We start from the raw sequence: 72089 nt of genomic DNA, 5'->3' as shown, positions 1-72089 counted from the left end.
GAAAGGAGATTGAGGTGGTTTGGTAATGTGAAGCATAGACATAGGAAAATTCTAGTTAGACATGTAGAGCACATTGAGTTAAATAATAGAAAGAAAAGAATAGGTATACCTAAACTAACTTAAAGGAGAATAGTACAACATGACCTAAAAGTATTACACATTTCCGATAATTTAACCCAAAATCGTTTAAAGTGGAGAAAGAGAATCCATATAGCCGACCCAATAAATTTTTGGGATAAAAGCTTAGTTGAATTGAGTTGAGTTGAGTATTACTTGCCCTTTTTTAAAAAATTATATGATAATTGATAATTAAAAAAATATAAAAGAAAAAAAATAAAAATAGAGGGTATTGAAAATTTTATTGAATATATAAAATAATAACAGAGTAATTGATATAGCATTAAAAATTTTAGTGAGCATATAAAATAATATAGTAGGAGAATTATGAAAGTATTGAGAATTAAAAGGAGTGTAGAAAATAATTATTTAGAAAATTTGAGAGAAATTAAAAGAGTATTGAGAATTAAAGAGTGTAGAAAATAATTGTGTAGAGAATTAATGATATATATATATATATATATATATATATATATATATATATATATATATAAATATATAAATGAATTAGGAGTGGAGTGAGGTATTTATTGATTTTTTTTGTATTTAAATCACTAGTTTGGTCCGGTTTAGAACTATCGGTTCAATCCGGTTCGAAACCGCTGGTTCACGATTTTTAAAAAATATGAACCTGAACCAAACCGTAAAAGGGCGATTTTGGTCCGATTCGAAACCGGTTCCGGTTTTGACCGGTTTTGGTCCAGTTTTGACCGAACCGGTTCCGGTTCGAAACCGAACCGTGGCCACCCCTACCCCAGCCAGCACTAAAACCAGCTTCAACCAATGACCCACCTCTACTTGATCAAGATATAGAATTTATCACACTAGGAGTGGGAGGTGCTATGGCACTAACGAAGTAGAAAAGAAGAATAAGGGGAAAGTAAAGGTGGGAGAGTTACCAAAGAATGTGGAAAAAGGGACCGCAGAGGTTGAGAAAGGAGAGTCCAGTGAAAAGAAAGAAGAGGATAAATTGTTGTTACAAATCATGAAGCAGAGTGAATATGACGTGATTGAATAGTTAAGAAAGACACCTGCTAGAATTTCCTTGTTATCACTAATACTGAGCTCGGAGGTGCATCGCCATGCCTTACAGAGGGTTCTAAACCACGTGTTTGTAACTCCTGACATCACACCGAGAGAATTTGAGAAGATAGTGAGACAAATCCAAGCATATAATTTTATCACTTTCTCAGAAGACGAAATAGACCTAGTGGGCTTAAAGCACACCAAGGCTCTTCATGTAACAGTCAAGTGTAAAGAATGTATGATTGCTAAAGTTTTAATTGACAATGACTCGGCGCTCAATGTTTTGCCTAATGTGACTTTGGCAAGGCTCCTAGTTGACTCATTTACTGTATGCCAAAGTACTATGATTGTAAGGGCATTTGATGGTGGAGAGATGTATTAGGGGACATCCAGTTGCTACTTTAGATCAGGGCATATACTTTTAATGTTATATTCCAAGTGATGGATATTGAACCAGCATATACTATGCTGTTAGGAAGATCCTAGATCCATTTAGCTAACGCAGTGCCCTCAACTTTACACCAAAGGATCAAGTATGTCATGGATGGTAAAATCATCACAGTGAGAGGAAAGGAAGCCATGCTAGTTACCAAGCCCCAATCAGTTCCTGACATAGAGGCAACTAAGCAATCCTTGGAAAGTTCATTTCAAGCATTGGAATTGCAAAGAACTTCCTTGAATGATGGGGGAGCCGCAGCCATGGTCGCAAAAGTAATGCTGAGAAATAGTTATAAAGAAGGCAAGGGATTAGGCACCACATTGCAAAGGATTGTCAAACCTATAGTGGCTACTCAAAGGAATGGTCGTTTTGGGTTAGGATATGAGGAACAGATGGGAGATTCTAGATGAGGAACATACTATAGGATCAAAGATTTGACAGATCACTCGGGAAGATGAAGAGTGTCCCTAAAATTGCAGATGTTTTTACCAGGCCAATCATTGAAGACATAAAAAAAGAAGGCGAAAAACCTCCCTGAGAGCTGTCTATCAATGTCCTACAGACAAATCCTATACCCGAGATGCTGATTTCGCTAATCGCAGAGGGCCAAGAGCTAGATAATTAGGAAGCTGAGGATATTTCTATGTTATTTTTCTAGTAAAGTATATTTTATTACCAACACTTGATCACTCCGTCCATGGTGATAAGTGTGATTCTGTAAATGGATATTTTCTTATGATAGAACATTAATAAATTAATAGTGCATTTTCTAAATTTTGTGTCCAATATTTTCTTTTGAAAGTCCGTTGTTAAAATCCATCCTTTAATATACTCTATTTTCATTTCTTTAGGACTATTGATCAATCAAGACATAATAATTCAATTGACTATGAAATTCCCTATGTTAACTTTGAAAGTCTCATAGTTGCCACGAACACAAGCGATTCTAAAGAAGAGTCTGTGCACTTGAAAGAGCAAATGAAAATAAACCAACCCACTCTAGTGCCCTGTGGGGATGAGATGAGCACCTTAAATTTAGGGACTGAAGAAAATAAAAAGGATCTCAAGATTGTAAATAATGAAGAGCTAGAGGACATGATCCAACTATTAAAGGAGTTCATTGACGTATTCTCATGGAGCTATGATTACATGCCAGGACTAGATCCCCAAATAGTGACACATAAGATCCCCCTAATTTCTGGAACAGTCTTAGTAAAGCAGAAACTGAGAAGAATGAATCCTAATACACTGCTCAAGGTTAGGGATAAAGTTAAAAAATAGTCTGATGCTGATTCCTGAAGGTGGTGAAGTATCCCGAGTGGATAGCTAATGTCATCCCCGTAATGAAGAAAGATGGTAGGGTAAGAGTATGTGTCGACTATAGGGATCTCAATAAGGCAAGTTTGAAATATGACTTTCCTCTCCCATATATAGATGTGCTAGTGGATAATGCAGTAGGATTGGGAAGATGTTCATGTATTGACGGAGCCTCGGGATATAATCGGATCTTAATGGATAAAGAGGATAAGGAGAAGACTGCCTTCATCACCCATTGGGGAGTATTTTGCTACCGAGTAAAGCCCTTTGGATTGAAGAATGCTAAAGCTACCTATCAACCCGCCATGGTCATATTATTCCACGACATGATGCATAAAGAAGTAAAAGTTTATGTGGATGATATGATCATTAAGTCCAGAGGAACTGAAAGCCATGTACAGGTGTTAAGAAGGGTATTTGAAAGGCTAAGGAAGTACCGACTAAAACTAAACCCGATAAAATGTGTGTTTGGGGCTAGATCAGAGAAGTTGTTAGGATTTATAGTCAGTGAGAAAGGAATAGAAGTTAACCCAGACAAAATTTGAGCCATTCAAGAAATGCCATCCCCAAAGACAAAAAGGGATGTGTGCGGTTTTTTGAGAAAATTGAATTATATTTCTAGATTCATCTCCAATCTCACTGCTAAAGCTGAGCCCATTTTCAAATTACTCAAGAAGAATAATACCGCAAAGTGGGATGAAGCTTGTGAAGAAGCCTTCAAAAAGATTAAGCAGTATTTGTCAAGCCCACCTGTGTTAGTTCCTCCAGTGACAGGCAGGCCATTAATTTTATATATGGCAGTTCAGCAAAGCTTAATGGGTTGTGCTCTGGGGCAACATGATGACACCGAGAGAAAAGAAAGAGCCAATTATTATTTAAGTAAGAAATTCAACGAATGTGAGTCGAGGTACTCATTCCTAGAAAAGACCTGTTGTACATTAGTGTGGATAACAAATCGACACAAGCACTATATGTTGAATCTTAAAACATGGCTCATCTCTAGGATGGATCCAATCAAGTATGTGTTTAAAAGCCCATTCATACCTGGAAGAATAGTTAAGTGGCAGGTCATACTTTCTCAATATGACATTGTCTATATGACAAGAAAGGCAGTAAAAGGAAGCATGATAGCAAATCTCCTGGCGGAAAACCCAATCGACGATTATAAGGCTTTGGATTTTGAATTCCCAGATGAGCATGTTAATGCAGTAGGCAGTGATGCTGAGGGGTAAGATGATGTGTGGGAGATGTATTTCGATAGAGCGGTTAATTTATCCGGTAATGGGATTGGGGCAGTGCTAGTATCCCCAGATGGGAAGCATTTCCCAATAGCTGTCAAGCTAAAGTTTAACTATACCAACAACGTGGTAGAGCACGAAGCCTGCGTGAGTGGTTTACAAGCTGCCATTGAAATGAAGGTAAGGAAATTAGAGGTGTATGGGGATTCAGCTCTGATCATTTATCAAGTCAAAGGAAAATGGCAGACTAGAGATCCAAAACTGATCCCGTACCAGAAATATCTCTTTGAGCTGATCAAGGAATTCAAAGAAATCTCCTTCATTCACCTGAGCTGGGAAAAGAACCAATTCATTGATGCCTTAGCCACTCTAGCTGTGATGACTCAAATGGAGGAGGGGCAAATAACATAGTTTTACGAATTAAGGCAAGGAGCGAACCAGCATACTGCTTTATGATTGAAGAAGAAATAGATGGCAAGCCCTGGTATCATGACATTAGGATTACACATCAAAACCAGGGAATATCCTCCTTAGGCAAGTAGAAATGAAAGAAGAATGATCAGAAGGTTAGCGCTAGGATACTTCCCTAGTGGTGAAATCCTATACAAGAGGTGCTCCAATAGTGAATTATTGAGGTGTGTGGATGCAAAAGAAGTAAGGAGGATCCTTTTTGAAACCCATGAAGGGAACTGTGTTACTCATAGCAATGGGCATATGATGGCCAAGCAAATCTTGAGGCGAGGTTACTTTTGGACTACATTGGAAAGGGACTGCATCGAGTATTTTCGAAAATGTCACAAGTGCCAAATTTACACTGACCGGATGAATGTCCCACCTCATCAACTCTTAAACCTTGTCGCTCCAAGGCCATTTGCAATGTGGGGCATTGATGTTATTGGTCCAATCAATCCGAAGGCATCTAATAGACACAGGTTCATTTTGGTGGCCATTGATTATTTTACTAAATGGATTGAGGCTACCTTGTATGCTCATATCACTCAAAATACATTTCTGAAGTTTCTCAGGAATAATATCATTTGCAAATACGGCCTTCCTAGTGAGATTGTCACTGACAATGCTAAAAACTTGAATGGCTCGAATGTTCAAAAGTTGTGTGATCAGTACAGAATACGTCATCTCAACTCATCACCCTACCGACCCCAGATGAATAGAGCTGTGGAAGCTGCCAACAAGAATCTCAAACGCATAATCAAAAAGATGACCATCGCTTTTAAAGATTGGCACGATATGCTTCCATTTGCCCTTCATGCCTATCGAACTACAGTGAGAATATCAACTGGGCCAACCCAAAACTCACTAGTCTACAGAATGGAAGCTATCTTACCTATAGAGGTCAAAATTCCCTCTTTGAGAATTCTAAAGGAGGCAGGGTTAGACGAGACTGAATGGGTTCAATCAAGGGTAGATCAATTGAATTTGATTGATGAGAAACGATTAGCAGCAGTGTGTCACGGGCAGTTATATCAAAGAAGGATGGCCAGAGCATTTAACAAAAATGTATGCCCGCGTGAATTCCAACCAGGAGATTTAGTTTTGAAGAAGATGCTCCCAAATTAAAGTGATTCCCTGGGAAAATGGTCACCAACTCACAAAGGGCCTTATATGGTTAAGAAGGCATTTTTGGGCGGTGCACTAAGCTTAACTCACATGGATGGGGAGGAATTATCAAGGCCATTAAATGCAGAAGCTGTAAAAAGATATTACGCATAAAAAAAAAAAAGAAGTAGGAGTGAAAAGCCAAAAAAGCGGTCCTAGCAAAATGTGAGAAAGAAGGTGAAAACCAGCAAGGCTCTTTCTGCAAAATGAGCGAAGGGTGAAAACCCGAAAGAGTGCCCTGAAACAGAGAGCATTAAAAAAAAAAAAAATCTAGGAGTGAAAACCCAAAAGGGCACTTCTAGTTAGAGATAATGAAGAAATAAAGGGGGTTCAAAATCAAGAAGCAATAAGTTACTATACCACATACACTCTTCGGAGAATTGCTTGGAACACTGGCAATTGGGGGACTTCAAAGTTAACAAAGAGGAATTCATGAGATCTGTCCTTGTACCCTTTTCTTTTAAAATTTTTATCTTTATCCCTTTGTTCATTAAACTATAGGATAAATATCTCCTTATTCCATGAACAATTTGTTTCCAGTTTGTTTACTTTGGTTTATGGGCTATTAATTTGTCAAAGCTTTATTATAAGATAAAGATTTAAATACAGGTAATTCTATATACTTTGCGTTGAGATTTGCAGGGGGTAAGTAATTAGTAGGCGATCGACGTACCTACATCCAAGGATCTAAAAAACAAAAAGAAAAAAGAGTAACAGCAAAAACCCATAAGGGTACTTTCTTTAAAATGAGCGAATGGTTAAAACCCAGAAAGGCGCCTTGAAAGAGAGAGCTCAAAAAACATATATATTTATATATATTATAAAGGCACCCTGGAGAAGTTACTCGAGGCTTCTGAATATTGAGATCAAAACAGCTAATAAGTCATGTCTTTGGATTCGTTCATACTTCTTTTATCAATCGTTTAGTTTCGGGATCTCGTTAAGTAAACTTTAATTGGATGAACACCTTGCATTAGATCTGCTTTGTATTCTGGGCATTAAAGGTACTTGTACGAAACTTCATCAAGATCCAAGTTGATTTTTAATTTTTCGCATTTAATTTCCAACATCTGGATTCAAGATCCAAGTTTATTTTAATTTTTAGCATTTAATTCCCATTATTAACCTCTGGGTTCAAGATCTAAGTTGATTTTAATTTCCATCATTTAATTTCAGCTATTTACCTCTGGATTCAAGATCCAAGTTGATTTTAAATTTTCCGCAATTTAAATTTTTGTCATCAACCTCTGGATTCAAGATCCAAGTTGATTTTAATTTCAACATTTCAGCTGCCCAAAATATGGTTCTAAATCTTTACATGCTTCCTATACACGAGAATTTCATTCTCTTTAATAGAAAACATGTAAAGAGGGGTAGCTGTAGACACAATATTTTGGTCGATCTTCAAAAGGAATAACTTGTGTAATTAATATACAATTTTTAATAAAGGTTATAATTTAGTCGATCTCTTATATTAGCGTTTTATCCGATCTCAACCAGTTACTTGACCACAGGTCATTTTCTGAACTGGTAGTAATCTTAAGACCAGTTACTTGACCACAGGTCATTTTCTAAACTGGTAGTAATCTTAAGTTATCTCCCAGATAAATAACAAATTCAAAGTTTATTCGACCTCATGTACGTTCAAGTTAAATTTTTCCGATCTCTCCGTCTCTACTCAACTTGTTTAAATTAGTGTTGGATATTCGAAATGCCAAATCTTACATTTTGCTATTTTTCGATCTCTTTGTGTTCAAAATCTCAAATTGTAAGTAATTTTGCAATCAGGCATCTCACTCAAATTGTTCAAGCATTTCTCAACCAAGTTGATATTTATCTGATCTCTAAATAATTGTCCCGACCCTAATAAGTTATTTTCACTAGGACCCGATCTCAAGTCATTTATTTAAAATCTTTACAATTTAACAATTCATTTTTCAAATGTTTCAAAGTTTCAATCGATACTCGATCACAAGGTCTTCCGGTCTCATGTTCATGAATACTGTTCTTTCGATCTCTTTAAGTGGCCTTAGAATGATTAATGACCGATCTCAAGTTCTATGTTCGATTTTATTCAATCGCTTAGGAGTTCAGTACTCATGCAAACTCGGTTTGATACTTTTCGATCTCATCAAGAATTGATTGAAGGAAAAACTTAATTCATTTCAAGAGAAAAAAAATACAAAGTCATTCAATAGGAGGGTCTTCCCTAGCCTGTTCTTCAGGTACATTTTCAATATTCTCTCCTTCCTCTCTCTCTTCTTCCCCTTCACTCTCAGCCTCAACACCAGGGGCGAGCTACTCCAATCAGGTGAAGTCTTCTTCAGCGTAGCGCTTCACCAGCTCGGCTAAGAGATCACTGTGGGCGTTCACATAGGCACTGACTTCCTTCATCAGAGCTTCGTCCTCCTTGGCCCTTATCTCTTTAGAGAATTGGGCTAGATCGACAACCCGGCAGGCCCAAGCTTCTTCTAGCTCCCTCTTTAATTGAGTTGTTCTTTCCTCATAGGACCTCACCTAGCCTTCTAAGTCAGCGATCTGATCATTGGCAGCTGAGAGTTGAGTCTTTGTAGCTGCTGTATCCTAGACTGCCTTGATGATCTCCCTCTTTAAGAGATGGGCCTTCTCTCTGATCACTTGCTGGTTCACAACCGCCTCCAAGCCCAAACTCATTGTCTGAGTCGGAAGATCGTCGATGCTATTTTGGCCCATCTCGAGTCCGATCTTCTAGAAAACATATTGAAGTGCCCAAGCCTTTAGCTAGATTGGGATTTCCCCGAACTGAGAGGTTTCTCTCTAGTGATTAAAGTAAAACTTGAGCACCCCAAGAAAGCGGTCGAGCGGCTGGAATGACTGGGGGCTCCAAAATGATGACTTCTACTTCTGAGGTGGGCTAATTTTGAGGTCAGAAAGGGGAGCTCAGCACCTCTACCAGAGCCCGTCTTTGCGCTTGGGCAGTGGCAGTAGCTTCTTTCATCTCCAACACTTTTCCGGCGAGCTCCCTCTTCTGCTTCTGATTCTCCTTTGCGAATTCACCCCCAACTATACCTGCACATAAAATAAGTTAGTGAGTTTGCTAAGACTAGAAGACCTAAGGTTCAGGTTTTACAGGGGCCGAGGTCAGAGAGTTGTAGTTCGTAGTTTTCGCGGGTGATCACTCGCACTATCCACCATTTTAGTTTAGCCATAATCACATCCAAACATAAATATTTGTGAGTGACCGCTTGGTTCTTCAATTCCTTCACCATGGCATCCTCGACACTGTTCAGAGTGATCTTTTTTGGTGCTTTAGGGACTAAATAATTCAAGCTACGTGGAAGGCCCTCGAAACCATTAGGATATTTACTCCTAAGTATGAAGAACAGATCTTTCTAGTTCTTTAGTGAGGAAGGGAGATCGGTGAAGAGCCCGCAGTTTGGCTTTGCTTGGAAAAACCAATATTCATCATCTTTTCACCGAGCAAGCCTGTGTAGTTCAGCAAAAACCTTCACTGTGGGCTCAAGTCCCTTAGCTCGGCAAAGAAATCTAAAGGCTACCATAATCCGCCAGGAATTCGGATGCACTTAAGCTACACTGACTTGGTGGAAATTCAGAATGTCTTTATAAAATTCATCTAAGGGAAACCGCAACCCGACTTTTAATTGTTCTTCATACACCATGATCAGGTCGGTTTCATCAAAGAAATGATATGCTTAAAGATCCCCATGGCATCTGATAAGCTCGAAAGAGTCGATCGGGAGATTATATTCTTGGCTAATGGATTGGAGTTCAGCACCCCCAAGGACAAATGGTAGTTCATCCACAAGTAGATTTTCTTTCCTCATGGTCGAAGCTTGTGCTTGTTTTGATCTGGTTGGCTGACTAGATATCAGAATAATGGCTATAGTAGGTTCAGATCACCCACTCGGCCTGGTCGCATCGCCTTCTTTCGAGGTCCATGAAATGTGAATAGAAGGAAGACTTGCAACTCTCTGACCTTCAGTACCACTCATTTTCAAAGAATAAATTTGACCGAAAAAAGATTAAGACCCTTACCAAAGTGCAAATCGGGGCTGGGAAATTCAGAAACTGAGAGAGAATGTCGGGTGGCTTGGAGAAATTGGAAATGGCATAAGTGTGTGAGTGACTACCCCTCCCCTCATATTTATACTTGTTCGAGCATTAAATGCTCGCGAGGCCCTTAATGCTCACGAGGCCCTAGGTGACCCATAGGTTAGTAGAAATCCAGTCATTTCAGTTTTGCATCAAAGGAAAATTCTAGAAGCATAGGGAGGAGATCGGACAAGTAAGGTCGGTTGCAGAGAGTGACCATAGAGTAGATAGTAATGGGATTCGGACGGAAGAGATAAGTGGAATTCAGGTTCGATTAGGGATCAGATCGGACACAGTTATTAGAGATCGAAAAATACGATTAATGCAATGCGAATAATAAAGATAAAATAAAATAAAAATAGAATAAGTAAATAAAAGTCCATTTCATTTCCAAAAGGTCAAATTACATCATTTAGACAATCTCTTCAGATCAGCAATTACAAATATCCCTAACCCTACACTTTACCTATCTTGGTCGCACAGTTCGGACTCCTCCCAATCTCAAGATGCCATTTAAGAGATACGTGGAGATTAGAAAGGTAGGTCTCGTCAACTATGATAAAGACTACGAGAAGCTCGGTGTCATCATCAATGTCATCAACTAGAATCGAGCTACAATCAGGACCCCTGAGATGGTTAGGAGCCAAATGAACTTCAAGAGGCAGTCACCGACATCAAGATTGAAATCAACAGTCCTCTTGTCCGAGATCGGTCAATGGTTCAGACAAATAAGCCAATCAAGAGCAAGACCGGTAGTCATTTTGGAACGTGATCGGTCAATTAGTCCAATTCCCTCGCCGTCATCAGGTGATGTTCTCATAGTTCTCCGATCGTCGGTATCGTCTATTTTCAAGCGATGGGCAAAGAAGGCTATCGGAAAAATATTAAGGTGGTTGTCACGATGAGAATTTTTGCTGGGGAAATAAGGTCCAGAAAGAAAGCACATCGGAAATTTACAGGAGAAAGAAAAGGTGGAATGTGAAAAATGACAGGGTTGCTTCCCTCGTATATATAGGCCTGGGCATTTAATGCTTGCAGAACTCGAAGCAGCTCATCGATAAGTGGAGAATTAAATGCTTAACCATTATTCGAGGTTTACAGATATAAATCGAATACGGAGAAGAGATAGGATGGAAGTCAGGAAGTAAGAAGAGATCAGACGTGAAAGGAGTTAGGTTAAGAGATCGGGATAGGAGGTCCCAAATCTGCCAACCATAGTAAGAGATCAGGTAGACCAAAAAATAGCCAATAGAGATCGGAAGGTTTGGGAAATTGAATCACTTTCAATCATGGCCTTTAATTTATAAGTTTAACTCCTCACCATCGGATCTCAAATGGTTAAAGCATCCTAGTACGTCTCAATTTACACCGTTGATCGCACTTATAAGGATGGATTTGAGAGCTTCAGATTAAAAGTAAATAACTAATTCGACACTTTTCATTCCTAGCCCTTGAATCTATTCTGTAAAGGAAGACCCCTAACCGTTGGATTAGAGAATGAAGGATAGAAATTCTGAACCAAATCCCAACCTTTAATTTTGATTCTCTTTAATTCCAAGACGTCGGATCATGTCCTTTTAAATCCAGACTCTTCATCCCTTCCTGCTGAAATCCTGACCCTCCATTTGGGGCACCCCTTTCCTATAAATACTTGTATGCAATACTATAGAAGGGAGGAAAAAATCGCAGTGCCGAGAGAAAACTTTGAATTTAAATATTGTTGTAGCCTTGTTTCTTTCATTCTGAAGCTTTTAAGGTTTCTAGAGACTTTAGAAATAAGTTTTCTAAAGGATCTTATCACTAGAGTTACTAATACAGCAATCCATATCCTCAGTACTCGCGCGCTATCTCGAAGGTCCAATCTCAGTTCATCACCAAGATCTTGTTTTCATCATCTCCGGTGGCTCAAGTCGCTTTGTCACCCCAGCTTTAGCAGCCCTAGCTTCGCGGGACATCAGTATTGGCTCTTCCATTACTTTAGCTCTCCACAGGTAAGCGTTTTAACCTACCACTCTCCAAATATAACTAACCTGTGTTCATGAAGTAAGAACTTTTAAGATATCATGTCATGTCGAACTTTCAGGATAGGATAGTATTAGGTTGACTTACCTCACAAATATCACCTTTGGCTTTCTATTGTTACGTCCTCGTCACCTCAAAGAATTTTATTTTTATTTTTATTTAGTATGAGAATAAAAGTTCGGATGATATAAAAGTTACTGGAATTTTGTAAGTACTGAAAGGATTACGGATGGAAGTGATGACATAGAGAGTTCTGATCTGATTAAAGGGGAAAATAATTGGGATAAATAGACATAATTTAGGTAGGTGTAGAAAGGTTCGGGCAATTAATAGGAGATCGAAAATCTAGACAAGCTCGGATAGTAAGTTATGAGATTGGAAACCGAGACAAGTTCGAATAATAAGATCAGAAACTGAGGCGAGCTCGGACAAGTAAGTTACGAGATTGGAAATCGAGATGAGCTCGGACCATAAGTTATGAGGTCGAAAACCAAGTAAGTTCAGTTAATAAAGAGATCGAGAAACCACGTGCATGATACACTATTCCAGTTCTCTAGAAGGGGATCGAGAAAGAGTTCGGCTAAACATCCAGGATTTTTTTTTAAATTCACTTTTCAAAATAGAGGGATCGAGAGAGAGTCCTTTCTTGAAATTCCTATAGTTTTTAAAATTGTTCAGCATAAAATTGGGGAGATTAGGAGAGAGCCCTTTCCTAAAATTCCCGTAACTTTTGAAAATTTTCTGGTATTAAAGGGATCAGGAGAGAGTCCTTTCTTGGATTTCCATATTTATACATTTTGCAAAGCTAAAATTGGGGAGATCGAGAGAGAGTCGTTTCCTTGACAATCCCTGCATTTTTTTTTACAGACTATTACAAACAAAATTTATCATACATTCTAGTAATCGGTTCACGGGAGAGTCCTTCCAAGAACTCCAAATTTTATATTGGGACCCGATGGAGAGTCCTTCTCAAGGTCCTCATATTATTAAGGGAGCGTCCTTCCTTCAGTTCGACTTAATCAAACAAATACCGTAGTTCCAAAACATTAAATCATTTTAAGATGAAACGATACGGGTAAATGTTTTTCCGATAATTATACCAATGATGGGACCTTTGTAACACCCCTGACCCGTCTACAGTGTAGCCTAGCAAGGCGTGCTACATGGCGTGCCAGAGCACCTAATCTTATTTGATTTCATTACAGTTCTTGATTTATTTATTCAAAAACTTTATCTAAGGTTTAGGCTATTTTTACTTTTATCAATTTCTAACTAATTTGGAAATTTTAAAAATTTGAACAACAATCCGGAAGAGTGCCGGCTGTAATTTGGACTAACAGTTCTTCTGAACCTGCTAAAAACAATTCCAATATATACTCAAATTCATAACTCAGATTATCTCAAAACATTCTCAACAGTTTCTCAAACTCAGATTCAGTCTCAAAATTTCTCAAACTCAATCTCATTCAGAATCATTATGATTAGATAATCAACTCAAATATCAGAATTCTTATATTTCATTAACTTATATAATTTGCCAATAAAGTACATAAATTTATCAAATACAGGATATACAAATGAAATTATAGTTACTAATTTACATTACAATATAAGCAGTAATTATAATGTACAGATTAGAAAACATGCTTAAAATGAGCCCTATCTACATGCATTGCTGAGGAGGTGACAACCTTGAACTCTTCTGACACTTCTGCAGATCTGGACTCCAAAAATCTCAATCGACAGTCTACTGGTTTTACCTTAAGTACCTGCACAAGGAAACAATTCCATCGTGCTAAGCATTTCTGCTTAGTGGTGCAATAATATAATAAGAAATAATATATACAAATAAAGAAAGAAATAAATTATAATTCGGATACTCAGGAATCAATTTAATTTGGTATGGTATTTCTAGTATCAACGATCTTATAAACGAGTTTGTTCCTCTTTGGAAGTGCTTAGTTTATAACTTTTCAGTAATACTACCCAGTATACAAATTATTTTAACTATATTGTATTTCAAGTCTCTACGGTTCTGCAATTTATATTTTTGTTATGTTTCTTTTGCTAATCTCTTTTACTCATTCATTCAATACTTAATTTAATTGTACTGAAATTTCATTATACTTGACTTAACTTAACTACCTGAATTGAATAATGTTTTAATTGACTGCCCATGTAGCCTATACACTGACCAGACTGGATAAACGGATATACTAGCACTGGGTACCTAGTATCTCGGGCCGTCACACCATCGATCACAAAGTATCTCCTGGTGTGCAAACAGTGTGACTAAAAAGCCATATAATCAATCAGGCATTAAGCCGAGTATAATAACACAATCTGTATAGCCATAGGCTATTAAAATCATAGTATGGCATAATAAGTCATAAAACACAATATGATGTAAAGTTATTTACAGAACAGCTGTCAGAATCCTATTGGCATGCCAACCTATCCAAACTAGTCAATTAGGCAAACCATGGCACATTATAAATTAATTGTTTAATTCTTCAATTTCTAGAGTTTACTAGCTATTATGTAATTTCATAAGTCAATGCATATGTTGACCTTTTTAAGTAATATGGCTAAGTTGATTCTAGCATCAACATGTCACAATTTATAATTCAATATGCTGTCAATATAATGCAATTTACCCTTTATACAAGTTGGCATTCATAGCCAAATTACCTCAAGCATCATTGTATGTAAATGTCAAATTCTCAATTTTTATTTGCTAGATTGGTCTAGCTTAAAGTCCTATTTCTCTTGGTTTTTAGCTTTTGGTCAAAGAATAAAAATTGTAGCTCTATGTCTTATTGCACTCTGGGCAAAATTTCAGGTCATTCTGAGTTGTATAGGCCAAGATATGGTCAATTTATTAAAGTTGGACAGATTGCACCTTTAGTGCAAAATTTGATCAATTTTAGGTCACTTTTAGTTTTGGCAGTTTTGGTACCCAAACTTTCGCAAGCTATTTGACTTGGTTCTGGCCATTTCTAGCTTTGGTATCTTCATAAGAATTGTAGCTCTATTTCTAAGCTATCCATGGTAAAAATTTCAGGTCAACTGGACCTGTTTTGAGTGAGTTATGGTCATCCTAATGACTACTGTTCATATAGTCAAAAATCTGGATTTGCAAGGTTGCCATTCCAAAATTGGTCATTTTTAAGGTCAGTTTCTAGGCAGAATTTTGGCAACATTTCTACATGAAAGTTGGCCAATTTGATGTCTAGTTTCACCCCCCATTGGCCTCATACCAATTTGGTTCACAGTTTTGCACTTATGACCTAATTTAGGTGTTGCAAACATACACAACCTGCATTTGAACATCACACTTCAAATTTTGACAATCCTCTTCCTCCCAATACTTCAACATTTAATCATGGCACTTCTACATATATTGTACACAATTCCAGCAAGCATTTTGGGTAGAACACTCAAGTGCTCAATGCACACAATACACCATTCAAGTTCAACATTCACTTCCACCAAAATTCAACACACCTCAATATCAATATTACACATACACTTCCATATACTCATACCTCAATATCAACTACACATGCCGCCCACAATTTAACATTATGACATCTCATCAATAAATTACATATAGTCACATATAATTTCATGATATTATAGGCTGTCAAACATGGCAGTTTACCAAAGCATCAAAGTCCATTTTCAAACCCTTAATTCAAGCATTAACATGCACATACTTGAACATTAAGCTTCTTCAACTTCCATTTAAGTTAATCCACCTTAAATCCCATCAAATACATATAAGAATAAGTCACTAACTATGCATTTTCATGGCTGCCAAAACTAAGGTTCACCAATACTCATCATTTCTTCAATTTTTCTTAACCATTTAACTTATCTTAACCTCAACACAACTTTCACTTAAGAAAGTTAAGGAAACTAGCACTAACCTCAACTTAAGCTTGAAAAATCCTTGGAATTTCCTCTCCTTTTTGCTGCCTATATGTTGCCCATGGTGCAAGGATCATTTTTCATGAAGGGAGTTTGAAGAAATAATGGCTTAAAGGTAGGGAAATGGAGCTTACTTCATGGACGTCCATGGAGGACACTTGAGAGCTTCAATTCGGTCATGGGAGAGGAGCTTGATGAAAGTGATAAAGTGAGTGGGAAAATTCTGCTCCTTAGATGTCTTTATATAGTGCCACTTAGTGTCCACTAAGTAAAGTTTACTACTAATATAATAATTAAACTATGTAATATTTAAATTAAACCCCATAATTCCTTTAATTGCATTTCAATTTCATTTCATTTTTTTTTTCATGGGAATTTCTAAATTTAATACCACTTATTTTTCATGGACATTTAAGTCAAAAGTCCACTCTAGGTGTCAAATGACTAAAATGCCCTTCTTCGGGTTAAATTCGGACTTTTTCGGTAACACCGATTTAATCCTTGACCCACCGATTTCTTTAATTTTCATTTTTCATTTATACTAGCTTATTAATTTTTCTTTGACATTTCCAATGCCAATTACACCTTAGTAGACCTTTAATTATGTCTCAAAAATATTTTTCCGAGTTCCCCGTGGTCCAGGGCTAGTCAATAGTCCTCGACGTAACGTCCCGGTGCAATCACCCATCGCTACGGGTTCGGCTCGTTTAACTTATTCACATTTTATCTCTTTTATTTTTTCTTAATTTTTCTCATCACATATTTCATTATTTTATGCTTCCTCACTGTCAATTAAGTGTAGTTTCAGACATTTCGACTTTCCGGGGTAGGCATTAGCCGTCGAAACAGTAGGATGTACAAACTACGAAAATGAGGATGTTACAATCTTACTTCATTAACTGAGAGTCCTCATTAATGAAGGGAATTCTCCAGGTTTAATTAACACATTCCTTTTGAATTAGAGTCCTAATTAAAATGAATGAAAATCTATACCCATATCGGTTCTTATATATTCATTACACACACCGAACCCTCAGTTATTCAAATGCCAATGATGAGGTACATAATATGTGAGCCGAGAGTCCTCCTCACTTGTTATGAATCTTTAGGGACCAAATAACACTTCTTTGGAATTAGAGTCCTAATTCGAGGAGAGAGAAACTTAACAAATACATAACAAATTAAATAAATACAACATCAATTCATTATAGGGTCATCCCATATACTCGTGTTCTTAGGTAACCCAAAATGGTAAAATATCAAATATTCATTTTATCAATAACAGGGGCCAACATCATAATTCCAACCCCAAAATTATTGATCTTAAATTATAAAGAGCACATCGTTAAATTTGCTTACCCTCATTGAGGGACGGGGTGGGATGCATAACACCTTCCCCACCCGTGCATGGACCCCGAACCTAGAATCTCTGTTTTATATGTGGTTTTTATAAATTTTATTTTTACAAATGGTTTCCTTTAATTTTCCTCAAAATTAAAGTCGTGACTCCTCACTTTTCCACTTCGGTGAGAATCGTCCGGTGATCGTAAAACCCTTGCAACATCTGTTATTAGCTGTTAAACTTAAAACTAGCTCAGAGAGTCTTCTATCATTGAGCTCAATTTCTCAATTATACCAAGATTAAGTAGTATATTTTACAATCTTTTGCATGAGTAATAACGATTTAACCAATTGCAGCGTCACATTGTTTGCTTAACACTTACATGCCACAGGTAATATAAAATATTTGCTAAATATTTCTAGATAGTTTGAGGAATCACATCTTGCAACAAAATAATAATAATAATAATAATAATAATAATAATAATAATAATAATAATAATAATAATAATAATAATAATAATAATAAGCTTAGGATTAAAATTAACAATATGAGTGTCTAGTCATAATCACACAATTCAAACAAGTCAAGTCATAATTATACCAAAGGCAATCTAGAGCACTCACACACCCGTGTGTCAAATCCATACTTGCACATATATATATGGGAGCTAATCCCTTGTACAGCTCTCTTAATTCTAACCTCTGCCAGCGAGATCAACTCAAAGTTAGATTTTCTCTTAATATCCAAATGTGGGGGCCAGTGAGATCAACTCGAGCCATGCCTACCCTAACTTATTCATAATAAGGATCTAGTCCCAGTGAGTCAAGCTCCAGCCGCATCTACCTGTGCTACCCATATCCATACACATACCATATGCACACCAACTCATACACGCAACTCTAGATCACCATAAAGCAACAATCACAGCAATGACATCAATATAAATGCAATACAAGGTATGCCTAGCAAATAACTATGCATATATATCTATGAGTGATGCATGGACATGCCTTGAATACATAATAATATTGAAATTATAAGTAAAATCAATATCTACTCACTAATTAAACAAAAGTCATTACGGTGGTTGGGCGGAGGAGGAAGGCTGACCTGGCTCACCTTAAAATTATATCACAAATTTATCAATAGTTACTTAAAGTGAAATTTTAAAGAATCAAATAACATCCTAAGTCTTGCCAAAAATTCGGCAGTGTTTCTTCTGTACCTGAGAGCTATCCAACCTACAAGATATTTCAAATAACACCTCTAAATCACAATTCCCACATCTATATCCCATCAACATCACATGTCCCCTCCTAGGCCCTCCAAACTAGGCAATTCTCACAAAATTAAAAAAAAATTACATTTTAGTCCATAAAGCTAACATTCTTCAAAAATAACTCAAACAAGCTCTAAAAATTCTAAAATTTCATTTCATGGTCCTTAACAAGGTTATAAATCTATTACAACAAGAATCATAATTTTCTAATCAACCATGAATATTTTATGAATTTTATTCTAAATTAGGTATTAGGCAAAAATGAACAACTTGGAGTTTGGGTTTACCTATGCCAAATCTGACACCTGGAACGTATCCAGAATGTCTAAAAACACTAGGATCAATTGTAAACATGACCCCTTTCTGAGACAGCCCACCGGACACTTGGACTGGGTCAAAAACTCAGTCCCGAGGCCGGTGAGCTACCAATGATCTAACCGCACCTAAATTAAGCTAAAACATTATCATAAAATTATTTTTAATTTTTGAGAATTGAAAAGGCCCAAAAATCTTACAAATTTATTTGGGCCGTTTGATGATCGTCTTTTTCAAACGTTGTTCGATCGGAGCAAAGCTAGTCTCATCTTGAAGGTTTCATCATGGTGGTCTCGGATTGCCAATTCGACAGTCCGATCGCCGAAAATCTTACTGGAAATCTTACCAAAAAGTTGCGAAATTCCAAATTTCTCTCTCCTTGTTGGCACCGAAAACGACCACAAAATTCGGTGAGGTTAGTCTCATCTAAAAGAGCTTTCTACTAGGAGTCCATAGCCGATGAAATCACTCCGATCGGACATCAAGATAGCCGAATATGAGCATTCAAAGTTAGAAACCCATTTTCCTCTCTCTCTCTACAGCCTGCCATCATGTATTACCATAGGGGGGGGGGGGGGAGGATGAGAAGATCCCGCTTGTTCTTCTCTTATTTTTTTCTAGTTGAAAAACATCCCATCAATGTACCCTTGTTGTTATTATTATTATTATTATTATTATTATTATTATTATTATTATTATTATTATTGTTATCACCAAATCCAATAAAAACAACAATTAAATAGAACTCAATTGAGTTTTCTTAAAATATAAATAATTAATAACTTAAACACTAGTACTAAATATTTAAATCATTTCATTTAACCAAGTATAATTAAAAATATAAGTATAAATAAGAGCATGATAATATTAATACTTTAATGCTTAATATAATGTTAAACTTTAGAACTAATCATTTAAATTTAAAATTGAAACTTTAAAATAATTTTACAAAATTTGTTTAAGAATAATATTAGAAATATATAAATGAAAGTATTACAAAAATTATAATTTAGCTTGATAATATTAAATAATATTTGAATAATGTATAAAAATATAAAATTTATATTTGAAAAAAATTCAGGTTATTGCAAAAGAAGCTCTTTATTTTTATTTTCATTTATATTTATTGAAATAAGATGAGTCTTTTTCTATGTTTATTTGTTTTCTTGAATTAAAAGAAAATTAAGAATAATAATTTTAAAATATTTTAATCAATATAATATTATAAAAATATCTTTTATTATTTTAATATAGAAATTTAATTTGCTTTGACAAGATATCTTTTACTACAACAAATCTAGGATTTAATAACACTTTTTTAACATCATTTTGTATATTCTGTTAAAGTAATGAATAATATCAAGGTAATATATTTAGATACCAAGATATCATATAAACTAATAGATAATATGTACAATATCATGTATAATAGCATTGCAAATTAGTATTAAAATGTTGTTAAATATTGTAAGTTACGGAGTTCAAACATGTCAGTAAATACTTGTTAGTAATTCTTATTATCAATATATAATATGTACAATATCATGTATAATAGTATTGCAACTTAGTATTAAAGTGTTGTTAAATATTGTAAGTTACCGAGTATAAACATGTCAGTAAGTACTTATTAGTAATTCTTATTATCAATATATTTTTAAATTTTTAACAACATATTAGGTATTTTATTAAAGTCTAAATTTATTATAATATTTTTTTTCTTTTTTCGAGTTCTCCTTTCATTGTTTATCCATTTAATATAAATAAAATATTTTTAAAATATAATCACTAATATAAAAATACTAAGTATATCATGTTTATATATAAACATATATTCTTAATATCACCACAATAATCCACGGTAAGCATAATGAAATAGTTGATATATTGCCCGCACAGCCAATGAAATATTCTCACAATTAATAGAAAATTAATAATGTCACTTTTACAATTAATAAATATAAAATATATTTTATATAAAAATATATTATACATAATATTATAAAATATATTTTGTGGGTCGTTCGGCGGACATCTATGGGATGGGAGTAGTTTTTTTTTTTTTATTAAAAGATCACTTTATTCCTTTTATTTAAAAACATAATAAAGCGAATAGCATATAGGGATGAGTATTATTTAGTTTAAATAGAAAAATTGAACTAAACTGCTTTAATTCGATAATTCGATTCAATTTTTTATATAATTCGGTTCGATTTTGTATTTTAAAATTTTCGGTTATTTTAGTTCAGTTCGGTTTTGGAGAAAAAAAATCGGTTTGAACCAACCAAACCGAATAGTATTTTTTATTTTTGAATTAATTTTTTTTTATGGGGAATTTATGAATTATATATATATATATATATATATATATATATATATATATATATATATATATATTGCTTAATTTTATTGATTAATGGTTATTAGGTTCAAACTAAGGCTAAAATCAAACCAAATAACTTGAAAATCAAATCTAAATTAAAAAATAAGTAAAATTCAAAACCGATCGATTTGAACCGAATCGAACCGAAATAAAGCGGTTATGTTAAATTCAATTTTTATTTTATTTCGATTCGGTTCGGTTCTAAAATATATCAGTAAGATGACCTGGCGTGTTTCCTTAATCTAAAAACAAAAAATATTCATAAACATTTGAAAATATTGACTATAATGATAGTACTTTGAAAATGTAAATAATATTTACACAAAATTTCACAACACACATGTATGTATATATTTAACATAAAAAAAAAAAATCATCACATGCAAAATTATAAACTATATATGTAAATAATTTAATATAATTTACAATTCAACCTAATAGAAATTACAAAATTTAATAATAGTTTAATTAATATTACTACTCATTTCATAATTTTCAAATATTTTATGATCATAATAATATTTAAAATTAATAAAAATATCTCTGTCATTATAATTATTTTTATAAATAAAAAACAAAATAAAATAAATTATTAATAATATAAATCTAATGTGTGAGCATGCTACTAGTATGCCGTGTCTATTTTTCCAAATTAGCACCTCATTGTTACACATTCAATAAATACATGCACATTTTAATTTTTTTTCTCCGGTCAATCCTAATTAAGTAAAAATAGTTAAAAAAAAAATCTTAACACTAATTAAGGATTAAATAATTAATGTCTGTTTGACACTGAGTTTGCATGATTCAAACTACTTTTTTGAATAAAATCATTATTTTAGATGTTAAAAAAATCAATTTGAAAAAAACTATTTTGCTTTTTTAGTATTTTTATGATTAAAACTTATCAAATTTAATTTTAAATTATTTTTTAATACTCTCTAACTAGTATATTTAAAAAAATAATTTTTTCAATAGCAGTTCCAACAGAAATATCAAACAGGTGTTAGACTAATGCTAACATTCACTGCAAAGCTTTTCATGGTAAATTCTTAAAGAAAAAAAATACAACTATTTGGGAAAACAATTCGGTCAAAATCCTAATAAAAAAATGTTAAAGCATGCATTCATAAAATTTGAATATAATAACATTAATTTCCACATTAATTTTACAATTTATTCCCATTACATACCATTCTCTATTTGTCCATCAGTCCAAGAATTGACTAGCCCGCAACAAAATAAAACGGCGAAAAAACTTCCGACGAGACAAATGACAGTCACAACAACTGATAGAGAAATTATTAGGTATAATCGGTGTAAATGAATTATTTATTATAATTATGTGAAATTTATTTTTTATATTATAAAAAAAATTTACTTTTTTATGAAAGAAGGAGTACTATTTTTAGTACTCTCTGTATATCTAATAATTAGCGCACCTGATAAGAGGAGGATGTGGCATCACTGCATATATACAAACCTGCCACTAATGCGGTCACCATTAATGCCAAAGCAACTAAAGTCAAGCCACCGGTTATTCAAAAAAAAAAAAAAGTCAAGCCACCGGCCGCAAAAAATAGATTTTAGTACTTTCCCTCGGCTTGCATCAATGTCATTAAGAAGTGGATAAACACAACAGAAGTGAGTCCTCTATGATATAGAAAATAAATCTCATATAATTGTGATGTGCATCCAGTTCACCTAATAATTTTTCATCGGTTACAAGGAAAATTGTGAAGGCTGATTTTCCCGTTAAATTTGCTGTTCCTTTGTCAGGGCCATCATGATCACTGCAACCGCCAGGTAAGGTGAAACCTGCCGCAAAAGTTACTGCTACTTTGAGGGTGGCTACTATCTGATGGTACTTACTCGCTTTCATGATTGCAGAACGCAACTCATTGGTAATTCTTGGCATTATCACGTTTTCTCAAGTTCAATGATTAACTCATTGTCGAGTCTTGACATGTCATCACGTTCTGCGAGCTGGATAATTGAAGGCCGACCTGGTTTATATCCAACCTTCTTTAGTTTTCTTTTTGTCCGTCCCTGCAACATGAATTCATTAACTGTGTTGTTCCAAAACAAATCAATGCTTACCAATAGAAATGAATAATTTTTCATTTTGGCACAGTGTTTTCTATGAGATTTAAAGTTAAAATTTCAATCAAAGCTCAATTGAAAATAATAATAATAATAACAATGCCTACAGTTTGTGGGATGATGTAAAGGCATTAAATTAAGTCGGCGTACCAGAAATGGCTCATCGCTTTCATCCTTTGTTTTTACCACTACGTCCAGAGCGGCTAAATTTTCATTGTTGATGGCCTTTTTATCAACCAGGTGGTGCTCTGCAAGACAATACTCTTCAAAGCCATAAGTAGCAAGCAGATGGACCGGAGTGTTTCCCTTTTTATCTTTCTGATTTATTAGGTTAGCCAGGGAAGGTTTTTCAATAATAGTTTTCACTCCTTCAGAACTCTTGCTCTGCACAGCAAAATGGAGAACATTTCGGCCCCTATTGTCAACCAGGTCGCAGCAATCTGGACAGCCTGCCATAATTTTTTCCGCCACCTTTAAATGGCTTTTGCCGTGGAAAATCGCTATATGAAGAGGTGTTTTTCCGCTTTTGTCGCCAATATAGGCAGCAGATTTACCATCATTTAGTAATAACACTTCCACAATTTGAAGAAGATTGAAGTAGGAAGCATAATGCAGCGGAGTCCATCCTCCTTTGTCTTGTTCTTTGGTCAGACTACTGTTTTTTTTTCAGTATTTTTCCTATCAAATCTGCAATAAACTTGAAATAAATTTCAACTTAATAATGGCTAACATATCGGACCGTGCAACACTCAAATCGATTATTATGATCCTTAAACTCGATTCTGCAAGTTACTTGTTCCACTAAAAAAATTTAAGCTCCACTCAAAAATTTTTAAGTTGAATTCAAATAACTGGATTTATTTACAACCATATACTTCTAAAAAACCAAAACTCTTTGTGCGTGAGATTTTGGTGAAATAAAAATTGGAGGGGCTTTGTTCCCTGCAGGCTTAGTGCTGTTTAGGTTTCTTCAAAGGAAAATTTATTATTTAACCCCAATTTTTTACAATTAATAACACTTGAGTCCCTATATTTTAAAAATTAAACTATTTAATTTTCTAATTTTGCTTCTATCATACACTTAAGGTCCTCCCATCCATTTTAATTGTTAGCATTTAAGATAAATTACTATTTAATCTTTGGATATTACAATTATTTACAATTTCATTCATCAATTTCATTTCTTCATCTCTCTCACCCTCTCTCTATCTACCCCGTTTTTTCTCTTTCCTCTCTCTATCTCTTTCCACTCTCTCTCTCATTTATGGCTCTACTCTCCCTCTCTTCCTTGTTTTTTCCTCTCTATCTTTATACTTGCACAAAGGAGATAGACAAACAACAAAGGAGATAGAGAGAGAAACACAGAGAGAAAGAGAGAAGAACTAAGAAAAGGAAGAGATGAATAAAGGAGAGAGGAGGGGAAAGAGAGAAATAAGGGAGAGAGAGATATATATATATATATATATAGATGGGAGAGAGATAGAAATGAGAGAGATATATATTGAGAGAGGAAGAGACAGACAAAAATGAAGGAGAGAGGCAGAGACATAAATGTGTGTGCGTGTGTGTGTGTGTGAGAGAGAGAGAGAGAGAGAGAGAGAGAGAGAGAGAGAGAGAGAGAGAGGAGGGGGAAGGGAGAGAGATGGAAATGAGGGATGAAATTGTAAATAATTGTAAAATTAGAAGATAAAATTGTAAATAATTGCAATACCAAAGAATTAAATAGTAAATTATCTTAATATTATGCAAAAATGGATAGAGAGACCTAAATGTACTACAAAAGCAAAATTAAAAGACTAAATAATTTAATTTTTAAAACACAAACTCAAAAATGTTATTCATTATAAAATCCAGGACTAAGTAGAAATTTTCTCTTCTTTAATTAATGAGTAGATAAAAATCTTTTTAATTCAATAATATTAAATATTCGTTCATATATAAAATTATATATAATATTTTAAATTTGAGTGAAAATTAAATAAATAAAATAATTTTATTTTATATTCATGCATATATAAATTCTTATCATTGAATTTAATTGATGAAATTTGTGTAGTTAATGGGATTAATCGACTTAAATTAAAATAAAAAAGAGGGAAGAAAGAAAGATTTTTAGGTATTTCTCAACCTGGCGGAAATGAAGTGTACCTTTATCTTTACTTATCACAGCTTCATGCAAAGCTGTTCTACCGTTGGGACCGGTGTATGCCACTGATGAGGGATTCAATATCTCAACAGCAATGCTTTTGTACTCTAGCAACGCTGCCAAGTAAAGCGGGCTTTCTCCAGCGGCATTAGCCATGTTTGCAAATTCAGGCTTTTCTCTAATCAATATTTCCACCACTTGAGGATGATTATTTCTCACAGCCTCGTGTAAGGCTGTGTCTTCATTTGTGCTTGTCTTCTTCAGCATCTAATCACTTGTTGACGCCTCTGCGCCTCTCTCATGGTCTTCGCTTTGAGCCTTCTTGATGCTTTGAATAAGAAATTCGACTATACTTTTGTGCCCGAACCTTGCCGCAATGTGCAGCGGAGTTTCGCCTTTGATGTTGGGCTCAGCTAGCAGTGATGAACATTTGCTGATAACTAGTTCCACAAATTCAATGGATTCTTTCGTTTCATTTTGTACTGCTGTGATGTAAACATGCAGGACTGTATTTTTGTTTGGGGTACGCAAAAGATCTAGAGGCTCTGTCTAATCTTTGAGTTTGTCGATTTGGCCTTCAGCTGCAGCATTGTACCATTCAGCATCCATGAAAGTGATGATGTCTTTTTGTTTGGGCTAATCATTGATCTCAGATGTTAATTGGGCTTGAGGCAAAGCTTGAGAATCCGCCATATAGGTAGCTACTAGCTAGGCAGAGGTCGCTAGCAAAGTTGAGCAATGAAACACGTACTTGCCATACACTTCCATTTATAAGGAGCCTGCAGAGTGGAGACAAATTTTGGTTTGATAGGTTAATTTAATGCTTTTCACTTTTTTTTCCATATTAAGGAGCTTAAATTCAAAATTTTATAATTTTAAATTCAAAGACGGTAACATTAATTTAGCAACACGAAGGTGCTTTTTTTAATTTACAATATTTTTGCATGCTGTAAAAATTATTTAAAGATTTTTTTATTTCACATCAATTAAGTTAGAATTGAAAAGCTTATATTTTTAAAGTAAATTTCAATATTACTGTGTATTTAATGGCCTTGGTAGTTAAGAGTAATTTTTGGATAAAGGATATATTTGGTTTAGTTGATGAGTATAAATAAACGATAATTGATAATGAATAGCTAATAATTATCTATGGTTAGTTTACTGTAGTTGATATATTTTAAGCGTTTGATAAAATTATGCTCAATTATTGTTACTATTTATTATAATTTTAAATAATATGTTCTTGTAAAAAATTATTTTAAAAAAAATAAAAATTTTTAATTAATAATTTTTTAAAAAAATATATATTTTAAATAAAAAATAATTATCTGATACAAATTATAAAATCCAGCCACCAACTACCTAATAAATACAGGAACATGCGATTGAAGATAGCACAGTAATTGTAGCCAAGCTTACCATAATGCTGACGACTGAAAGTCGACATAAGCAAGTGACCTATGAGCAGACATTTTAAAAATTTATTGTCAAGGTTAATGTTGTCAGAACTGTTCATGATTCTTCGGAAAACCGAACTCAACTGAAAAATCATTTCAACAGGCGAGTGATAAAATAACATGTTCACGAGTCATCGCTCATCATCCCACGACCAGTGAGTGCCAGTGAGGCAATGACTTGACTTTCAAAAATTGCCTTCGATGTTTGTATTTTTGTTATTTTGTTTTCATTGAATAACTTTTATTTGTTCTCACTAAATTGTTCATATATTTTTTTTATAAATTTAAAATTTAATTTCTAAATTTTGACTTATATTATATTTTAATTTTTAAATTTTAAAAAATTAATTATATAGTCTTAAATTTTACCCATACACTTTAATCTTTAGATTTTGAGGAATTAATTATTTAGTTTCTAAATTTTATACTATATCACACTTTAATCATTATAATTTTTATATATAAAATAATTTAATTATTCTGTTAATAAATAAAATTATTATATATATTAAAATTACAGAAACTAAACCTTTCTATATATTAAAATTAAAGGGACTAAATAATTTATTCTCAAAATTCAGAGATTAAAATATAATATAGTTTAAAATCTAAAAATTAAATAATTAATTTATCAAAACCAAAAAATTAAAGTGTAATATAAAGTAAAATTTAATGACTAAATTATAAATTCTCTTTTTTTTTAATTATATAAATTTTGTAGAATTATAAATTTACCTTGCAATTAGTTCACCTTCCTCTACTCAATTATTTAATAAATCGTTCGTATTATATAAAATTAATAATTTATTTAATTTTTTTATTAAAAAAATTGAGAAAGTGGATATTCAGAAATTTGTCAAATAAATGATGAATTAAACTATATAATTTATTTTAAGTTTTTATTTAAAAATAATTTATTTTAAATTTTATTTATATACATATAGTGTTTTTTTTTTTTTAATATTCGATTCGATTGTAATGTGATGTTAGATTTGATTAGATTCGGACCATAAATTAAATTAATATTAAATCAACTAAATTTAACATTGAAACCAATCAATAACTTAATGATCCAAATCAAATTAAAATAAATCATTTCTCCTTCCATCTCAGTTGTTAGAACTGAATTTAAAATTAACGATGTAACTCATTGATTCAGTCTGATTTGAACTATATATATATACACTTATTGATCTACCAATCAAAATAATTGGATCACATCGAGTTATTTTTGGATCCAATAAAATTACAAATTTGGACTATTTTAAAATTGAATTCATCATTTCAATCAGCTCTTCTAAATTTAATAACAGTAATATTTATTATCAAAACAATGAATTTAATCTAAGGGAATTGCTTCTGCTTTTGCAAATAATTTAAGTTTATATATTTATTTTTATTTTAATATATATACATATGAATGTTTTAAATTTATCATTAATTACCTAGTATTTTATTTTTATTATTTTTTATACGTACTATATTTTTTATCTCACATTTTTTTAACGAAAATTTTATAATATTACAAATGCTTATTAATAAAAATCATAAAAAAAATTTTAGCAGTAGAATAAAAATACATATTAAAGATATTAAATATTTTTAGATTAATTAAAATATACAATTATTTTTAACATTTTAAAATATCGAAATTTTTTAATCCACTTAATATATTGAAGAGATATAATATATTAAATATTATCTCTATTCAATCCTATTAATATTATTTTAAAAAGTAATACTAATAATTTAAAAATATCAGTATAGTGCAAAAAGAATATATATATATATATATATATATATATATATATATATATATATATATATATATATATATATATATATATATGCACTATATAAAGTTATAAGTATATGAAATAAATATGCTAATACGTATTAATAGTATTAAAGAGTTTTAAAGATTTGAATTAATAACTTTAATTTAATAATATTAAAGCTATTTTAAAATTTATAAAGTTTATATTTTTTTAATTAAATTTAAATGAATATAAAACAATTATTTTAAAATTTATAATTAAAATATTCAATTTAAATTTAAAAACTAATTTTTATCAATTTTATTTTATATAGTTAAAAATATTTTTTACAATAATTCTAATAACAACACAGGAAACAAACTCTATAAGATAACTAGCTTTATTATTAAGGGTTGTATTTTCTTTAAAAAAAAAAAAAGCAAATAGATTTTAAGCATGAAAAATATTTTTTTAGCGTAAATTTGAAATATAAATATGTGAAAACTATAAAATACATGCATGTTAAATTTTGTTAATATTAAACTGTAATTTTATTTTAGGGAAAATAATAAATTATAATTGAGGGATTCTATTAGTGTATATTATAAAATAAATAAGATAACATATGATGATTACTAAATGAAGTTGTGAGTGTTCTAATTTTACTTTTAATTAAATTAATTTATTATGGATAAATATTTAAATTAGATTGGGCATGTAATTTTTTCTTGAAATTTTATTGCCTTATTAATATTTTTAATCAAGTTAACATTCTCATTTTTAATTTTCATTGAAAATGTAACGATCGGGCTCCAACCACTAGAGGAATTGTCCGCTTTAGCCTTAAGCCTCACGGTTTTGTCCCATAGGTGGAGTGGAAAACTTCCCAGGAGGTCACTCATCCTAGGATTTCTCTCAAGCGAGCACGCTTAACCCTGGAGTTCTTCCAACTCTCCAGGCCATTCCACCAAAAGACGCCTCTAGTGATTAGTTCTCCCATCTTATATATCATTACTTTTTGAACCCAAGACCATCTCTGTGCTTTGCCGATGTGGGATTTGCCTAAGGGACCTTTCTCTCCCCCTTTCGGGACTCAGCGTCCTCGCTGAGGTTTGCCCCACCATCGCCCAAGAGGACACGCAAGCGGCTCTGATACCAATTGTAACAATCGAGCTCCAACCACTAGAAGAATTGTCCGCTTTGGCCACAAGCCTCACGGTTTTGTCCCATAGGTGGAATGGAGAACTTCCCAGGAGGTCACCCATCCTATGATTTCTCTCAAGCGAGCACGCTTAACCCTGGAGTTCTTCTAACTCTCCAGGCAATTCCACCAAGAGGCGCCTTTTGGTGATGATAATCGTTCTCTAAATATCTTTAACTAGCTCCCTCTATATTTAAATTAAAAACAATAATTTAGTGATGATAATCGTGGTAATATTGTACACGTGGTAATTGTAGCAGTGATGTTGATTTAATGATTGATCATTGTATAGGTGATTATTCTAATAGTAGTGAAGTGGTGTTAATACTGTAAAACTAGGTATATATAAATAAATGATTTATATATATCTTATAATTTTAAATCTAAAAATTTGTTATATTATAATTTTAAGGAAAAATGTTAATTAGGATTTAAAAATACTTACAATCATCATAATTTAATATTATATTTTGGAATGAAAATAATTATAAAGAATCACAAAAGAAAAAAAAAAGGACAAATGGAGGGATCGAACCCTAAAACCTCTATCTTATGCTTGGAAGCATGTGCCAATCGGACTATTAGCCCTCATCCACTTTTTAAATCAACGAAAATATATATATACATATATAAATAATGTATTGTGTTAGGTGCGCTTATAAATGGAAAAAAATAATATTTGACATAAGGAGGGCTTGAACCCTGAACCACGCTGGAATACGTACTTCTATTCCAGTCGAGCTACTTACCCTCATTTAACATTTTATTGCATGAAATATATATATTATACAAGCTCTAATGTGTATATATATTATTTTTTTCAAAAATATAAATTTTATTTGTCAAAATTATATATCATGTCCAGTAATATTTATTTTTACATTTATATCTAATTCTTCTCTGCAATCTAATTCATTATGCTAGCTCATCACTACTGCATGTAGTAGCTCATATGTGCATACATTAATTGTAACAACCCAGAAAAAAAAAAATATATTGATTGATTTGAGGTTGGCGTGTGACAATGGAAATCCACTGTCACTGCCAACCTTTAAAATAAAAAAAAAAAAAATGGGACTCAAAAATCGGGAGGACTCTCCCCCCCCCCCCCCCATTTTCTCTTCTTTCCTCTCCTTCCCTCCCTTCTTCTTCTTTCTTTTTCCGGTGACCGGCCAGCGACGTCCCCAGCAGCTCCCCACTTGGCCGGCGACCCTCCGGCGACCCTCCGGCGACGTCCAGGACCACCAGAAACGGCGGCAAGAGAGGGAGAAGAGAGAGAAAACGCGCGCACAGTGGGCAGCGGCTTTCCGGCGCGATTCCGGCTTCATCCGACGTCCGATCGAGGCGATTCAGATGGCGTTGGAAAGCTTGTTCTGAGAGCTTTTTTTTTATACCAATTTTGCAGCAAATGGAGGTCGGATGAGTGAGATATGGAGGAGAGAAGTTTCGGGTTTTTCAAGCTTTTTCGTCAGATCTACGACGATCCGACCGTTGGATTGACGATCCGAGACCACCTATGGACTGAGGAAGAGGAGAGGAACATGGTGGTATAATCAGATTCGGCAAATGTCGCCGGCGACCGGCGGCCGGCCACCGTGCGCAGTGGTGCCGGCGGTGGCTCCGGTGAGCTATGGAGATGGTTCAACTTCCAGAGGCTTTCTCATAAATTTTTAAAATTTTTGAGACAGATAAATTTCGAGTAAGACTATTTTTATTATTTCTCTGTCTGTAGGGCATAAATACAGTGTTTCTTAAACAGGAAAAATTGGAGAAAAATTCTAAGAAAAATATATGATGAAAGTAAAATTATTTGGAGATATTCTATGGTGTTAGTTGAATTTTTGAGTGATTGTAGAATATTTTTGAGAAATATGGATGGATTTTAGTTAGATTTTTAGCATATTGGCATATAAGATTATTTGAAATTAAGATAATTAAATTATATATAATTGGTTGAAACTTGAGGATGGAGGTTTAAATAAGCAAATATTTAATTGGGTTGAATTAAGAATACGTTAGATGTTGGAAACTTATGGAATCGAGTAAAAATTCTTGAATAAAATATTCATGGGTGATTAGAAAATTACAATTCATTTTGCAATAGCCTTATAATATTATTAAGGACCGCGGGGCAAAATTTTAGAATTTTTAGAGCTTGTTTGAGTGGATTTTTGAAAAATGTCAATTATAGGGACTAAAACGTAATTTTTAAGATTTTGAGTATTGTCTGATTTGGAGGGCCCAGGAGGGGCCATGTGATATTGATGAGATGTGATTGTGGAAATTGAGAATTTAGAAGTGTTATTTGAGCCTTTTTGCAGGTTGGGTAGGTCCCAGGTATAGGAGAAACTCTGCCGGATTTTCGGCATGAATTAGGCTGTCTATTGCCTCTTTAGAGTTTTATCTTAACTTAGTACTAATAAATTTATAATTTAATTATTAGGTGATCGAGGTCAGCTATTTTTCTGCATCCAGCAGCCACAATAGTCATCGGTGTACTGTGAGTAAAATATTAATTTTAATTGTAATTTCGATATTATTATATGTTCAAGCATGCCCATGCATCACTTATATGCATATATTTATGTAGTTAAACTCTAGGCACGATTTATGTTGCATTCATAACTGTTAAAGTGCCATGGATGTTGTTGTGGTAATTTGGAGTAGCGTGCGTGTGTTGGCGTGTGTGTGATGTGGTGTGGACTATGGATAGGACGGGTAGACACGGCTTGAGATCTTCGCTGGGACCCGGTCCTTCGGGGTAGACACGGCTTGAGTTCTTCGCTGGGACCCCAATTTGGTTATTAAGTGGAAGTCCGAGCTGAGTTCTTCGCTGGCACCAGGTTGGATTTAAGAAAGTTGTATAGGGGATCAGCTCCCATATATTATGATTAATATTACAGGGTGTGTGAGTGCTCCAAATTACCTTTTTTTGCTGTTATGATGTGAAAATACTGCTGATGTTGCATTTCACTCTACAGGGTGCATTAGTCTTAGATAGTTATAGAGATTATGGTTAAAATTGATATTTTACTCTCTGAGTCGAACGCTCACTCCTGTTCAATATTTTTCCAGGCTACAGGAGGAGACATTTTTCAGAATAACCTGTCCCTTTCCTCTCAGGTTATGAAAAGATTACTTGATTGTATTATTATTCTCTAAATTTGTAATTTATGACTCCGCATGTGCTAGTAGTAGCATTAAGCCTGTCAGGGACTGTAAGAATTCAAGTTTTTGTATTAATAAATGAAAAATTTTTATGAGTTTTAAATGATTATAAATGAGGTAATAGGGTTGAGCTGGGCTCCCCTAATTTTAGTTTCTGATAATTACTGGGTTAAGTTGGCCCAAAATACAATTATAACAGTTTAATTTAAATTATTTTATATGCATATTGGGCCTAAATTGTGGGCCTAGTCATGGGTTTGAGAACAGTAAGGCTTACTACGGGTCTCGGGGGCTTTATGCTGGCCCAGGTCCTAGTGCCGGTCCGGCCCATAGGTTGGGTCATGACAAAGTTGGTATCAGAACTTAAGCTCTAGATTCATGGGAAATAATATAATTGGGACTGTAAAAGGTGTCTTGTTAGGATGTTACATGCGGAGTATAGGATTTTGTTTCGTCTTTTTCTGTAATTCTTTGTTTCTAGATTCTGCGTTATACCTCGGGAAATATAAAAGTGCCTCAATTAGCGTCTTGATTTTCGTGGAGTACATAGAAATGTGAAATAGAGTTAGTAGACATGTGAGGTCCATCATGAGGATACGTACTCCAAGAAATGCTATGTTTCTGTCTGTATGGGTTTAAATGGTGTGCCCATTTCGTGCAAGGCACGAGTACATAAAGATGAGTCTTGAAAGTACAGTTGCCCTAGATAAGGATGAGGATACCACTGCAGGTAGTCATCAGTGGATGACCCCGTCAGAATAATTTTATGATAATAGAAGATTCAAGAGAGATAAGAGATTAAGAGACCTAGTCTTCCAGGACGTATCGTAGTAACTATACAATGTTCTCGATGTCCATTACGTAGTCGCAGACTGATATCGACATGAGATTATTGTGTAGAGCTGCGTACTTCCCTGTAGTGCTTATGATGAGAATGTTGCAGGCAGTCTCTATTTTGGTACAGTAATACCAGAACAGAGTTCTATATCTGCAGAGGAGTTGGGAACTCCTGGTTAAGAGTCTAGAGCTAGAATATCGAAAGGTCACAGTTGGGTGGTAACTAGAGTCAGTGACTCAGTTACCCTAGCATGAGCTAGAGTTACAGTAAGAGTTGCCATCAGACCAGAAGTTTCGGACTAGTTGCAAAGTAAAGGTGACAACTATAGAGTGAGACCATCTAGTCTTCGGTATGGAATTTTGGATGGTTTTTGCAGAACGATAGACGTTTTGCTTAGAACTTAGTGAGAATAGAATACCTTGTGTGTATCAGTATGGAATAAAGTACAACCCTACTACTTAGAGAAGGTCGAAACTATGAATTGATGATTTACAGAGCTATGATATGATAAAGGAGACATTAATTTGACATGGTTTTGGGCAAGGTGGTAAATGTAGTACCTTTGTTGCAGCAAGTTAGGGTATAGTCCTATCTTTTCAGAAGGGATCGAAAGTTATTACTAATAATGGTGACCAACAAAATAGTGCCCCAGATGGGACTGTAGAGTGTGGTAGAGAGTAGTTGGCTCGGGTATCCTGCAGAGGATACAAGTTTCATTATAGGAATCATATATAATCAGATCACGATGGATGTAAATCCTTTGAATTGGATGACGGGTTTGGGTGCCCGGAATCTTAAGTTTTGGCTAATTGAGTAAACATGGAAAATAATAATAATAATAATAATAATAATAATAATAATAATAATAATAATAATAATAATAATAATAATAATAATAACAAATAAATAAAGTTGCTGCAGAATCAGTTCTCGAGGTAGTAAGGGTATTATGTAAGCTAAAGGATAAGAATAGAAATCATACAATAAAAGTATGACTGTAATTTCCTGAGTTCCTTTCTAACTTTATATTGTTCAAAACAATAGTATAATCTAATTATAACAGCATTAAGAGTAATAAATTAGCAAAGATAAATCATAGAAGGCCAATGGATAAAGAAAGTGCAGAATGAAAGTTTGAACAATTGATTGCAGATGCAATATAATCTAAATGGAAGTGGAAGTACTAGCTAGAGTGGTCAAAGGACCAAATCTAAGTAGCACAGACATATGATAACGCGATAGAGACTCTAAAAGATATAGTCAGCAAGTACAGCTGTCATGTTAGGAAGAGGAATGGAACCAGGGATAGAATAGTCAAGTTCTATTTTGGGGTAAGACAAAGGAAATAAATGAAAGGACAACCTGAAGGGCGCGTAACAAAAGGAACCAAGTTAAGATATATGGTAGGCTAAGTGTTATTCTTGGCAAGGAGAATGACAAGGATGGAAAATCCAAAATGGGACCACATTAGTGAGAACAGTGATGGAGGTATGGAATACAATAATAATGAGTAAATACTAGAAGGTATACGATGGTATTGCGGACTACCTAATTAGGTAGAGAAAACGAAGTTAGTAAGTAGTAAGTATATTAAAGGTCAATCTAAGGGATCAAATAGGTATGATGATAGGAAAAGAATGATAGATAATGATACATATGCTTAGTTTAGACTTTTGAGATAGTGAGAAGGTAGTTAGAGGTTCGTTATGAATGTCAGGCAAACATTGTTAGTGTGATCAACAGAATCACTTTGTAGTGAAGCAATAACGACAGGACAACAGTAGGGGTAGAACAAAAAAAAATGACAAGTCTGGGTGGTTATAAATCACTAGAAAGTTCAAAGATCAAATTAATGACCATAGATAAGGGTGGAATTAGTGTTGGAAGAATTTATTACTGAGAGAAATCTTTCAGGAATCAACAAAAGTTAAGGGCACAATATAAACGATGATAGATATGAATCATTGGTCGAGTATAAGTAAAGTTAATAAATTATAAAATATTATGTCAGGAAGGACAATGGTACGGTAAAGTGTTCATGCAGATGATATCTTATAGGTAGAGCACAATTGTGCTAAGAGATGATGAAATTTGAAGAGAAAGACCAAGAAACATAGGTTAAACGTTATTATATGGACAATTGGCGTAGTTGAATATAAGAGGATATTTTTCTTTCTTTTCAAGTTTAGCTTGTGCTTTTGGTTTTAGAAGGTTATATAAGGAACAGAGACTGAGTCAAGGAGACCTAGTTATTTGAGAGTTTGGTAGGCACCAATTCATATACAATTTCCTGATATGAGAATGACAGTAAGTGCATACCTAGTGTTAAGTATGAAAGGACGATCAGAGTAATGACAAGAGTTAAATTGAGTTAGCTACTAAGGCTTGCAACTGTTTTAAACTATGAGCTAGAGGAAATACTATTTATGGATGAGTTTCAATAGATGAAATTGTTACTGATGGATAATTTGAGGTTGAAGTTTAGAAAGCTATAGGCAGTATATGTGATTATATTAAGAAGAATGAACACATGAAGTATTTTGTTTAGAATTAAGGCATGGCACACATTTCCCATAGCCGTGTTAGTTCAGATGGAACTTATAGTTCTGGGGCTCATATCCATCCAGGATAAGCAATTTCCTACTAAGGCTGGTAGGGAATGATAATGTTCTGATAGTTAAGTTGGGAAAAGGGGGATACAAGGAAAATTTTCTATGGTTAATTACAAGTGTTACATAAGGTGAAGAATGTGCTGGTAGGAGTAAATCATAAGGTTAGAATTCCTGAAGTAATAGAACTAGTAATCAAGATAAGACTAAGAAACAAAATAAAAGTTAAAGTTGATGATGGGATAGACATCTTTGAAGGAAAAGGTGTAAGGATGAGATAGGACTAAAATTAAGGAATAAGTACAGCAGGTTGAAAAGATATCAACAATACCAAAAAATAGGAAAAGGGAAGTGGATAAGATGCAAAGGACAGAAAAAGAGCTCGATAGAGCCAGTTATAATGATGAGGATAAGGAGGAATAGGTATGCTAGGAACACACTAAGGGATGTTTAAAATAAGTTATTATGAGATGATAGATTAAAGGAGTAGTGGAGCCTCGATCTGAGTGCCAATGTGTCAGAAGTAGGCCACATACTAAGAAGCTATAGGAAGAAGTCTAGATATTTCCATTCCAGAGAAGGAGTGGGAATTGATAAAGTTGCATGGATTGAGTTGTCAGGAAAATAAACACGTTTTTCATATAAGAGAGGAGACTCTACCTGACTAGTTACATAAGATGGACAAAGGTTGGTCTAAGTACTTTAGTAATGACACAAAAGAGATTAAAAAAAAAAAAATTTTTTTTTGAAGTAGCATGGGAGTGAGAAGATTTATAGGTGTTGACCACTGAGGTCATAAGAAGAGTGAAGATCTCGAACGAGATGCCTAGATTAGGTGCTACAGGAAAGCTACTCACAGTATACCATAGAATAAGGAACATAAGTTATGTCATTGGGGAAAACAGAAATTATTAAAACAAAGGAATGATGACTGAAGTCACTAAGAGACATGTTAGGGCGTAATAAAAGTGAGGTAAGCGCCAAAGTTAATTAAAGTTATCAGAGATCAAGTCGAGAGTAATAGAGTTATAACGAATACCTGAGATGTCAGAAGAATGGTCAGTGAATAGCCAAGAGATAAGAGCATCTCTAGAAAGAGATGATGACAAATAGGACACTATAGTAGAATCAGAGAACAGTAGAATGTCATATATAATATACGAAGAGTTCGAAGAATAATATTTTTACCAATATCTGCATAGCTGGAGGAGTAATGATTGCACTTGTTTCGATAATCTTCTTTTCCATATCTCTTGTTTATTCGAAAATTCGAGGACGAATTTTTCTTAAGGGGGGAAGAATGTAACAACCCAGAAAAAAAAATATATATATATATATTGATTGATTTGAGGTTGGCGTGTGACAGTGGAAATCCACTGTCACTGCCAACATTAAAAAAAAATAATAAAAAATAAAAAATGGGACTCAAAAATCGGGAGGACTCTCCCCAGTTTCTCTTATTTCCTCTCCTTCCCTCCCTTCTTCTTCTTTCTTGTTCCAGTGACCGGCCGGCTACGTCCCCAGCAGCTCCCCACCCGCCGCGACCCTCCGGCGACGTCCGTGACCACCGAACGCGGCAAGAGAGGGAGAAGAGAGAGAAAATGCGCGCACAGTGGGCAGTGGCTTTCCGGCGCGATTCCGGCTTCATCCGATGTCCGATCGAGGCGATTCAGGTGGCGTTGGAAAGCTTGTTCCGAGAGCTTTCTTTTGATACCAATTTTGCAGCAAATGGAGGTCGGATGAGTGAGATATGGAGGAGAGAAGTTTCGGGTTTTTCAAGCTTTTTCGTCAGATCTACGACGATCCGACCGTTGGATTGACGATCCGAGACCACCTATGGACTGAGGAAGAGGAGAGGAACATGGTGGTATAATCAGATTCGGCACATGTCGCCATGGCCGCCACCGTCTTGCATGGCAGGCGGTGGCTCCGGTGAGCTATGGAGATGGTTCAACTTCCAGAGGCTTTCTCATAAATTTTTAAAATTTTTGAGACAGATAAATTTCGAGTAAGACTATTTTTATTATTTCTCTGTCTGTAGGGCATAAATACAGTGTTTCTTAAACAGGAAAAATTGGAGAAAAATTCTAAGAAAAATATATGATGAAAGTAAAATTATTTGGAGATATTCTATGGTGTTAGTTGAATTTTTGAGTGATTGTAGAATATTTTTGAGAAATATGGATGGATTTTAGTTAGATTTTTAGCATATAGGCATATAAGATTATTTGAAATTAAGATAATTAAATTTTATATAATTGGTTGAAACTTGAGGATGGAGGTTTAAATAAGCAAATATTTAATTAGGTTGAATTAAGAATACGTTAGATGTTGGAAACTTATGGAATCGAGTAAAAATTCTTGAATAAAATATTCATGGGTGATTAGAAAATTACAATTCATTTTGCAATAGCCTTATAATATTATTAAGGACTGCGGGGCAAAATTTTAGAATTTTTAAAGCTTGTTTGAGTGGATTTTTGAAAAATGTCAATTATAGGGACTAAAACGTAATTTTTAAGATTTTGAGTATTGTCTGATTTGGAGGGCCCAGGAGGGGCCATGTGATATTGATGAGATGTGATTGTGGAAATTCAGAATTTAGAAGTGTTATTTGAGCCTTTTTGCAGGTTGGGTAGGTCCCAGGTATAGGGGAAACTCTGCCAGATTTTCGGCATGAATTAGGCTGTCTATTGCCTCTTTAGAGTTTTATCTTAACTAAGTACTAATAAATTTATAATTTAATTATTAGGTGATCGAAGTCAGCTATTTTTCTGCATCCAGCAGCCACAATAGTCATCGGTGTACTGTGAGTAAAATATTAATTTTAATTGTAATTTCGATATTATTATATGTTTATGCATGCCCATGCATCACTTATATGCATATATTTATGTAGTTAAACTCTAGGCACGATTTATATTGCATTCATAACTGTTAAAGTGCCATGGATGTTGTTGTGGTAATTTGGAGCAGCGTGCGTGTGTTGGCGTGTGTGTGATGTGGTGTGGACTATGGATAGGACGGGTAGACACGGCTTGAGATCTTCACTGGGACCCGGTCCTTCGGGGTAGACACGGCTTGAGTTCTTCGCTGGGACCCCGATTTGGTTATTAAGTGGAAGTCCGAGCTGAGTTCTTCACTGGCACCAGGTTGGATTTAAGAGAGCTGTATAGGGGATCAGCTCCCATATATTATGATTGATATTACAGGGTGTGTGAGTGCTACAAATTACCTTTTTTTGCTGTTATGATGTGAAAATACTGCTGATGTTGCATTTCACTCTACAGGGTGCATTAGTCTTAGATAGTTATAGAGATTATGGTTAAAATTGATATTTTACTCTCTGAGTCGAACGCTCACTCCTGTTCAATATTTTTCCAGGCTACAGGAGGAGACATTTTTCAGAATAACCTGTCCCTTTCCTCTCAGGTTATGAAAAGATTACTTGATTGTATTATTATTCTCTAAATTTGTAATTTAGGACTCCGCATGTGCTAGTAGTAGCATTAAGCCTGTTAGGGACTGTATGAATTCAAGTTTTTGTATTAATAAATGAAAAATTTTTATGAGTTTTAAATGATTATAAATGAGGTAACAGGGTTGAGCTGGGCTCCCCTAATTTTAGTTTCTGACAATTACTGGGTTAAGTTGGCCCAAAATACAATTATAACAGTTTAATTTAAATTATTTTATATGCATATTGGGCCTAAATTGTGGGCCTAGTCATGGATTTGAGAACAGTAAGGCTTACTACGGGTCTCGGGGGCTTTATGCTGGCCCAGGTCCTAGTGCCGGTCCGGCCCATAGGTTGGGTCGTGACATTAATGTAATAGACACACTTCTCGAATCATCAGTTCTTAAATGGTGTGCATGGCTGCAAGCAATAATAGCTTATTGCATGCACACTTTCCTTTGCATGAGCCATTAAATAAGCTACCTCACCAATTTCAAGCTTTGAAGTTATTTTTAAGTTGTTTTCTCTCTTTTTTTTAAGAGTATAATAGTAAAACGATATATATTAGTACTATTTGAGCTAGCTCAACTTGAGCTATTTAGCAGTACTGTAAATTTATAAGGCTCAATACAAATTTAGATATTTGGACAATTTTGCTTACAACTAATTTATTATGAATTTAACTCCCAACTAAAAACGGATAGGCCAGATATTAGTCACAACAAATCCACCCCTCAGGGCTAGTGCAATGTCCCATCACCTCGTAGTTATTTTATAAATACAAATATATAAATTTTATATATTTTATAAAATAAATTTAATATATATATTTTTTTAAATACATAATAAATCTATTCTAAATAATATTTAATATTGTCATGTTTTTATTAGACTTATCCTGAAAATAAGATATAATAGAGGTATTATTATATTTTGACATATTTTAAAATATTATTTAAAGATTTTTTAATTTACTTTAATTAAATTAGAATTGAAGAGATTATATTTCTTATCAATTTCAATATATATTACTGTGTATTTCAAACCTGATATGAAACTATTTTAGAGGGAAATAAAATAAAGAAAAAAATATACTGAGAGAAAATAAAAGTTTAGAAAAAAAATTATTTTATAAATAGTAAAAACTTCATTTTATCCTTTTATTTTTAAATATATTTTGCTTTCAAACAAAGCCCTGCTGCTGATAAAGATGACAATAGGTAGAGTATCTATGAAAATCACTCTATTCGAATTCAAACCCGATTAATGTTTCTAAAACTTGAACCTGTCCCAAAACTTTATTAAAATTTATTTTCAACTACTAGAACCAATCCCAAATCCTATTATTATTATTAGAAAAATGCCCAAATCTGTTAATTTTGTATATTTTAATTAAAAATCTTCATAAAATTTATTTTATTAATAACTAATATTTAAAAAAAATAATAATTTTATAAAATATTTTAATTTTATTTTATATAAAATAAAATATATAAAAATTATTATAAAAAATATATAATTTATATTTAATTAAATATTTATAAACGAATACAGATAATAAATACTTTATATGTAAAATTTAAATCTAATTTAAATTGGTCACAAATATTAAATTTTAAATTCAAATTCACCCTAAAAATGACAATATATTATTAAAATATTGACCTTTTCAACCTCGGAGTTGAATTTTGACCTAAATGTCAATTAAAATGAGAAAAATTAAAACACATAAAATAAATTAAAATTATAAATTTATTTATGGAAATGAGAAAAGAATGAAGAGAAGAAAAGAAAGAAAAGAAAACTAAATGTAAATTATGACATCATCAAAAAAATTTAAACCAATTAAATTTACACATACAAATAAATATAAGACAAATCTCATTAACTCCTTCTTATCATTTAGAAGCTTCATCCTCTTCTTCAATTCACCTTGGCCGAACTCCTCTCCCAACCCATTCCACCATTGTTGTTTTTTTAAAGCTTCAAAATCCTTGCTTTCTTACCATAATTCCCATAACCACCAACACTAAAAGTTGTTATTTGACCTAGCTAGAGTGATTGGTAGCAAAAAGAAAGGAAGAAATTGAAGATTTGTGAAGCTAGAAAAATTGCTAAGAGAGATATGTGCAACATCTAACTTAAATTCTTGTAATTCCCTTGAATTTAAGTTGAATTGAAATGGAATTTCATGAAAAATGATAAAATTGATGTATGTATGGAAGACCCAATTTTCGGCAGCCATGTGTAGTTTGGGAGTTTGATGCTTTTAATTGATATAAACTAGACTAGTGATGATGCTTGATGAGTTTGTATGCATTAGAAGTTGTATAGATTGAGTTTGCATGAATTATGAAAATTGAAGTTAGGGTTTGGACCAAAAATTGGGGATTTTGTCTTAAGCTTGAAATTGACCAAATTGAGATGAATTGTTACTTATAGAAGTGCCATGAATTCCATGTGAAGTTTGGGAGTTGGAAGAAATTGAAAATTTGGGAGTGCTCTCTTGTGCAGATTATGGGACTCAATGAGTCCAGCTTGATTTTTTATTTATAACTGAAATTGTGTAGCTCCAATTGGTATGAGGCCAATTGGAGGTAAAACTAGATCCAAAACATTCCACTTTCCATGTAGAAACCATGCCCAAATTCTATCCAAAACTTAACCAAATTACTGTTCTAATCCGGCTGACCATACCCTAAACCCAGAAAAATGACAAAATGAATAGTGCATGTTCATTTGTCCATAACTCCCTCTAGGCAGATCCAAATGACCTGAATTTTATACCATTGGAAAGCTTAGACATAGGACTATAACTTTCATGAAGAACACAGAGCCCAGAAATGTCTCTAACTAAACCAAATTGCTGACCTAAGTTGAGACACAAAAACTGTTCAGAACCATATTGTCCAAAAATTACTGGACATAGGCCTACCCGACCAGTTTTGGCAAAAATGTCATAACTTGGTCTACAAATTGCAAATACAATGAAACCAATGCTAAAATGTTTATAAGACATAGATCTACCATATTGATGTTTTGAACAGAACCCAAAACCCAAGGGAACTAAGTCAAATTATTAGAACTAAGTCAAATTATTAGAACAAATTAGTACATCAGATCTTAGAATTTGCCTCAACTACCACCTGACCCCAGAACAGAATTTATACCATAACTATCACTAGAAAATCCCAAATGGGATGTGCCAAGCTGTTCTGGAAATCTAAGAGATAGGGCTTTAACTTTGATTTAGAAAACTTTCTCAAAATTTGAGTGTAAGAACCCTAAAATGAGAGTCAATTTCACTGACTTGAACCTAGAATCCTGTAGACACAGGGTACCTGAGTCCAGGCCAGTTAATTTGCTATAATTAATTCTACAAGACCAAAAAAATTTCAAAATTCTGAGTAATCATAAGACATAGGGTAACAACTTCTATGAAGAATATTAGGCCGAAAAGTGGCTGTAACATGTCCAAATAATTAGGAAAAGATTTACTCCAGAATCTGCCTGGTTTTGGAGCTTGAGTGAGTTAAGGAACCAGTTTTAGTTATTTGACCATAACTTGAGTTCTAAAACTCCAAATAACATGATTCAAAAAGGAAAAACAAAGACAAGACATAGAGAGACAACTTCCATGAAGGAAGTGTAGCCAAACAGTAGCTACATCTTGGCCAAATTGCTAGGAGAATATAAGATACCAAATCTGGACCTAAAGAAAAGTTCAAAATATTATTTGATACATGACATGTAAATTACCTATATGAATTGCTAAATGTATAAGTTACATGAAAATGAAGAGGGAACCTATTTCCCCACTATAAATTGACATGAAACTACTATAAAGCACTAATAGTGCATGACATGAAATGATAGGATCATAGTACTGCCCACAGGAATAATCATTGATAGACAATATATGTCTAATATGATTGTTCTACAGGCTTCATGCCTGTCTGTTGGCCATTGTGCCTAATTTTATTTCTGACTTTATGCCTGCCCGCTGGCCTTGTGCCTGATATGACAGATGTATACATGATAGGCATACGGATGTCTAACTTGTATATCCCTGTGTATCCAGTTTTTATAGTCTATCATAGGTTACTTGGCCACAGATATCAGTAATACACTTTAAATTTAAATAATTACATGAAAAGATCACAGATAAGAGTAATAAGACTGCATATGGAATAAATAAACAGAAAAGATCCTGATTAACTTAATTTGCTACCAAAGTTCTATAAACATGTAAAAGACTATAAACTCATGAAATCTATATTTCCTTATAAAGTTATACGTGAAATAAATATTTCAATTATTTAGTTATTTTTATTTCAATTTATGCACCACTAAGCGTTATGCTTAGCACGTTGGTTTTTCCATCGCGTAGGTACAGGAGATCACCAGCAGCCATAGTAAAGTTTAGACAGGGCTTTGATCAGATCTGCTGCAGTGTAGATTGTCACCTCAGACTGCTATTTTGGTGGGGCTCATGTATAGTTAAAATTTGCATTTTGGGTATTGTATGTAATTAAATGATGTAAATCATTTTGTGATTGTAAATAGAATTGTAAATATTGTATTTGATTTTATATGAATGAAATGAAGTATTTTATTTATTTGAAATGATTATGAGTATTATGATCACATGAAATGAATATAGACTGTTTAACACGTAAATAAGAAAAACCCACCATGCACTAATAAAATAGAGGAGACTCTGTCTGGGTCTCCATAAAAATGAAATTAGATAAAAAAAAATTCTAGACGTAAGATAATATAATTAAATAGATAATTAAATTAATATTGTATACGACAAGACAGGATAGGGTGCTTTGGCACTGAATATAGCACACCTTACTCGACTGCACTATAGACGGGTGAGGGGTGTTACATCCACCCACTCACACAAAAAGCCGGTTTGAATGGAACATATGTTGGGTCTTGTTTCTCAGGTCGGGTATGTCGGACCGCATTTCAAATTCGATTAAAATTTATTCTCAACTACTCAAATATATCTTAAATTTGATTATTATTATTAAGAATATACTCGAATCCATTTAATTTTATATATTTTTAATTAAAATTTTACATAAAATTTATTTTTATTAATAATTTATATTTTAAAAATTTAATAATTTTATGAAATATTTTAATTTTGTTTTATACAAAATAAAATATATAAATATTATTATAAAAATATATATTCTATATTTAATTAAATATTTATATAAACAAATTCAAATAACATTTACTTAATATACAAAATTTGAATCTAACTCATACTTCACATATATTAAATTTTAAACTCAAACTCAAACTCAAACTTATCTAAAATTTGGTTATATATTATTAAAATTAGTTTTATTAAAATCGATTAAATTAAATATTCGTAAAAATGTAATTGGCTGTCATCTGCCGGTCCTTAGACTTAACAGTGTGCAATAATTGTAGCCAAGTTTACTGTAATGCTCACGACTGAAAGTGGACATAAGCAAGTGACGTATGAGCAGATGTAGAAACAGCGACTGATTTGATAGGGAAAAATTATTTGCATTATATTTAAAGATATATAAAATTTTTAAATAATAAGTTATTTAAGATATGATTTTTTTTAAGAATATAAAATTTTTAAAAATTTTACTTTTTTTAATTTATTAAATTAATGAATTAAAAAAATTTTAATAATTTATTTTTTTTTATTTTACATTACTTAAAAAAATTTCTCTTCACTTTATTTAATATACTTTATTTTTACTTAAAAAAAAAAAAATAGTGTTGATGAGTCCTCATCCTCAGGGGTCCCAGCATGGGCAGTGAGTGCTAGTGAGGCATTGACTTCTAAAAATTGCACAATAAGTATATTTGTTTTAATTGATTATTTATTTATTTATTTATTTTTTTTTTATCTCATATTGTCTTTATCATGTAAAGAGGAAAATACATTAAGGGTGAACACTGAGTAATTGATTACGATCGATGAAATTTAATTGTTTTAGTAAAATTAAAATTAATTTAATTTAATTTTTAATTTAATTATCTTTAATTTGATAATTAAATTAATTGAAATAATCAAATTTTTATTAATTTATTAATATATTAATTATAATTTTATTAGCAATATATTAGTTATAGTTATTATTTTTATGAATTATAATAATAATAATAGTAATCAACTTGTAAATATTCTTTAATAATCATATTTATTATTTTTTATTAATAAAAAAGATTATAAATATATTTTATTTTTAATTAATTAATAATATAAAATATTTTTTTTTCAGTTAATTCTATTATAATTGATAACTGACCAAATAATTTTAGTTCACTTGATTTTGATTTTTTTTTTATTTCAATTGGTTTAATAATTTTAGAGTCATTTAATAATTTAGTTAGTTGAAAATTCATTTTGATTATCCAAGTGCTCACCCCTGATATAGCTTGGTTGAATTCAAAATGTTATATTTTCTAAAATGTATATTTTTCAAAAAGTATATTTTTAAGGAATTTTTTTATAAAATATAATATAAATATATTTAATATATAAATTAATTTTTTAAAAAATAAATTTACTTTTAAACTATAAAAAAAATATATATATATATATATATATATATAATATTATTTAAAGTGTAACAATTAACAAATTGATAAATTACTCATATAACATGTAGATACACAATAGAGTGATTAACATTGATTTTTCTATTAATTTCAATTAAAAGCAAGATAATCAATTATTGTCCAATTCACCTACTTAGACACATTATTGGGACAAATATATATATATATATATATATAGAAATCTTATTAATATTTAAGCTTTCATATTCAAATCATTAATATTTGTGGTCCCTTATATGAAACTTTATAGTTTCTGCCTACTCTATTTCTGTCCACTACTTTCTTAGCTTCTCTATTAAAACAAATTCGTAATCAAATCCTTGTAATTTAGAAACTTACAACGTCAACTTTAATCCATTGCAAAACATTTATAATGTTCAACGTTTTTCTTTTAAAAACGTAAGGAAATTTGGCAATGATTTGTCCTTTATTAATGTTTTGAATATTCAAGACATGCTAATCTTGAAAATTAATTTAATATTATAAAATGATATTTTAAGATTTTTTTTTATTTATTATTTTATTTAAAAAAAGTGAAAAATATAATCTATCATCGATATTAGAAATTTAAATTAATTAAAAAAAGTTATTGTATAAAATTTAAAAAAAATTTATATAAGAAATAACTATTAAAATTTATCCAGTTAAAAACGCATCCACCCGCTCCCACAAACAGCTGGTTTGAATGGAAAATATGTCGGGTCTTGTTTCACGGGTCGGGTGACCGCGTGGACCTAGGTGGAAGAGAACGACGACGGAAAACGCCATCCACGTTTGCAATTCTAGTCACGGATTCAAAACGGCATCGTGCCAGCTCGGGAAGCCGTGATTCACGTGTGCTACAAACTCCCCACAACGAAAGAAATCGCCATTCAGCGCTTCTCTGATGGGCCTGGTCCATCTGAGTCCCGTTTGTTATGGGACCTGGGCCTAGTCGGCTCATTCTGTTTTGTTTGCTGGGCTTGGTCTTCTCGGCCTGATCCATTTTCTATTTTTTTTTTTTAAACTTGCATAATTAAAATAGGACTTTTTAGTTAATCTATATAATATATAAAAGTGAAAGGAGGGACATTGGATTTTCAAAAAGTTCTTAATTTTTTATAATATTTACAATATTAAAAATTTTAATAATTTATAATTATTAATAGAAGTTTTTTTTTTACTATAATTTTATTTGATAAGTAATTGAAAATTAAATAAAAATTTATTTATAAATATAATTTTATCATTTTATTTTATTACATTTAAATTCGTCTGTTTTAACTAATGTAAATAATTTTTATTACTTTATTTTATTTTTATACTTAAATTAGAGAGTTTTTAGCTTATGTATGAAAATAAATAATTGGAGTACCTAATACCATTTCAATATAATTAATAGACACTAATCGTGTTTGAAGATAAATCAACGACAATAATTTAGTAAAAAGTAAATTAATTAAATCTTTTTAAAAATATATGTAATTATAATTCTAAATGTGAACGACTACGTAATAACTAAATAATATTTTGTTTAGAAAAAATAAAATAACATTTATATATCAAAAAGTAATAAATTTCATGTATGAATATAATTTTATTTTTATTTTTCAACTAATAATAGGTTTTTAATCAACTATTGATCTTTCTGACAATAATATTTGATCAAATAAAAATTATGAGAAGCAATTATTAAACTCTTAAGAAAACATATATTAGCATAATCCATAAATTTTATTACAATTTTTTTATTGGTTATTTAAATTATTAATATTAATTTATCAGATAATTACTTCAAGATAAAATTTTATTTATTTTTTAAAGAAAAAAGGTTGAAGTGTGCTTTAATTTCGCATTAATGTAATATGAAATTTTAGATAAATAAAAAGAAAATTTAATAAAAAGTTGTGCAGTTAAGTTTAAAATTCAATTATAATATATACTCCATTTGTGGTATAACTCCATTGATTAAATAAATTAATTGAATATTCTTTTACTCCCACATGTAATTGAATAATGTTTAAAAGTAAAAAAAAATTAATTAATATCATTTGTCAATTATGTGATTATTGTCTAGGCTAATTATTAATAGTATTCATTCTCTCACAGAAAAGTGAGTCATTCCTATCATATAGAAAATGTGTCATTCCTATAATATAGAAAGTGAATCCCATATGATTGTGAGAGATGATCCATATACACCAGGTGTACCTAATAATTTCTCTAATTTTTTAAATTTAAATATACAAAAGGTTTAATTGAATGAGCTAAATATTGAGAGAAATTCTTATTTAAAATTAAAGAGCAAAAATAAACTTTTGGGCAAATAAATAAAAAGATTTTTCATGTATGTATAAACCTATATATGTACCGAAAAAATAAATAATATTTTGTAAAATTTATATTTTATATTTGAAAATTTTAAAAGATAAAAAATGATTATTGCTTAAATTTGGTGTTATGGTAATGAAGAGTTAAATTTAATTGGTTATTGAAAATGAATATATTTTAATCAAAATAAGTATATTCTTTAAAAAAAAAAAAAGCCTAAACTAATAAGTTGAGGAGTGTATTTTACTTCTCTAATTAAAGTCGATTTATTTTTTTTATGTTAAATATTAACTTTTCAAAGCTATTACATTGATAATTTAATAATTATATTGGCTTTTTTTTTTTTTTAAATTCTAAAAGAAAATGTATAGAGATAAAATGCTTAGAGTTTTATTGTAATTATTATATTATCTGTATAAGAGATTGTGATTATAATCCATCGATTTATGATATTTTTATTAGGGATAATACTTATTTGATGTTAAATTTATGATATTGCTGGAAAGTGTGTTATAAATCCAATAGAAATAACAACTGATATAAGTTTAGAGCTAGAGTGGGAACAAAGGCTAAAAGCAATGGGCTATTTATGAAATCTTTGTTTTTATGGCTTAAAAAAATTAATTAAAATTACATAATAGATCAAGTAAAGTCAAAATCTCTAGTCTTCTTTTAATTTTTTTTTTACTTAAATCTTTGTTGCTTTTGCTAATTAAATTTTAAGTAAGTTTACTTTTAATCCAATTTTAGTTAATCATAGCTTATACAATTCATCATAATTATACAATTTATCCCAATAATACATAATTTCTTAATTGTCCAAATACTAATATCTATTAATCTATATAATTCTTGAATTTTTCTCACCTAAATTCGATTCATTATAAACACAAGACATAAGTCTTACATATTTCTACCTTAAATATACCTAGTTTAAGCAAGAATTTCACATAATCCTTAATCAAACAAACAAAACTTGAGTAGGTAGATATACAATAAGGCAAAACAACTTCCGATGGCACAAATGGTAGCCGCAAGACCTGATGAGGAATGTGGCATCACTGCATACACACCTGTCATGAACGCCACCATCATTAATTCCATAGCAACAACAGTGAAAATAAATGCCCAAGTGAATAGGAAAAAGATCTTTCTGTTGGTTGGTTGCAATGCCAATAAGAAGTGGATAAGCACAACAGAAATGGAGAGGGCCAACGCAAGGGTATCGGTTACAAGGAAAGTTTTGAAGGCTGATCTTCTAGTTAAAATTGCTGTTCCTTCGTCAGGGCCATCGTTATTACCGTAACCGCCAGGTACGGTGAAACCTGCCGCAAAAGTTACTGTTGCTATGAGAGTGGCTACTATCTGATGGGATTTACTTGTTTCCTTGAATACACGGATTAACTCATTGTCAACTATTGACTTGCTATCAGGTGATTTCAGCTGGATTACAGGCCGACCTCGTTTATATCCAGCGTTCTTTAAGAATCTTGCTGTCAATCCCTGCAACAAGAAAGTTCATCCACTGTGCAGTTACAAAAACAAATCAATGCCTTCCAATTATATGGGCATAAAATCAAGTTGGTATACCGGTAATGGCAATTTGCTTTTATGCTTCGTTTCTAGCACCACGTCCAGAGCGGTTAAATTCTTATTATTGACGGCCTTTTTATCTACTAGGTGGTGTTCTGTAAGACAACAATCTTCAAAGCCAAAAGCAGCCACTAGATGGACTGGAGTGTTCCCTTTTTCATCTTTCTGATTGATTAGGTTGGCCAGGGAAGGTTTTTCAGTAATAAGTCGCATTCCTTTAAAACTGCCGCTTTCCACAGCAAAATGGAGAACATTCCGGCCTCTATTGTCAGTCAGGTCGCAACAATCTGGGCAGACTGACATAATTTTTTCCACCACCTTTAAATGGCTATTGCCATTGAGAATCGCAAGATGAAGAGGTGTCTTTCCATAATTGTCGCCAATATAGGCAGCAGATTTATTATCATCTTCCAGCAACATTTCCACAATTGGAAGAAGATTGAAGTAGGAAGCATAATGCAGCGGAGTCCATCCTTCTTTGTCTTGGTCTCTGGTCAGACTGCTGTTTTTATCGAGTATTTTTCTTGTCAAATCTGTAATAAGATTGAGCTTGATCAACCTAAATTAAAATAAGAAAAAGGGAAGCAAAAAAATAATTTGGGTATTTCTCTAACTGGTAGCAGAAATGAACTCACTGTACCGGCATCTCCACTAATCACGGCTTCGTGCAAAGCTGTTCTAGCTTTGGGCCCGGTGTATGCCGGTGAGAGACATATCTCCAATATCTTAGAAGCAGTGCTATTGCTCTCTCTCACCGCTGCAAGGTAAAGCGGGCTTTCTCCGGCGGCATTAGTTATGTTCGCAAATTCAGGATTTTCTCTAATCAATATTTCCACCACTTGAGGATGATTATTTCTCACAGCCTCATGTAAGGCTGAGTCTTCATCTGTGCTTGTCTTCTTCAGCATCTTATCACTTGTTGATACCTCTGCGCCTCTCTCAAGGTCTTCGTATTGAGCCTTCTTGATGCTATGAATAAGAAATTCGACTATATTGTTGTGCCCGAACCTTGCTGCAATGTGCAGCGGAGTTTCGCCTCTGATATTTGGTTCAGCTAGGAGTGATGGACATTTGCTGATAACTAGTTTCACAAATTCAATGGATTCTTCCGTTTCATTTTGTACAGCTGTGATATAAACATGTAGGACTGTATTTTTGTTCGGGGTACGCAAAAGATCTAGAGGGCCTGTGTAATGTTTGAACAGGTTGATTTGGCCTTCTGCTGCAGAATTGTACCATTTAGCATCCATGAAAGTGATTATGTCTTTCCGTTCGGGCTGATCATTGATCTCAGACGCTAATTGGGTTTCGGGCAAAGCTTGGGAATCCGCCATATATGTATCTAGTTAGAGGTTGCTGGCAAAGCTGAGCAATGAAAAGTACTGAACAGAAAAATGCGTTTGAAGCTAGATTTTTGTAACACCCTTATCCCTATTGAAAAATCATTCTTCCCTTGCTTTACAGGACCATGGAGTCTAGCCAGTCGGAACATCTAAAACTATTAAGTTGATACTCAACATCTATCTTACATCACCTGCAAAACTGATGAGTTGGGGGCGTGAGCTTCTGGGGAAAAGTACAGTGAGTTGGCATTTACAATACACATCATGTAATAGAAGGAACTAGAGAACAAAAAGCTAAATGAATAAGTTCAACAACAAAATTTTTAGAACAAGCTGAATAAAGTAAATAATAAATTTCAACATACATACTAGCAAATTCTAAGATCTCCATATCAATCTCAAATTAAATTCTTCCTAGTCTCTAATCATTCCTCACATATGTAAAAATATTAATAATTGGCTCTTGACATCCAAAAATATGCTAAGGCATCAAAATAGATATCAAAATTATATTCATACTGTATTAACCTAGCAGTGGCTGCTTCATCTGTCTATGAGTAGCCCTTTCCTATTGCAATAATTAAACTATTGGCAAACCTATAGTAGGAGCAAATATGCTAAATACAATTCAATATCTCATAGTGATACTAAGTCATATCATAGTTGTCAAGACCATAGACCATTAAACTTACCATCTCCAATAACATAATTATGCTGAATAAAAATTCATTGTTAACCAAACTAGCTAAATAATTAATCAATCATCAAATTAATCCACAATCTCATAATATTTCCCACAATTCCAAAATATTAAACAATATATGTTAAATTTTGATGTTATCTCTCCATAATATGATACTAATCTCATCGCCTTTTGCTATTTTTCTCTCTTTCTTATAACCTCTAACTTTCTCTCCCTAGACTTGCTAATATGCATGGAATAAATTGGAGTAAATAATGAACAATTATATTTTAAAACTAAGATGACTCGCAATGAGGAATCAAAATATCAAAATACAATAATGATAAAAAACAAATCATAGCTTTCAAAGATCAAGAATTAATTGAGAAGCAAATTCATGCTATATATTGTAAATATCATTCACCTGTATTGCAAGATACCAACTTACATATGTCACTTTTCCATTCATATAAATCATAATATAAAAGCTCCTTTTAAACCATAACAATTTAGTAATAAAAAACAAACACAAACTTCACTTTTTATATTAAATATCTAATGAAAATTCAACAATATTTTCTCTTAAAATTAAACTAAATTTCATATCACAAACTCAAATCCACCATTCAAAAATTATATCAATATATCCATATTCCCACTTATATCTTCATATAAATATTATTCCCAACACTTTCTACTCAAATCAAAATCAAAATATTCTACAATGTATCCATAACACCAAAAATCTAGTTAAGCATATATAATTCTTTCTCAAAAACATTTCACAATTACATAAAAATTCAATAAACATTATATCCCATCTCATAATAATTTCAGTTCCATTAAAATCACTTATTCAATTTAACCCAACCATTAATATCCAATCTAGTAGCTTGAACATTCAAATTTGTATATAATGATCCAACCGTCTGATAAATCCCACATTTTAACCATATATTGAAGACATCCATATACAACATCAATAAAAATTTTAGTATCAATCACCACTAAATCATGAGATATCAAAATATTCATCCAATCCTTCAAAATCTGAATTTTTCAGAAATCATTCTTACTTAGATAACTCACATAAAATAATTTATATCTCATAAACCAAAAGTTTAAAATTCACCAAATTTTAACACAACAGCCCCAACATCCTATAGATCATCTCTACCAAATTTCATAATTTTCTAAATATTCTAACTATTTATTTTCCTCAAATTTCAGTAGCCAAAATTCAGAATTTTAATTGCAGACAGTCTATGTTCAATAATTTATTTTTCCAAATCCAACCGTTGAAAAATTACCAAAGTTTAATCATAACTTCTACACATATAGACCTTAAACATATACAAAAATTGACGGTGAAAGATGAACCAAAGTCACCTGGACGGAAGACAAAACTATTGCCCCTGCTCAACCTCTGTTCTGCTACTATTCACCTTTTTTTCTCCCTTTTCTCTTTTTAATTTCTAGTATCCTAAACCAAAATCCTTCTTTTCCCCTTGTTGGTGTTGTTTCTTGCTAGAGAAACTAAAAAAAAATCCAGCCATCTTTCTCCCTCTTCCTTTATCTTATTCTCCTTCCTTTCTTTTTTTCTTTTCCTTTCCTTTCCCCTTTTCTTTCTCTTTCCTGATTCTTCTTTTTTATCCTTCCTTTCTTCTTCTTCTTCTTCTTTTTTTTTTTTTTTTTAAATTCTGGAGAAGGGCTGCCAGCTGTTCCTCTTTTTAAATAAATTTCATTTTGGTCCTTGAATTCTCCAAAAATCCTATTTTCCGCCTCAAAACTTCTAAAACTTTATGAGACTAACCAGTTAGATTGACATAGGATAAACAGCTTGAGTTATGCTGGGGACAGTTTCAGACCTGCCCCAAATTTCAACCAACCCACAACAGTCAAACATGCCCTTGTGCCTTGCTACATATCACAAGATATTTGTTTCATAATGCACGGGTTGGACAAATATTTTAATTAATTGATATTTGTGTGATTCATTTAAGTGCTTCTCTATGTGAAACCAAATAAAATTTTTACAATAATCTCCCCTTTTAGTTGCAAATTTGAACAATCTTACAAAACAACAATGAAAGTCAAAACAACTGAAATCAAAATTAAAATCACTGCTAAAGGTGTTTTTTTTTTTTTCCTTTTAGGCTATCAAGTAACGCAATATAATATAATTAATTATGTAATAAAATAAATAATGTAATGTAATAATTATTACATTCTTATATATAATTATAAAATAAAATATAAATAATATAATGTAATAATATAATTTTTATTTTAATAGTTAATTTATTTTTAAGATTAATAACAAGTGATAATGATTTCACTAATTAATAGTTGAGTAATAATAATGGTGGTTGCTGGGCGGTGGTGTTGGTGGTAGTAGTTAGTAGTGATAGGGTGGTGATGATGATGGTTGCAGTGGAGGTAGTTGTAGGACAGTGATGGCTAGGTGGTCATGGCAACAGTGATAATCAACCAGTGATTGTGTGTGGTAATGGTGTTGTTGTGGTGATGGTGGCAAAGTAAGGATAGTGGTCATTGCATCAATTTTTTTTTATCAAATAAAATAATTAAATATGTAATGCAACGCAATGCCAAATGTAGCCTTGGCGCTTTAGCAACGATAAGGCCATAAATGAACTATTGTAATTTAGAGTTGGTATAATGTCTCTATATTTGGCTTTAAGTTGAAAATATAACGTAGGCGATTTCGTCCTGTTTTGCTTGAAATAAAGCGTCATTTTACGCCCAGCGCTCAGCCTTTGGTCAATCATGATATTTCTATTTTTTTTCATTTTCTTTCAATTCTAAAATTTGTCAATGATATTTCTATTTTCTTTCATTTTCTTTTAATTCTAAAATTTGTCAAATATTTTGTGGGTCTTAAAAATTAAGAAATTTATACTAAAAATGCAAAAACTATTTTCCAAAAATTTAAGGATATTATACTTTGAGTCTTGAACTTGCAAAGCTTTTAAATTTTAACCATTATAATCAAATAATTGGAATAGAGAGTTAATAGGCTTAGTTAATCTTTTATATATATATATATATATATATATATATATATATAAAGTTAATAAGAGATAAATATTGCTCTTACAACTTTTTAATCCTCATTAATAACATTTAGATATTATAAGAGAATAAGTTAATTTTTAACCTCCTTAATATTTAACTTTTTTTGAAGTTAAATGTTAACTTTATGAGACTAAATTAACAAAACTTAATAAATGGAGCAACATAATACTTTGATTTAAGTTTATTTTATTAATCACTAATTATCAAACATTATTAAATGTTATACCATTTATTATTTTTTACCTCATTAATAATTACTTCTTTAATATTTACGGTAGTAACACTTAAAATTTCAATTTTTAACCTTATACCACACACTTTATCATATAGAAAGCATTTATAACTCAAAGAAATGCCCCAATATTCACTATAACAAACGTTAAAATTGTCTGATAAGACCGTTCGGGTTGTCGTTGCACACCCTCAAGTTACTATCTACTTTGGTTACCTACCTCACCTAGCTTTCTTCATACAATTAATTCTCAAAAGGTCCTTGTCCCATCGCCTCTTATTCTACCTTAGGGACAATAAACAGACAAAGTCTATTCTAGATCCTACAACTCTGAGCTCCATGTTGAGGCCCCTAACATTGGATCAATTATGACCTGCTTTGAGTTCTGCACTTTTGGGTTTTATACCTAGACAAACATCCTCACTAATATGGTATTGTTCTAAGCTGTCTATTCTTACTCCTCTCTTTTTTTTTTCCCCGTTTACCCTTCCTAGAACAACACTTTGCCTTCTCTATATCTTGACTCTATACTTCCTAATCTTATCTTAATTTGAGCCTATAATTTGTTCTTCAGCCAACTCCTTTATCTTACCCAAAGCCGAGCTTTGATATTTTATTCTTTAGCTCTATTCTCTTTCTTAACCTAACTATCATTTCAGAAACTTATATCCCTTCACTGTTTCTATCAAGTCATCAACACCTTGATGTTACTCAGAATTGGTCCTTTAACCACTCTAGCTAGTACTTCTACTAGCATTTAGGTTATCTGTTCTGATGTATTTGATCCAACTATTTTATCTTTCTCTTCTACTATTCTTTTATAAATATACATATTCTATAATTTATCTATGCTAACTTTTGTCCTTATCCTTTCCTTTACTTAGAGTATACTTTTGTCTCAAGTAATAAAAAGTTAAGGAGGAACTCAGGGAATAATAGTCATATATTCACTATGTGATTTTTGTTTCTGTCCATTAGACTACATACTATCCTCTATTACCTCGAGGAGGGGATTTATAGGGATTCTATTTTCCAATATCAACTCAATTAGCCAAAACTTAAGATACTAGGTACCATAACCTGTCATGCAATTCACAGAACTTTCATCCATCATGATCCGATCACTTATAGTTCCTATAATGGAACTTGTACCCTCTCCAGGATACCTGAGTAAATAACTCTCTACCACACTCTACAGTCCCATCTGAGATACTATTCCATAGGTCACCATCATCAGTAGTAACCTTCTATCTCTCCTGAAAGGATAAGACCATACCCTACATCACAACTGACTGCAAAAGAGATATTGCATCTGCCACCTTGCCACAACCATGTCAGGCTATCTGCTCTCGTATCATACTGTAAACCCCTTAAAGTGTCATTTCACAGGCTATGAACATCATTCATAACATCTTGTCTTCTTTTAAGGAAGCAAAGTCATACTCTGTGCCTTGCTGTCACACAAAGAAGATACTATTTTTACTAAACTTTAGGCAGAATGTCTATCGTAATGAAAAAACTATCCAAGATCCCATACCAAAGACTAGATGTTCTCACTCTATAGGTGTTACCTTTATTTTGCAACTAAACTAAAACCTATAGTCTTATGGCAACTCCTAATATAACCCTAGCTCATGCTAGGGTAACTGAGTCACTGACTCTAGTTACCACCCAACTATGACCTTTGATATTCTAGCTTAAGAGTTTTAAACCTCTAACTAGGAGTTTCAATCTCTCTTGCAGAAATAGAACTCTATTTTGGCATAACTGTATCAAAACAGAGGCTGTTGCAAATACCCTCATTATGGTGTACCACGGGGAAGCACGTAGCTCTACATAATAATCCCATATCGGTACGGCAATATGCAGCTTGCAGTACAAATATCAAGAATATTGCATAGTTACTACGATACATCCCAACAGACTAGGTTTCCCAATCTCTTATCTTTCTTGAACCCACTAATATTATAAATATATGCTGACTAGGCTATTTACTGATGACAGCTAGCAATGGTATCCTCACCCTTATTTAGGGTAACTATACTATCAAAACTCACCTTTATATACTCATGCCTTGCACCAGTTAGACATGCCACTTAAACTCATACTGATAGAAACATAGCAATTCTTGGAGTACATATCTCTATGGCAGACCTTAACACATCTGCTAACTCTAATTCACATCACCATGCACTCCATGAAAACTGAGACACTAAATTAAAGCGCTCTTACACTACCCAAGGAATAATGCAGAAGCTAAAAATAAGGATTTATAGAAGAAAATGAAACATGATCCTATACTCCGCATGTGACCTTCTAACAAGACTCCTTTTTATACTCCCAATTATACTCTTTCCCATAAATCCAAAGCCTAAGCTCGGATAACAACTTTGTGATGACTCGATCTCACAAGCCGGACCAGCACCAAGATCTAGGCTAGCACAAAGCCCCTAAGGTCCGTAGTAAGTATTACTATTCTCAAATCCATAACTAAAGCCAAAAACCAAGGCCTAATGTGTGAATAAAATAAAATAGAATATTTTATTTTTATTCGGATCAATCCAACTCGATAATCATCAAAAACTAAAGTCAGGAGAGCCCAGCTCAACCCTAATACCACCACTTGCAAAAATTTTAAATATCATAAAAATTTTGCATTTATTAAAACATCAAAACTTAAATTTACATAGTACTTGACAAAATTATTACTAGTGCTAACACATGCAGAGTCGTAGATTACAATTTTGGAAAAATAACAATACAAATAAATAACTGCTAATAAACCTATGAAGAAGGAAGTAGATTATTCTGAAAAAGAACTCCTCCTGTAGCCTGAAAAAAATAGGGTGAACAGAAGTGAGCGTTCAACTCATAGAGTAAAATATTAATTTTCCATACAATTTTTATAACTATCTAAGTCTAGTGCATCTCTAAGAATGAAATGTAATATCTTTACACAATTCAAATAAGTCAAGTTATAATTACACCAAAGGCAATATGTGCACTCACACACCCCTATGTCACACACACACACACACACACACGCACACACACACACACATATATATATGAGAGCTGATCCCCCTATACAACTTTCTTAGTTCCAACCTCTGCCAGCGAGATCAACTCAAAGCCGAACTTTCTCTTAATATCCAAATGCGAGGGCTTACCCATATCCATATACACACCACATGCACACCAGCTCACACGCGCAGCTCTACATCGCAATAATGCAACAATCACAGTAATGTAATTAAATATAAATCAATACAAGATATGCCTAGTAAATAACTATCTACATATATCTATAAGTGATGCATGAACATGCCTTGAATACATAATAATATTGAAATTATAAGTAAAATCAATATCTACTCACAGATTGATCAACTAGACTGTAGCTGGTTTAGCTAGAAGGAGAAGATGGCCGACACTGATCACCTAAACATACACACTACCTCTATCAAAAAGATTGAGAAAATTAAATAATTGATTTAAATTATAAAATCAAAATAATTCCTAAGATCTTATCGAAATTTTGGCATAGTTTCTCCTATACCTAGAATATATCCAATCTGCAAAATAGTTCAAATAACCCTTCTAATATCACAAGCCTCAAGCCCACATATTAGCAACATCACATGGCCCCTCTTGGGCCCTTCAAATTAGGCTATAATCACAAAATTGAAAAATTATGTTTTAGCCCCTAAAACTAATATTCTACAAAAATACTCAAACGAGCTCTAAAAATTCTAAAATTTTGTCTCGTAGTCCTTAACAAGATTATAACCCTATTGCAAAAAAAAAAAATTATAATTTTCTAATCACCCATAAATAATTTATGAATTTTTATTCTAAACTCAATACTAGGTGATTAAGGAAACTTAGGGTTTGAGTTTACCTATAGTGATTCCGATGCTTGGATTGTGTTCGGGACATCTGAAAATGGTGGAATCAACTATAATATTGGCCACGTTCTAGGACAAGCCACCGAGCAGCAGGATCTGGCTGAAAATGTGGTCTCGGGCGTAGGTGAGCTATCATCGATCCGATAACATCTAAATTAAGCCCAAAAATTGTAATAATTATCATAAAATTATTTTTAATTTTTTAGAATTGAAAAAGTCCGAAAATCTCACCAAGCAATTTGGACCGTCAGATGATTGCCTTTTTAAATGGTGTCCGATCGGAACGGGGCTAGTCCCATCTTGAAGATTTCGTTGCCTTGAGTCCATCGGTGGTCTTGGATTTCTGATCCAACGGTCAGATCATTGAAAAGTAGTTGGAAAGCCACTGCTATACCCATTTTCTCTCTCCTCGATTCCCGTGATTCTAGCCACCATAATGGGTGTTGTTGGTCAAAAAAGAAAGCCTAGAGGAAAAAAAGAAAAAAGCTAGTGGTTTGAGGTGGAACCACAACCAGATGGTCTGAAATCCTTCTTCAAAAATCGCCTGTTGGCAAGCATCTTTTTCCCCTTTTCTCGCCGTTCGATGGGCCTTTCTCACCGTCGATGGGTCCTGCTAGGTTGCTGGAGCCTCACCTTGCTTCCTAGGGGGTGGTCGCTGTCAATCTCCAGCCGGCAAGGGTGGATGAAAAAGTAGAGAGGGAGGAGGAAAGAGAGAGTGAGAGAGATTGATAGATGGGGGGGGGGGGGGGGAGAGGAAGGTTTTCTCTCTCCTCCCAATAGGCTAGTTTTTTTTTTCAACTTTTAATTACACTATTGTTCTCTAAACTTTTTAGATACTTTCGATTAGGTCCAAAATTCTTTTATTATATTTTAATTTAATAAAAATTTAGTAATATTAAAAATAAATATACTCTAAAGAAATTTAATTATTTTTATTTTAATTTAATAAATTAACTTTAATTTATTGTTAATAAAGACTATATTACGAATAATAATTTAAAATAATTGTAATAATAATACATGTAAAAATAACATTCATAAAGTAAAATATCATTATTATGAAAATACTAATTTAGTACCTTGAATAAGATAGTAATAAATTATAATCAAAATTTTAAAATATTTTATACTCACACACATATATATATATATGTATATAATGCCAAGCTAAGGCTCCGATACCAACGACACCCACAGACCGAGAGGGGGAATCGCTAATAGCAAAGAAACTACTCTTTAAATCTTGAAAAATAAATAAATAATCAAAGAAATAAACAAAAGTAAAAGAAAGAACATAGATAAACAGAAATGAACTAAAATGTATGAAAAATATATATACATATATTCAATAGGCGGTAGGGTCAATCCGTTATGAATATGTATACATATATTTATGTAGAATAGGTGGTATAACCAGCCATAATCATGCAAAGAAATAAATATTTGTAATTTTGTAAAGAGATTTCAAAGAAACTTACTTTGAAATTTTATAAACTTTTGCAAGTTTTTTACAAAGAGATTTTATAGATGTAATTCTTAGTAGGTATTACAAAGGTTACTCAGCACATGAGCTTCCTAGTATATACTTCAAAAAAATTACAAAGGTTTTATAGAGAGGTAGAGGTTAGGCAGGATGGGTGATCTTCTTGGTAAAGGATGACCTTCTTGCTCCTTTGTCGCCTCTAGTTTTGTAAGAGAACTTGGTAGAGGTGAGATGGAGGATTTGTAAGATGCCAAGCTAGAGAGGTGCCTCCTTGATGGAATGAGAGCCTCCTTAAATAGAAGTAGCAGATGGCATGCTTTATAATTTTGAAAGGTTTGAATAGTGTCCGCCACTTGCTTTCTTCACTTGTGAACAGTGGTTCTTGTCTCCTTCATATGTGAACAGTATAAAAGGTGACAGGTGAACAGTATCCGATTGGATTTTGAAAGATAAAGTAAAATAAAAAGTAAAAAGAATAGTACAAAAATAGAAAATTAAACCAAAGAAAAGTAAAGGAAAATGATGAATGAAATGGATAGTTTTGCTGTCACAAATTTCTTTTGCCGATCTTTTTCATACTTTTTTTTTTAATTGGAGAGGAGCTGGGACCACCCCTTCTTACCCTTCCATCATGTTTTGTAAATTGTGCCATGTCTCATTGTCTTCACTCATCTCATCTTCTGATGAGTCGAATGGGAAGTTGTCATCATTTTCATATTGAATTATATAGTTTTCATGTTGAGTTTCAATAGGAAAAGGTTGTGGACCTGGCAAGGGTTCGTAATGAACAAATATTTGTGAATATGTACCTGTATGAATTGGTATATATTCTAGATAGCGATATCTTTGCTAATTATTGACAACTGTCCTTGCTCACCATTTGTTAAGCTGAGTAAGATGGTCTTCATGTTTGCATGGCCACTCTGGAGGATGATAGAGAGACAAAATTTTTGTATCCAGATAAAAGTAATGGATTGCTTGTTGTAGCTCTCCATTTGCTAGTACTTCTAGAGGTGTTGAAATGATTTGTATATTAACTGGTTTTTGAGAAAACAATAGTTTTCTTACTTCTTGGAGGACTTTATTTCCTAAAAACCTGGCCTCTTCATAATCAAAATTTATAACTCGGATTCCAGCTAGCATTCCCCACCTGAATATCTGTTTTGGATCAAGATATTATATTCCTGATATCCAAGCTACTGTGAAGAGAGAGATGTAGAAATCTAAGCTGTGTTCACAATTTGGATAGGCAATAGGAATCCTGTTAGGATGTTCCTAAGTGCAATGAAAATGAAGTCTTGAATAGTACTCCCATTCCCATGACCATCTGTTATGATTTTCTGATTGTGTTTTGTAAAATTGAGACAGTTTTGAAATAGATCCAGCTGTTCTTTCATTCTAGACTGGATGATGTTTTATAGGATTTTTTCTCGAATCTCTTGAGAAAGACCATTGAGGACATGTTATCTGAATTTCTTCATGAGACACCAGGCTTGGAATTCTTCTAAGGACTTGTTTGCACTAGGTGAAGTAAAAAAGACTTCACTATGGTGGCAATTTTTCTCATTGACCAGTGGGGCCAATGGTAATTTTACACTAGAATCCAGTGGGGATTCTAGGCCTTCAGCCCTTTAGTTTTGTATTTTTACACTAAAATCTAGTGGGGATCCTAGGCCGTCAATTACCTGTTTTTGTAATTCAAGATGATGATTTTGATAACAGATGTATGGATATAATGGATTAATTCTGGATGTATGAGTATTTTTGAAAATTTGTTTTTGTAAAAACTCAATGAATGATTGAGCTACTAGAATATGATTCTCATGATTTTTAATTCTGTTAATGAGGTCAGCCACATATTTATTGGTTTCTTCAAACTCAAGACAAAGAGCTTTGAGAGTTATTACTCCCAATCTTTTATTTTGTATTAAAGTCCAAAGATTATCCAATAAACATTGGTGCCTTTCTGAAGGAGTATATGCAGTTCTAGTTACATTAATTCTGAATTTCGAAGCAGGAGTTTTTGAAAGAACTATGGGTCCAAAGCGGACCAAATCTCCTCTGTTTGAAGATTCTGCCATCTTCAAAAACTCACAGAGATTAGTTTGGAACAAGTAATAACTAGGAAATTGATTTTTGAAATCATTTTGTAAACAAATATATTTTTGGAAATTCTATCTTATTTTCTGTACCAAAACATTTATTTGATTATCATAAATAGAATAAGCTTTTATAATATCCGAATTCTTTGTTTTGGGTTTTTCAATGAAAGGGAAAATAAGATTTTAGTTTCTTGTTTTAAAAGAAATACTATCATAGTTTACTTTATAGAGAGTTATCAAATTAATGAATGGCGTCCCTAAAATAACACTATGATTTATATCTCATACTAAAATAAATAAAGTTTTTAGAAGAAGATTCAAATTAGCTATCGAAGCTTCAATTTTGTTAATTGATTTTTATTTTGGAATTATTTGCAGCTGATAATTTTTCTTTTGTTTCTTTATGGAAATGTTTTGGAACAATACCTTCTTTAATACAATTTGAATCTGCATCTGTATCAAATAAGGCAATTGTATCAGTTTTGAGATTTTTTGAAAAGACTATTGTTTTTTTTATCAAATATTTTCTAAAAGTGATCTCATTAAGAATGAAAAGAAAATTTTTTGGAACTTTTTCATGATTTTGAATTTCCAAACTATCTTCTTCATCCTCTTCAGATTCTTCTTTGGTTTGTTTTAAAAGCAGAAGCTGGATTGCTTCTGAGTCCTATGCCTATTTTTCTTTAAGCTGTTTAAACTCAACCTTAATGGTTTTTATTTCTTCTTGGAGGCTTTAGACTGAAATTATTGATTGTTTTAGAGTCTTTTTTCTACCTAATATGGTCGTAAGGTCATATGTGTTTTTACCAACAGAAGGCAGAATAGAAGGGTTTTGTACTGGTTTTTCTTTAAAAGATTTTAAAAGTTTATCTAGAAATTGTTTTTGCAGTTGAGGATCTTCCACTTGTGCAAGAATTTCTCAGAGCAGCTTTTGATCTTTTGAAAGGACATTTATCTTTAATTTTGTAAGTTGTTCATCTTCTGTGTTAGAATTTGAACTAAGTGATGAACTTGTAATTAGTTCATCAATTTGTAAGGCTTCTTCACCTTCTGTGGGTTCAGAAAAGATGGATTCACCTTTAGTTTCAACTAAAAGAGCAGTTATCTTATTAATAACTTCTTCCTCCAGTTGTAATTCATGTAGTTTTCTATTTAACTTGCAACAGTTTGAAGTGTGGCCTTTTTTACCACACTTAGATCAAGTAAAATTTTTGAGATTTGTTTTGGATATTGGACTAGATTTACTAATCTTTTTTTAATGTTTTTTGTAATAAGGATCTTTTTTAGGTTTTGAAGGGGTTTTGTATTTTTGGGATGACTTTTTATAAGGTTTTTTGCTACAACTTCCTCCACAATCTGGAGTAGGATTTTTTGTTTCTATTTCAAATTGTTTGCAGAAAGATCCTAACTCTTAGCGAGTTTTCTTCATTTCCCATTTTAAATGTTTTTGTAACTTCAAATCTTGACAAATCTTTAACCCTTCTTTTTGGGTGAGACTGATGAGTTCACCATAAGTTAATTGATTATATGGGATTTGGCTTCTAAATGCTTCCTTAATCTTATTCCTAACCTTTTCTCCTAAAAGGGTTGGAAGTCCTGCAATGAACTTTTCTTTCCAAAAGGGTGTAATTAGAATCTTTTCTAAGTATTACCCTAGTTTGAAAGGAGTTCAGCATTTTTATCCTTAAGATGTGACAGATCACCTACGAAATGTAAGAAAATTGTTACAATCAAGGTGACTATCACATCTGGGATTGGCTGACCTAACTCGTCAAGAATAGGCACACCATCTTCTTGAGTTTGTATGGAATCTAGAATCTCATATTTTTGTAGGTTTGTGAGATGATAATCCCACCATCCTTTGAGCTGTTTTGAGAATCATGCAATAAGGAGTTCAGCAATAGCTCGATCTGGGGTTTCAATTTGGGTTTTGTAAGCATTTGTTGCCATGGTCATTTATTAGAGCAAATTCAAGATATTGTATTCAGATATACCATCTATGTTCCATTCATAGACAGTAGAGGCATTGAATTTAGACTAAGTTAAGATTTTAGGTCTATTTTCTATACCTAAGTCTAGAGCTATTATTGGAATGGGCGATGCTACCCGTAGCCAATAAAGCCTGTTGATTTGTAAATTTTTTGGAGATTGGATTTCTACATTTTGTACATACTGATTTTCTTGGCTTTGAGCACCTGAATCTTCCTCTATTATATTGATACTTCTTTGAGAAGGTTGAGGTGTATCAAGTGTTACTGGAGTAGAAGTCAAAGCCTTTTAAGGCTTTTATAAATTCAGATTGATTGTTGTTTTGTAAATCTTTCTGACTATTTTTGGAGACTTGGAAAAGTTTGAAGACTGGATTTTTTAATTTTGTATTAGACATAGTTTCAATGTGGGAAACTGTACCCTGTTGGGCCTGTTTAATTTTTTTTAATTACTTATCTATGGTATGCAAATGATCATTTGTAAAATTATTCTATTGAATAATATTTTTTATATTCATAAAACTATCCTCATTTATATTTTTATAAGGGGATGCTTCAACATATTGGTCTAAATGGGAAATTTTTATCTTCCTAAGAAGAGGATGTTCAGATTGTATTTTTCTACCATATGAAATTTCGCATTCAGGAGTTTTATTTCTGATAGTAATAGGGTTTATAGATTTTTTTGGTATCTAACCTTCTTAGCTGAGCTTTAATAGCCTCAATGAACTCAGTTTGGTTGTTTTGTAATTTCTGTTGGCCAGATTTTGAAATCTGAGAAGCTTCAGAAACTGGGGTTATTGATTTTGTAGAAACTGGGTTTGTTGATTTTGTAGATTTGTTGGACTTTTTGGAAGTTTTAGAAGTTTAGGAAAATGGATATGAAACGTTGTTTTCAGAAGCATATATTTCAAACCAATCAAAAAATAAAATATGAACTTTGTATTGATACAAAAATTCATAAATTTTTCTTATATTTCTTTTCTCTACTCCATGAAATTTTGCAAAAACCATAATCTCTTTTTATTGTTGTGGGGAGCATTGAAATCAGCATTCAAAAATTTTCTATCAACTTCAAATTCTTTTTCAAGCACATTTAGTTCATTTACAACATTTTCTGTAATGACTGAAAAAGTAAGAGAAGTTGGTTCTGATCTTGGTTGAGCTTCAACCTGAACAGATTCATTTTGCAGATTTGTATAAACTGGATGAGGAATATTTATAGAGTAATTTATATTTTGTAAAGTGGAGCTAGGTATTTCTGAAGTAGAAAACCTAGAGAAACTAGGTAAATCTAAAGTAGAATACCTAGGCTGGATGCTTTGAATGAAATTTGGTTTTGTAACAGGCAAATTTATGACAGAGGCTAATTGAGAAACTCTTCTTATGTCGATTGTACTAGATGTTGAAGAATCATCTGAGGTCCTAAAGCTTCTATTAAAGCTAAGGCTAACTCTTCCATCTTCGTACTGGGTGTTATTTCCCTCAATTGAATGTTTGGTTCAACAATTTTTGAAGATTCTGGTTGGACTGCACCTTCTAAAACCTATTCTTTTGGCAAAGTTATGTCTTTCCATTGAATGGATCTAGGAATTACAGTGTTTGCTTTTGTAAGATCAACTTGTAAGAGTAATGTTTCTCCTTTTTTGCTTTGAAACTTATGTTTTGTAGCAAAAGCAGAAATCAGGCTTTGTAATGTATTTTGTAAACCAATGTAAGAGGGATAGACCCATCTATCATTTTGTAGTTATGTGTTTTGAATTGTAAAAGAAGTGATTTTGTAATGTTACTGTCATTTAAAGAAATAATAAAGTTTGGATAGCAATCAAAAGAGATCAGTCCATTATACAGACTAGACTCTATTGAGCTAAGCAATAAGTACTGAAAGTTTATGAACCTAGTGTCCCTAAGAACTACTAGGATTGAGGTGTTCAATCCTTCTTTTGTAAGAGGCTTAATTCCTACTTGAACTAAACCTATGTGAATGTATTTGTATTGTTTATCCCTATTTTCTTGTAAAGATTTTTGAGACAGAAGAGAAATAGTCTTAAAAGGTTTTGAAATCTGAAGATCTCTTTCTTCAGTTTTGATGGCGAAATCGATTTTGAAAAAATTGAGTTTTGAAGTCTGATAGATCTGATCCTTTTGTACTCTTGGAATTTCCCAATTATCTATCGATTTTTTAAAATCTTCGATTATAATTTCTTCACTATTAACTATCTTCTCGACTTGGAGGACGAGGTAAAAGAGTTTGAGGAAGAAATAGTCCTACAGAAAATAGGATTCATACTTAAAAAAATTTCTTAGGTTGATTTTCTGAGTTAAGTGGCTAACACCAAAGGATTCACTGCCCTAACTCGCCTTTCACACAGCCTCAAAAATGAGACTTACTACCTAGGTCTGTTGACAGCCTAAAGAATACCCCACACTACGATATTCACCTCAAGATCATAGATCAACCCTCAAAAATTCCTCAACTATGAACACTATCCTCGGTAACACTCCTTCCCCCCTAGGCTTTGATACCAACGACACCCACGGACTGAGAGACGGAATCACTAACAGCAAAGAAACTACTCTCTAAATCTTGAAAAATAAATAAATAATCAAAGAAATAAACAAAAGTAAAAGAAAGAACAGAAATAAACAGAAATGAACTTAAATTTATGAAAAAAATATATACATATATTCAATAGGCGGCAGGGCCAATCCGTTATGAATATATATACATATATTTATGCAGAATAGGTGGTATAACTAGCCATAATCATGCAAAGAAATAAGTATTTGTAATTTTGTAAAGAGATTTCAAAGAAACTTACTTTGAAATTTTATAAACTTTTGCAAGTTTTTTACAAAGAGGTTTTGTAGACGTAATTCCTAGTAGGTATTATAAAGATTGCTCAGCACATGAGCTTCCTAGTATCTACTACAAAGAAATTACAAAGGTTTTATAGAGAGGCAGAGGTTAGGCAAGATGGGTGATCTTCTTGGTAGAGGATGACCTTCTTGCTCCTTCGTCGCCTCTGGTTTTGTAAGAGAACTTGGTAGAGGAGAGATGAGGGATGGAGGATTTTTAAGATGCCAAGCTAGAGAGGTGCCTCATTTATGGTGAAGGAGCGGAAGCATGGTAATTGGTGCACTGGAGCATTGAATTTCAAAATTTTTCTTATAGGATTTCATGCATCATGCCACATCTCTTATGTGCTTAATTAATGTCAATGCTCAATTGCATATTAAAACACTTTTAATATGTATTAGGATCTTCATTTTCCATTCAAGATTGTGAATTAACAAATTAATTCAATTAAAGCCTAATTTGAAAGAGGAATTTGGGCACTAACCTCTTTGATACACTATGGATGCAATTGATACCTTTAGGAAGCTCCTAAGAACCCAAGTGTTGTCCCTCTAGCTTGTCCACACTAAGATCACCAATGGCAGCCCCCAATTTGCCTCTTAAGCCTTTTCCAACCAATTATAATTTGGGGTTTTGCTTTTAGAGAGGTTATATGTGTGTATAGGACACTAGAAACAATTCCTAGCAATTTTAATTCAAAGAAACTAAGGGATTTTTCTTTGAATCAAGTGAGAAAAGAAGAGAGGAGATGAAGAACCCTTTGTGCCATCACACATGAGAGAAAGAGAGAGTGTTTTGTTTCTTCTTTCTTTTCCCTTTTATAATTAGGTCAAATAATCACATAAACCCTTTGCCACATGTCATCACCACATTGCATCTTATTTTTAATTGACTTAATCACATTAAGCCAAGTGTCAAAGCTAGACTTAATCTTGACTTTAATCATCTTACATGATAGGAATACAATTGGAAAGCTTATATGGTGCCATGTGTCACCATCTCATGGTACCATATGTCACCATGTGAAATGACCAAATTACTCTTATGTTTTAATTTTGAGTTCTCAACCCAAAATCATTATTTCTCCTATTGTAATCAATATATATCAAATATAAATTAATTAATTAATCTCTATTAATTAATTTCTCACAATTAAATTTATATTTAAACACTTTAAATATAAATTTAACTTTAACTATACATCCAATAACCTAGATTTGGTTTCAAGCCATGCTAGGGACTTTGCAATCTCATTGCAAACCAAAATTATTTAATTAATCAATTAAACTCTTTAATTAATCAATTAATTCACATTCTTCTTGGTGATTAACTTGTGTATGTGTGTGACTCACTAGGCTTATCACTAATTGGCAATGAGATATGATATTAACTCTTAATATCATCAGAACTCTTTCTTACCATAAATGATTTCTCTAAATCATTTTAGGCATCTCATAGACCATGGTTGACACCTAGCATAGCGTGCCATGGCCACCCAATCAGTAATAAGGAATACCTTAAATGAACCTATAATCATATGTTACCATGCACTAGAATCTCTCTGTTATAAAATCCCAATTCGAGCTAGAGTCATGGTTAATGTCAAACCCCATTTGCTATGAACATTATGTTCTCTTTTAATTCCAGTTCTTGATTAATTAGATTTTCTTATCAGAAACTCTTTTCTAACTAAATCTGTCTGTCCTGGCCAGAAACTTTAAACATCAAGAACAATTAAATGAACATAGGATTTTATTCCTATTTACTTAGGGTAACAGATTCCATCTTGATCAACACCTATCTCCATATATAACTAGTAGGAGCCAACACATGCCCATATACCCATACACAGTACAAGTATAAAAGCAGTATCAAACTCAAACCACCTATATACAAGATAACTATATTATCTCAGGTCTAAAGATTATATGCACTGATATGATATATGACAATGCATTGACAAAAGTAAACTCCATGTGCTTGTCATAAGCGTCATTGGTTCGGCCTACTTATCATGTATAAGTGCCTATCATGTTTGTTATGTGGCATGAGACTCACCACACCATCTTATTTATATCTCATATAAATACCTTGAGAACAAACATGATTACAATATTTCTAGATAAGTCATGTCCTGTGTGAAGTATCCTCGATTGTGAACCAATTTATGATACTTTGTGCTAGAAATACTATCACCTGTATTCTTAATAACTTAAGAATATAATTTCTAACAAAATATCAATGGACCTTTTCTATTACACATAAATACATTATGTAAACGGAAAAGTGAAATTGCCTTTTATTAATAAAATATATATAAGATACATATAAAATGATATGCTCTAGGGCATACTACTAACAATCTCCCACTAACACTAGAGCCATTCATTACAATATCTTAGACCCATCTTCTCAAGATGTCGGTCTAACTGAGTTTGTGACATAGGCTTTGTGAATGGATCAGCTGGATTTTCAGCTGATGCTATTTTCTGCATGGCTACATTGCCTTGCCCAATAATCTCTCTGATAATATGGTAGCGCCTTTCTATGTGTTTGGATATCTGGCGAGATTGAGGTTCCTTAGTTTGTATGATCGCTCCATTGTTGTCACAGTAGAATGGAACTGCTGACTCAATGGAAGGAACTACTGCAAGTTCTATCATGAACTTCTTTATCCAAACAACCTCTTTTGCAGCATCTGATGCAGCAATGTACTCGGCCTCTATAGTGGAATCAGCAGTTGTACTCTGTTTAGAACTCTTTCAACTAACTGCACTGTATTTAATATTATTATCTAAATAATAAAGTCCATCATGCATATAGCTTGAGCCAACATATTTATTTCCAAAATAAATATTACAAACATCATTTGTGAATTGAAATTCATAACCATTTCTAGTCAAACTAGATATAAAAATGATGTTCTTAAATGCATCAGGTACATGCAAAACATTATTTAAATACAAAACATGTTCACACATGTATAAAGATTTAGATCCTATGGCTAAAGCTTCAACAGTTGAGCCATTGCCAACCCAGAGTCTAATATCTCGTGACTGCAAGCTGCTACTACTTGCTAGTTCCTGCATATCATAAGTAATGTGAGAACTAGCACTAGTATCTAAAACCCAAGCTGTAGATGAACTATGAGTATCATCAGAATCTAAATAACAAGATACAAACATACCTTCTGAAGGTCTATCCTTCTTGTCCTTCAAAGAAACAAGATACTCTGAGCAGTTCCTTTTCCAGTGCCCATCCTTCTAGCAGTGGAAACACTTTCCCTTGCCTTTGTCAGCTTTGGTCTTGCCCTTCTGTTTGGCTATTTTCTTGGAAGGTCTAGGAATTTGAGGTTTCTTATTCTTATTGCCCTTCTTCTTTTTGGACTTTCCAGCAGAAGAAGATATAATCAAAGCCACCTCTTTTCCTTTATTGCCCTGCATATTCTTTTGGGCAATAACCAACATGTTAAGCAACCCAGTCAAAGTATACTCTTGCTTTGTCATATGGAAATTTATCACAAAATTCCCAAAAGACTCAGGCAGGGACTGAAGGATCAAATCCTTCGACAGTTGGAAATCCATGTGAAAGTCAAGATGTTCCAGCTACTCAATAAGCTGAATCATCTTGTGGATATGATCTCTTACATTCTGTCCCTCGGACATCCCCATGCGAAATAGCTGTCTAGATATCTCATACCTAGCATTCCTGCTGTGCTTACCATATAACTCTTGCAGGTGAAGGAGGATCTCACTTGCATTTTGTATATTTTCATGCTGTTTCTGTAACTCATTACTCATAGAAGCAAACATGTAACATTTGGCTCTCATATCATGCTCCTTCCACTTGTCCAAAGTGTCATGTTCCTCTTGAGTGGCCTCTGGAGGTAAGGGACCAGGAACCTTTGAGTCTAGAACATATCCAATATGTTCTAGGTTCAAGACAAGTTTTAAATTTCTTAGCCAATTAGAAAGATTAGGTCATGTCAACCTATTGTGATTAAGTATGCTCG

The 72089-nt window shown here is 32.7% G+C and overlaps 2 protein-coding genes and 1 long non-coding RNA gene across 4 annotated transcripts; 1 reads left to right on the top strand and 2 right to left on the bottom strand.

Moving 5' to 3' along the window:
• Positions 1-23040: 23040 nt before the first annotated feature.
• Positions 23041-25636, bottom strand: LOC131172872 (ankyrin repeat-containing protein At2g01680-like). Its single transcript, XM_058134410.1, has 3 exons — positions 25372-25636; positions 23374-23795; positions 23041-23169 (listed from the first exon to the last, which is right to left on the bottom strand). The coding sequence occupies exons 1-3, from the start codon at positions 25634-25636 to the stop codon at positions 23041-23043; spliced, it is 816 nt and encodes a 271-aa protein (XP_057990393.1).
• A 13514-nt stretch (positions 25637-39150) lies between these two features.
• LOC131173304 (uncharacterized) lies at positions 39151-39971 on the top strand. Its single transcript, XR_009143552.1, has 2 exons — positions 39151-39208; positions 39784-39971. It is a non-coding gene; the product is annotated as an uncharacterized LOC131173304 (long non-coding RNA).
• Positions 39972-49605: 9634 nt separating this feature from the next.
• On the bottom strand, positions 49606-54071 carry LOC110645294 (ankyrin repeat-containing protein At5g02620-like). 2 transcript variants are annotated; one of them, XM_058135269.1, is made up of 4 exons: positions 53798-54071; positions 51024-51925; positions 50381-50916; positions 49606-50293 (listed from the first exon to the last, which is right to left on the bottom strand). In XM_058135269.1, exons 2-4 carry the CDS (start codon positions 51715-51717, stop codon positions 49748-49750), a joined length of 1776 nt encoding a protein of 591 aa, XP_057991252.1. In that variant the 5' UTR covers positions 51718-51925; positions 53798-54071; the 3' UTR covers positions 49606-49747. The 2 variants fall into 2 exon arrangements, with proteins under 2 accessions (XP_057991252.1, XP_057991251.1); XM_058135268.1 differs by having other exon boundaries at positions 51024-51917.
• Between the last annotated feature and the right edge of the window lie 18018 nt (positions 54072-72089).

The sequence above is a fragment of the Hevea brasiliensis genome, chromosome 14, assembly GCF_030052815.1.
Source record: "Hevea brasiliensis isolate MT/VB/25A 57/8 chromosome 14, ASM3005281v1, whole genome shotgun sequence".
NCBI lineage: Eukaryota > Viridiplantae > Streptophyta > Magnoliopsida > Malpighiales > Euphorbiaceae > Hevea > Hevea brasiliensis.
Note: the sequence above shows the minus strand (reverse complement) of the source record. Positions and strands in the feature narration are given on the sequence as shown.

Bases quoted from the DNA above. Each gene is read 5' to 3' on its own strand.
- LOC131172872 (XM_058134410.1), bottom strand. From the start codon at position 25,636: ATGCTGAAGAAGACAAGCACAAATGAAGACACAGCCTTACACGAGGCT. The intron at 23,796-25,371 runs GTACACTTCATT...AAATTGTGGAAG, and splicing joins TGTGATAAGTAAAGATAAAG to TGTTATTACTAAATGATGGT. The intron at 23,170-23,373 runs GTACGCCGACTT...TTCATGTTGCAG, and splicing joins AAAGCGATGAGCCATTTCTG to GGACGGACAAAAAGAAAACT.
- LOC110645294 (XM_058135269.1), bottom strand. From the start codon at position 51,717: ATGGCGGATTCCCAAGCTTTGCCCGAAACCCAATTAGCGTCTGAGATC. The intron at 50,917-51,023 runs GTACAGTGAGTT...ATCTTATTACAG, and splicing joins CGTGATTAGTGGAGATGCCG to ATTTGACAAGAAAAATACTC. The intron at 50,294-50,380 runs GTATACCAACTT...TTCTTGTTGCAG, and splicing joins AAAGCAAATTGCCATTACCG to GGATTGACAGCAAGATTCTT.